The sequence below is a fragment of the Theropithecus gelada genome, chromosome 13 (genome assembly GCF_003255815.1).
Source record: "Theropithecus gelada isolate Dixy chromosome 13, Tgel_1.0, whole genome shotgun sequence".
Taxonomy (NCBI): Eukaryota; Metazoa; Chordata; class Mammalia; order Primates; family Cercopithecidae; genus Theropithecus; species Theropithecus gelada.
In genome coordinates this window covers 3644061-3716149 of record NC_037681.1, presented here as the reverse complement: position 1 = coordinate 3716149, position 72089 = coordinate 3644061, and the positions used below count along the sequence as shown (strand labels likewise).

At 42.1% G+C, this 72089-nt stretch overlaps 2 pseudogenes and 2 gene segments (V, D, J or C); all 4 read left to right on the top strand.

The window, feature by feature from the left end:
• Positions 1–15841: 15841 nt before the first annotated feature.
• Positions 15842–16589, top strand: LOC112605315. The segment is given in 2 exon segments: positions 15842–15890; positions 16261–16589. Coding segments are annotated over 2 exon segments (378 nt in total).
• Positions 16590–26815: 10226 nt separating this feature from the next.
• LOC112604709 lies at positions 26816–27309 on the top strand (annotated as a pseudogene).
• Positions 27310–39693: 12384 nt separating this feature from the next.
• Positions 39694–56439, top strand: LOC112605313 (annotated as a pseudogene). Its single transcript, XR_003115387.1, has 4 exons — positions 39694–39735; positions 41384–41414; positions 41539–41683; positions 54169–56439. The product of XR_003115387.1 is annotated as a general transcription factor IIF subunit 1-like (transcript).
• Positions 56440–59799: 3360 nt separating this feature from the next.
• LOC112604802 lies at positions 59800–60345 on the top strand. The segment is given in 2 exon segments: positions 59800–59874; positions 59999–60345. Coding segments are annotated over 2 exon segments (402 nt in total).
• Positions 60346–72089: the final 11744 nt, after the last annotated feature.

The window sequence follows — 72089 nt, the reverse complement described above, 5'->3', positions numbered from 1 at the left end:
CAGTGTGAAATGAGCACCTGCAGGAACCAGCCATCAATGGCAGGAGCCCCACATCCACTCCAGGGTCATGGACAGGGCAAACCCACTGTGGCCTCAATTATCTGCCTGAGGAAGTCTGAGATCACGCAAAGAACTCAATGGCAGAATGCCATTGACATGATTAAAATTATATTGGGACCTCGAGCTAAGTCAGCTCCTCCCCTCCAGCTGAGCAGAGTAAACAAAGGCAAGGACACCCTTCAAAGTTGGATGAAGAGGCCCAAGATTCCCTCTCTCCACAAAAGAGCAGAAACACTCAGCTGACCTCAGGTAGTCCCTCTCTCCAGCTCTGTACTGCTGAAGCCAAAAGGGCAATGCCAAACCTGTGCGCCACTTCCTTCCTCTCCTCTACCTCCCTACCCCATCATCACCCACGAAGCATCTAGTAGACAGTGAGAGAGCATACCTATTCGCTGCACAGCGTGGACAATCATAGAACTGCTTCCAATTCCCAGCACTTGGTTATTCTGCCAAAAGGGGGGAAGAAAAAACAAAACTTATTAATACCATATTTTACTCCCTTGTCAGCCCACTTCCTAAAGCTATAAAATTATTATGAACAGCAATTCATCAACACAGGTGCAAGACAGGTACTGTGCTTATTTTATAGGAACATAAACACTGAACCTCAATGCTGTACTTTAGCCAAGGCATGGTGGACAAATGTGCAACAAGGCCTCCTCCCTTCGTTTGTGACACTGTCAACACCACCACTTCCTCCCTCCATTCTACCAAATAATTGGTGAAATTACTTGCAATTGAATAGCAACTTGTGTCACCTTCACAGAAATGGCCTGCATATAAACACTTAGATTCATATAAACAACTCAGCTAGAAAGGATTCTTTTCACTTTGGAATTTTAGGTCCCTTAGTTCTCATTTCTTCCACTATTCTCTGATGTTATTAATGTAAACCTTTGTATTGCTTTCTCTCCACGTTCTTGCAGTGGTTATATTTTTATATTACTATACTTAATTTCTGGGATATATGTGCAGAACGTACAGGTTTGTTATGTAGGTATACATGTGCCATGTGTTACCCTGCACCCATCAACACATCGTTTACATTAGGTATTTCTCCTAATGCTTTCCCTTCCCTTGCCCCTCACCCCCTGACAGGCCGCAGTGTGTGATGTTCCCCTCCCTGTGCCCATATGTTCTCATTGTTCACACTTATGAGTGAGAACATGTGGTGTTTGGTTTTCTGTTCCTATGTTAGTTTGCTTAGAATGATGGTTTCCAGCTTCATCCATGTCCCTGCAAAGGACATGAACTCCTTCATTTTTATGGTATTTGATGGTGTATATGTGCCACATTTTCTTTATCTATTCTACCATTGGTGGGCATTAGGGTTGGTTTCAAGTCTTTGCTATTGTGAATAGTGCTGCAGTAATCATACACGTGCATGTATCTTTATAATAGAATGATTTATATTCCTTTGGGTATGTTCCCAGTAATGGGATTGCTGGGTCAAGTGGTATTTCTAGTTCTAGATCCTTGAGGAATTTCCACACTGTCTTCCACAATGGTTGAACTAATTGACACTCCCACCAACAGTGTAAAATTGTTCTTATTTCTCCACATCCTCTCCAGAATCTGTTGTTTCCTGATTTTTTAATGATCACCATTCTAACTGGTGTGAAATGGTATCTCACTGTGGTTTTGATTTGCATTTCTCTAATGACTAGTGATGATGAGCCTTTTTTCATATGTTTGTTGGCTGCATGAATGTCTTCTTTTAAAAAGTGTCTGTTCATATCCTTTGCCCACTTTTCGATGAGGTTGTTTTTTTCTTGTAAATTTGTTTAAGTTCCTTTTAGATGCTAGATATTAGTCTTTTGTCAGATGGATAGATTGCAAAAATTTTCTCCCATTCTGTAGGTTGCCTGTTCACTCTGATGATAGTTTCTTTTGCTGTGCAGAAGCTCTTTAGTTTAGTTAGATCCAATTTGTCAACTTCGGCTTTTGTTGCAATTGCTTTTGATGTTTTAGTCATGAAGTCTTTGCCCATGCCTATGTCCTGAATGGTAGTACCTAGGTTTTCTTCTAGGGTTTTTACGGTTTTAGGTTTTACATTTAAATCTTTAATTCATCTTGAGTTAATTTTTGTATAAGGTGTAAGGAAGAGGTCTAGTTTCAGTTTTCTGCATATGGCTAGCCAGTTTTCTCAACACCATTTATTAAATATGGAATAGTTTCACCGTTGCTTATTTTTGTCAGATTCTTCAAAGATCAGATGGTTGTAGATGTGTGGTGTTATTTCTGAGGCCTCTGTTTTGTTCCATTGGTCTATATATCTGTTTTGGTACCAGTACCAAGCTGTTTTGGTTACTGTAGCCTTGTAGTATAGTTTGAGGTCAGGTAGCGTGATGCCTCCAGCTTTGCTCTTTTTACTTAATATTGTCTTGGCTATACAGGCTCTTTTTTGGTTCCATATGAAATTTAAAGTGTTTTTTTCTTCTAATTCTGTCAAGAAAGTCAACGGCAGCTTGATAGGAGTAGCATTAAGTCTATAAATTTCTTGGGCCCATATGGCCATTTTTGTGATATTGATTCTTCCTATCGATGAGTTTTTCCATTTGTTTGTGTCCTTTCTTATTTCCTTGAGCAATGATTTGTAGTTCTCCTTGAAGAGGTTCTTCATATTCCTTGTAAGTTGTATTCCTAAATATTTTATTCTCTTAGTAGGAATTGTGATTGGGAGTTCATTGATGATTTGGCTCCCTGTTTGTCTGTTATTGATGTATAGGAATGCTTATAATTTTTGCCCATTGATTTTGTATCCTGAGACTTTGCTGAAGTTGCTTATCAACTTAAGGAGATTTTGGGTAGAGATGATGGGGTTTTCTAAGTATACAATCATGTCATCTGCAAAGAGAGACAATTTGACTACCTCTCTTCCTATTTGAATGCTCTTTATTTCCTTCTCTTGTCTGATTGTCCTGGCCAGAAGGTCCAATACTATGTTGAATAGGAGTGGTGAGAGAGGGCATCCTTGAATGCTTCCAGCTTTTGCCCATTCAGTATGACATTGGATGTGGGTTTGCCATACATAGCTCTTATTATTTAGAGATATGTTTCATGAATACCTGGTTTATTGAGAGTTTTTAGTACAAAGTGCTGTTGAATTTTATCGAAGGCCTTTTCTGAATCTATTGAGATAATCATGTGGTTTTTGTCATTGGTTCTGTTTATGTGATGGATTATATTTATTGATTCACATATGATGAATCAGGCTTGCATCCCAGGGATGAAGCCCACTTGATCATGGTGGATAAGCCTTTTCGTGTGCTGCTGCGTTTGGTTTGCCAGTATTTTATTGAGGATTTTCACATCGATGTTCATCAGGGATATTGGCCTGATATTTTGTATTTTTGTTGTGTTTCCACCATGTTTTGGTATCAGGATGATGCTGGCCTCATAAAATGAGTTAAGGAGGAGTCCCTCTTTTTCTATTGTTTGGAATAGTTTCAGAAGGAATGGTACCAGCTCCTCTTTGTACCTCTGGTAGAATTCGGCTGCGAATCCATCTGGTCCTGGACTTTTTTTGGTTGGTAGGCTATTAATTACTGCCTCAGTTTCAGAACCTGTTATCAGTCTATTCAGAGATTGGACTTCTTTCTGGTTCAGTCTTGGGAGGGTGTATGTGTCCAGGAATTTATCCATTTCTTCTAGATTTTCTAATTTATTTGCATAGAGGTGTTTATATTATTCTTTGATGGTAGTTTGTATTTCTGTGGGAATAGTGGTGATATCCCCTTTTTCATTTTTTATTGTGTCTATTTGATTCTTCTCTCTTTTCTTCTTTATTAGTCTGGTTAGCAGTCTATCTATTTTGTTAATCTTTTCAAAAAACCTGCTCCTAGATTCATTGATTTTTTTGAAGGATTTTTTGTTTGTCTATCTCCTTCAGTTCTGCTCTGATCTTGGAATCTGCTAGATTTTGAATTTGGTTGCTCTTGCTTGTCTAGTTCTTTTAATTATAATGTTAGAGTGTCTTTTTTAGATCTTTCCTGCTTTCTGCTGTGGACATTTGGTGCTATAAATTTCTCTCTAAACACTACTTTAGCTGTGTCCCAGAGATTCTGATATGGTCTGTCTTTGTTCTCATTGGTTTCAAATATCTTATTTATTTCTGCCTTAATTTAGTTATTTACCCAGTAGTCATTCAGGAGCAGGTTGTTCAGTTTCCTTATAGTTGTGTAGTTTTGAGTGAGTTTCTTAATCCTGAGTTCTAATTTGATTGCACTGTAGTCTGAGAGACTGTTACAATTTCTGTTCTTTTACATTTGCTGAGGAGTGTTTTACTTCCAATTATGTGGTCAATTTTAGAATAAGTGCTATGTGATGCTGACAAGAATGTATATTCTGTTGATTGGGTGGAGAGTTCTGTAGATGTCTATTAGGTCTGCTTGGTCCAGAGCTGAGTTCGAGTCCTGAATATTCTTGCTAATTTTGTCTCATTGATCTGTCTAATATTGACAGAGGGGTGTTTAAGTCTCCCACTATTATTTGTGTGGGAGTCTAAGTCTCTCTGTAGGTCTCTAAGAACTTGCTTTGTGAATCTGGGTGGTCCTGTATTGGGTGAATATATATTTAGGATAGTTAACTCTTCTTGTTTCATTGATCCCTTTACAATTATGTTATGCCCTTCTTTGTAATTTTTTATCTTTGTTGGTTTAAAGTATGTTTCATCATAGACTAGGATTGAAAACCCTGCTTTTTGTTTTTCTTTCCATTTGCTTGGTAAATCTTCCTCTGTTCCTTTATTTTGATCCTACGTGTCTTTGCGCATGAGATGAGTCTCCTGAATACAGCACACCAATGGGTCTTGACTCTTCATCCAAGTTGCCAGTCTGTGTTTTTTAATTGGGGCATTAAGCCAATTTACATTTAAGGTTTATATTGTTATGTGTGAATTTAATCCTGTCATTATGATGCTAGCTGCTATGTTGCCCATTAGTTGATGCAGTCTCTTCATTGTGTTGATGGTCTTTACATTTTTGTATGTTTTTGCAGTGTCTGGTACTGGTTTTTCTTTTCCATAGGTAGTCTTTCCTTCAGGAGCTCTTGTAAGGCAAGTCTGGTGGTGACAAAATCCCTCAGCATTTGCTTGTCTGTAAAGGATTGTATTTCTCCTTCACTTATGAAGCTTAGTTTGGTTGGATATGAAATTCTAGGTTGAAAATTCTTCTCTTTAAGAATGTTGAATGTTGACCCCCACTCTCTTCTGGCTTGCAGGGTTTCTGCAGAGAGATCCAATGTTAGTCTTATGGGGTCCCCTTTGTGGGTAACCCGACCTTTCTTTCTGGCTGCCCTTGACATTTTTTCCTTCATTTCAACCTTGGTGAATCTTACTATTATGTGCCTTGGGGTTGCTCTTCTCGAGGAGTATCTTTGTGATGTTCTCTATATTTCCTGAATTTGAATATTGGCCTTTCTTGCTAGGTTGGGGAAGTTCTCCTGAATACTAGCCTGAAGTGTGTTTTCCAACTTGGTTCCATTCTCGCCATCACTTTCAGGTACACCAATCAAACATAGGTTTTGTCTCTTCACATAGTCCCATATTTCTTGGAAGCTTTGTTCGTTCCTCTTCATTCTTTTTTCTCTAATCTTGTCTTTACATTTTATTTAATTAAGTTGATCTTCAATCTCTGATATCCTTTCTTCTGCTTGATCAATTCAGCTATTGACACTTGTGTATGCTTCACAAAGTTCTTGTGCAGGTCATTTATGTTCTTCTCTAAACTGATTATTCCAGTTAGCAGTTTCTGTAACTTTTTATCAAGGTTCTTAGCTTCCTTGCATTGGGTTAGAATATGCTCCTTCAACTCGGAGGAGTTTGTTATTACCCACCTTCTGAAGCCTACTTCTGTGAGTTCATCAAACTCATTCTCCATCCAGTTTTGTTCCCTTGCTGGTGAGGAGTTGTGATGCTTTAGAAGAGAAGAGGTATTCTGGTTTTTAGAATTTTCAGCCTTTTTGCACTAGTTTTCCTTATCTTTATGGATTTGTGTACCTTTGGTCTTTGATATTGGTGACCTTTGAATGGGGTTTTTAAGTGGTCATCCTTTTTGTTGGTGTTGATGTTATTGCTTCCTATTTCTTAGTTTTTCTTCTAAGAGTCTGGCCTCTCTTCTGCAGGTCTGCTGGAGTTTGCTGGAGATCCATTCCAGACCCTGTTTCCCTGGGTTTCACCAGTGGAGGTAGCAGAACAGCAAAGATTGCTGCCTGCTCCTGCCTCTGGAAGCTTTGTCCCAGAGGGTAACCTGCCAGATGCCAACTAGAGCTCTCCTGTATGAGGTGTCTGTCGACCTCTTCTGGGAGGCATCTCCCTGTCAGGTGGCACAGTGGTCAGGAACCCACTTGAGGAGGCAGTATTTCCTTAGTAGAACTCGAGTGCTGTGCTGGGAGGTCCGCTGCTCTCTTCAGAGCCAGCTGGCATGAACGTTTAAGTCTGCTGAAGCTGTGCCCACAGCTGCCCCTCCCGCAAGATGCTCAGTCCCAGGAAGATGGAAGTTTTATCTATAAGTCCCTGACTGGAGCTGCTGCCTTTCTTTCAGAGACACACTGCCCAGAGAGGAGGGATCTAGAGAGGCAGTCTGGCCACAGCAGCTTTTTGGTACTGTGGCAGGCTCTGCCCAGTTTGAACTTCCTGGTGGGTTTGTTTATACTGTGAGGGGAAAACTGCCTACTCAAGCGTCAGTAATGGCAGGTGCTTCTCCCGCACCAGGCTTGAATGTCCCAGGTAGACTTCAGACTGCTGGACTAGCAGTAGGATTTTCAAGCCAGTGGATCTTAGCTTGCTGGACTCTGTGAGGGTGGGATCCACTGAGCAAGACTACTCAGCTTCCTGGCTACAGCCCCCTTTCCAGGGGAGTGAATGGTTCTGTCTCAGTGGCATTCCAGGTACCACTGGGGCACGAACAAAAACTCCTGCAGCTAGCTTGGTGTCTGCCCCAGTGGCTGCCCACTGATAGCTTCGTGCTTGAAAAGCAGGACCCCGGTAGTGTAGGCACCCAAGGGAATCTCCTGGTCTGCGGGTTGTGAAGATAGTGGGAAAAGCATAATATCTTGGCCAGATACCTATGTCCCTCACAGTACAGTCACTCATGGCTTCCGTTGGCTAGGGGAGGGAGTTCCCCAACCCCTTGTGCTTCCTGGGTGAGGCGACGACCCATCCTACTTCTGTTTGCCCTCCTTGGGCTGCACCCACTGTCTAACCAGTCCCTTACAGTGGTTCTTTTAGCCTTTCAACCCCTACATCATTGTCCCAGAATAGAAAGATTCCTTTTGAAACTTACTAGTTATTTAGAAATCGCAATTTGGGTACTAAATTATTATAGAAAACAATAAAATGTTTTTAAATAAGTAAATCTATAATTTTTACATGATATGATCATTACCGAAAATAAATCTGACTCTCATATTCTAAGAGTGATGGTATGAAAAAACTATGTTTTGCATGGTGTCACTTAAAATAACACTTCAAAACTATTTATGAAATAATCATGGGCAAATCAGTTACATTTCATAAGGTGATATGATAAACATAAAGAATTGTTTGTACATAAATGTCAAAATATCTTTTTTTCAGGATAAAATAATGAACCCCGTCAGAAATGACTGTCTATTATAGGATGATGGATTCCATGGTAAGTGAAGTTAAAATTGTATTCCCCATCAGAAATATCAAAAATAAGTAATGAAAGCGTGGTATACAGGAAATAATTTGTCACACATACCAAGACAAGTCTTCAGAGTTTTAGACACATATTCACGAGTGAGAACACACATCCAACCAAAAATCTGTTGATTTCACTTCCACAATCAGCAGTGTGGAGACTAAAGATAGTAGAATTAAAATTACATTCTTAACCCAAAAGTCCAAAAACAAAGAATAGATCATTTATGGAAAAGGGTTTGTAAAACAAAGAATGACAGATCTACAGAAGGTATTCACAAGTGAGAAAACACATCTCACCAAAATTCTCAGGATTTCACCATCACAAACACCACTTTGGAGCCTGGAGATGCTGCACAGCCTTCTGTGAACAGGACACTGACAGGGACCCTGCACAGTGTAATGGCCCCAAACACAAACCTCAAAGGAAGTTCAGCCTCTCAGTGTGGCAGGAGCAGCTGCGGTGCCCTGGGATGTGTCTCCAGCAGTTGGAGTCAGGTGGGCTCAGGGAGATGACTGGAAACTCTTTGAGGAAGGAAGAGGTCATGAGGCCTCAGTCACCGGCACAGGCTCCTCTTCTATGTGAACAGGGCCAGGGCCTTCTAGGACACCTTCCAAAGCCTCCTCTTTCATCCCCACTGAGGGCACTGAAGCCCTACAAACACTCCAGGGTTGGCTGCCACTTTGTCTCTGGAGCAGCCCCTAAAGTTCCCTGCTGTTCTCATGACTGTAGGGATACTCAGTCATGCCACTGTAAAAGGAACCTAGTGTGTCCTCTCATCACCTGCCACTGATGACCTTCATGCCACTTCTCCAGGCCTTTGCCAAGTGACCCCACTCTCACCAACCATCAGAAGGATGGAAAGCGGGCTGCACTGCATGATGTTCGGCTTATGAGCAAGTCAGAACTCATGGGAGTCTCAGGTTTGTGCAGCTCATAATAATATCACATAGGAATCCTATTTTGACATTCCCTGGTTCCTCATTCTGTCTGAAGAGTTACCCACTCTGCCCATCCACTTTAAGACTTTCTTCTTGTGAAGCTGCTAATATAATGGTGTTTTCATTTTGAGACTGATATGATTCTAATGGTGGAATACTAGATGTGTGCTTGTCACATCCTCACATTTCTAAGAATAAAAGACCCTTCTTTTGAGTATCATTTGTTCTTTTTTTTTCTAGCTTGTCAGAATTACATTTCCAGTGATGGATGTGAAAACTTCTTTGCTGAAATGCATTTATATTGTTATAAATTGACTGCTTTTTAAAAATCCTATAAATTACAAATACTTTGTAATTTCCATTTTTGTTGTTTCTTTGCTCCAAACTACATTTAATGGTACTTTACTTAGTTTCAAAATATTTAGATTCTTACCGACACATTTTTTTAATTAAATTTAGAATTTCAGTGGCTTTATGGGTATGGCTGGGTTACACTGATGAATTGTATAGTAGTGAACTCTGGGCTTTAGTTACCCATCACCCGAATAGTGTGCCTTGTCCCCAAGAGGTAATTTTTCATTCCTCCTCCTTCTCCCACCGACCCCCTTCTGATAACTTTCTGTTGCTGATTTCTAATACAATTCCCTCAGTTATGAATAATTTATTTTGTATAATTTAATCAGCTTAATTTGATTGAAATATCCTGTGGTCCCAAATATAATGTATCATCAGCAAATCTCTTGAAAAGACCATGGAATCTGCTGTGGTTTGGTGGAGTGTTCTCTAGGTATCAATCTTGTCCAGATGGTTGATAGTGTTGTTCAAGTCGTCTGTATCTGCAGTGGCCCAAGGGGCAGGGCTGTTTGCACTGCAACCTGGACCTGCTGCAGAGTACTTCTCTACCTTGAGTCTCACTCATGACAGACAGACTTACATGTCCCCAGGTGGGCCAAACCTGCATTCCTTGGGGTAGAATATGTAGCCTCCAAAAACCAAGGAAGTCCTACTTAGGGCTTCCATTTTTAAGGACAAAGACATTCATTAAAAACACTGGAATAAAATAGATATTCCTGTAATCCTGAACTCTGATTCCTTCCTTGTTTATGTAGCACACATTACAATGGCCTTATTAATGGGGACATTATTTAGTGCCATTTGATGGCAGCTGTTGAGTTGAATGCCCAGATCCAAGGTACAGGGCAACACCAGCTGGGGGAAATCAGCCGTCCAACCACAGCCACGATATGTCTAGTCAGCCACAAAGAGTTCGCAAGTAAATTTCTGATCATTTTCCTTATCTTGGTGCAGCATCTGGACCTCCTCTCTAACGAGGAAGGTCTAAAGTTTGACACTGTTTGTCGTTGATCTGTTGCACCAACTGTCATCTAGTCTTTCTGTCAGTCACTTACTAGGGCACTCAAGTCAAATTCTCCATAGATATGATTATCTTCTTTCAAATTCCAGACAAAATGTTGACTTTATATTTGCTTAGCAAATTAAATATTTTAATGCTATGAATATGGTCACTTAAATTGTACCTTTCTCTCAGTCTCTCTGCAAATGTTAACGTGGGGCAAAGTTCATAACAGGTTTCTCATTATTTCTCTTTTCCTCTACAATTTCTAAGTAACATGACCTACTATGAGAAAACCTGTGAAGTTAGTTTTAACCCAAGACAAAGTAGTTATATTGAAATTTAATACCTTCAGAAGCCAGAAACTAAATACATTGCTCTTGCTTTTTAGCTTACTTAGGATTATTATTTACTAGTAAACATTTGCTTTAATTTTCAATAGAATCAATAGGCTTCTCCCTTTTTTTTTTGCCTTGTATAAATAATTTTTATATAAACAGTTTTCCTGGGGTAACAGATTAGCTTACCTTCTTATTTTCAGTTTTAGCTTCCACCTAGGGCTGCTGGGATTCCAGAATACAAAAGACACCATTTTCTAGGTTGAGGATGTTTCTAATTTACTACGGTAAGTATATAAAATGTGTGTAAGATCCAGCTAAATTAGTGTCTAGCAAGAGATGATGCCTCTATTTGTTTGTTAAATGTGATAGTTTCATTCCTGACTGCTCCTGGGAGGTCAGAATTTATTTTATTTTTTTACTGGTCTTTCATTTTTTTTTTTTTTTTTTTTTTTGCTAGTAATATTTTAGAAGAGCTAATATCTAGAAGTATTCCAAAGTAAGACCAATTCATCTTCATAGAGCACTTATACTTCGTGATCCTTGGCTCCTGCCCACGAATGACCAAGTAATAATAAAGTTCACTACTTTGATATGGAGCTGCTGCTTCCAGAAGGACAGAGTCACTATTTCCAGCTGTCAATGCAGAGACTGTATTATTATTATTATTAATTATTATTATAAGACAAGAAAGGAGCACTAAAGACTTTATTCAGCTCTTGCCTGTTTCCTTTTTTAAACTTTTGATTTTTGCTCGGAGGTGAAAAGAAGCACTTAAAACAGTTTATTTTAAAAATCAGCTTGAGTTAATTTGATCCCTAATTTTTCTCAGGAGCCTTAAAAATTTTTTAAATAATTTCTATAAGTGTTTGATTCTTAAAGTTGTTTATATATGAAAAAAACTACGAGCATGAGAACTCTCAGATTTTATTCTAATTTTTTCTACATGTAAACTACCTTATCTAAGTTAAAAGTAAATAAGTTATTCCACTTTGTTTTCTTGTTATATTCATTCAAACTCTTATGTCAACTGTAGCTTCTACTACAGCTTAAATAGAATCCCCAATTCCATCCCTAGAAACTCCTTGGGGTCTTCACTTTCCATCTCTCAAGTAAACCAGGTTTTTTTGTAAGGTCTTGAAGGCCAACTTTACATTCAAAGAGTAGAAAAACTTTGCTAACCTCTCAGGCAAGCTATGGTTTCATGGAGACCTACTTTTAAGACAGAGACTCCTTTCCTCAAGGGTGTGAATTCAAAGGGAACGTAAGAGACACAGAAGGCTCAGGAAGAAAACAAACTCATGCCTTCACTTTGTGCAGTTGGTGGGTGTGGTGGATTCTGCAGAGATATTAACAAGCACAGAGGAGAAGCCCATCACTTAATCCCACAGCTGTGTGGACAGTTTCATAGGATTTCTGAAAACCTTTTCCAAGAAAAAGTAAAGACCAGAACTGAAACATTTGGAAACAGGTTCAGATGAGACAGATCTAGAACAGGGTCTGAAGATTCAGAAAAGTTCAACATGGAAACAACGCTGTTTCTCTCAATGTTTGGAGAGAGAGATTCTCAGAAGCAGAAGACACACACTCATGGAGGCTACATTCCCTGTGCTCTCTCTCTGTGTTCCAGAATATTTATCCATGAATCTATGCTCCAGTGAGGGACACTTTCAGTTAGTGAGACATTGCAGACAGATTCAATCCCAGGTACCTGAGAGCCAGGAATTCATTCACAGGAATCCATTGCAGCTCCCGTGGTGGGTGACTTGGTCTTAATTCTCACTCAAGGACAAACTCTCACCTTTAATTGAAAAGAAGGTTCATTGAGACTCAGGTCGGGAACAGGCCTCTGTGTGTCTCAGCGTCATCCACAGCAGTGTAGGTTTCACTATCTGGACTAATACAGTCTGTAGAACAAAGTCTACATGATGTGCAACAGTGATCTGTAAATGAGAATACTATGTTGTTTATTTCAAAACTGTAGGCTTATTTCTCAATGGCCTGTGCCAAACTCAAATTTTGAAATGTAATTGTTTTAAAAACAGCCCAAATAAGAATATTTTTAACATTTCAGAAAATATGACTCTACATGTCCAGAAAGCCTCACCCACATCTGCTCTCAATAGGTAAGATAAGTCCATTTATGGAAACCCTAAACTTAATACTGCCCTCTGTACCTCTCTTATGCAGAAACTCCCCACCGTGTTGCTGTGTGGCATCCCCTAGATGCATATCCCTTCTCCACTGTCCCACCCATTTTGAGAAACAACCCTGGCACCTTATTCTCTGGGCTACCTCCTGCTGTGAGGGACTTCTCGCTGCAAACCTGTCAAAGCTTCACCCAATAGAGGTCCTGTATGTTTCTGCCCTCTGTGGTCATCTTTTTTTCCTTGGTCAGCCCACAAATCCCTCAACCCCACACAAACAGGATCACAGTATCCACCCCATAAACACTGACTCCCGGTAATGAACACAAACAATTCCACTTCCAAGACTCTCTTCCCAAGTCATATAAGTAATACAGTTCCTTTCAATTATATGGATCCCAAACTAACGGCATCAGGAAAAGGAGACACAGTCACACTAAATCCCGCCTGTAGAAGTCCTTGCTCATTCAGGTGACCATGGTTCAGATTAGAGACATGCAGAGGCCTGCTCCCCACCTGGGTCAAATGGAGACTGTTCTGACACCTTCTTACCTGTGTCCACGGTGGAGTGACCAGCTTTGTCTGCTGTTGAGAAAGCCTTGGTGTAATATGTCAACAGACAAGAGAGGGAAGTTTATGTTCAGAATGACTAATATTGTTCTTTAAGTCTACAGGTAAAATAGGGTAATTTCGAAGCCCTTTTCTGACTGAAAAAAGATTTGTACAAGTTTTTATGTTTTCTGAATATGTAAGGTGACAAATCATGAGATTTTTGTTAAAAATCCCAGTGGTAGCCTTCTTAATGGTTCATTCATTCTCATAGAAAATAGCAATGCTGTATTAAATTCAAATAATCTTAATACTATGTAAAAACAACATTTTCAAGAATTGGCTTATAGTAAAAGAAAACAAGACAATTTTTTTCCTGTTAATCACTTTCTTGCAATTCAAATCTTTGTATTAGATAACGGATAAAACTGATTATTAACACCTTGTCAGAATAATTATTTAAAACTAGCAAGAAAATGAATGATTTTTTTTCTATTTTCATTAGGCTGTTTATGTTTTATCTCTCTTTATTCTATTTCTTCAGCTTCTGATGTTTCTGACTTCTTTTCACTATCATGATTAAGAGTCTGTCCTTTTCAACACTCAGAAGCAGATCACAATTTGTTGACATCATAAGAAAAAAAAGTGAAGTACACAAAATCTGCAAAATGTAATAAGAGAAAAGAGTAAAGAAAATTTTAACAGTGAAATATAAGCTTTTATTCCAGTCCTACCTCGTAGCTACAGTTTGATGTCATCACCCCACATTATTTCCATGGAGTTCAACATTTTTATTTTTATTTTTATTTTTTATTTTTTTTTCTGAGACAGAGTCTCACTTTGTCACCCAGGCTGGAGTGCAGTGGCCGGATCTCAGCTCACTGCAAGCTCCGCCTCCCGGGTTTACGCCATTCTCCTGCCTCAGCCTCCCGTGTAGCTGGGACTACAGGCGCCCGCCACCTCGCCCGGCTAGTTTTTTGTATTTTTTTAGTAGAGACGGGGTTTCACTCTGTTAGCCAGGATGGTCTCGATCTCCTGACCTCATGATCCACCCGTCTCGGCCTCCCAAAGTGCTGGGATTACAGGCTTGAGCCACCGCGCCCAGCCGGAGTTCAACATTTGAAGCTCAATATCATTTTTACTCAGTTATCTTTTCTGATTTTATTAAAAATGAGATTTTGGTAGATTCCCCTGAAGATATTCCGACCAAGCTTTCTTCTGGAATCTTACCTAGAATTACATTTATTTGTTTTCTTGGGCAATTCAACATGACTTTGTGTTAAACTACACAAGGTTACATAACACTACAAGTTACTCCTTCATTGTTCCTGGATTTTTTTTTTTTTTTTTTCCCAGAAATGTGACTGTTCTTGTGAAAGTATTTATTGTTGGCACCATTATTCAGGAGCTGTGCAATGGAATATGAAGCACATCACTGACAAATAAAGAATACTGCGGTTGTTTTTCTGTTTAATGATCAGCTGTCTGGTAGATTCACATCCCTAAACTGTGAGCAATTTTACATAAAGTCAAGAAAATATCAGTTACAGGTACAGGTTACTCGGAGACATAAAACTGGGAATGCAGTTCTTGCTCTTCCTACATGGAGAATTTCCTTGTGAACTGTTGGCTAATGGCTGTGGCTTTGTCACTTCCAAGCTGGGGGAGGCTCATGTCTCACTCAGAGTTGACAAGAACCTGGAAGCCCTGACAGGACCTGATTCCACATGACCAGGGAGACTGCATAGGAACTTTGTAACGCCATTTGGAAAAAACATCATGCAAAGTTATTTCTTATTTGTTTTGTATCATTAACCTAGAAGATTCTTCCCTTAAGAGAGTCCTCTGGGCCAGGCACGGTGGCTCACACCTGTAATTCCAGCACTTTAGAAGGCCAAGGCAGGCAGATATCCTGAGGTCAGGAGTTCAAGACCAGCCCGGCCAACGTGGTGAAACCCCATCTGTACTTAAAAAAAAAAAGCCGTCTGGTTACCCTTGTATATGTGAGATGATTATGATGGGATAGATCTCAGATTGAACAACTGGTCACCAGGACTTTTATATTTACTGCCTGAGGCATAAAATTTTGTCTCTCTTTCCTTTCCCTTACACTGGGCTCTTAGCTCTTAATGTAGAGGCTCATGTCATTCTCTCTGTGAGGGCCTTGGACAGAGAGCTCTTATGCAGTTCACTCACCAGGTGCCAGGGCAGGGCAGATTCTAGTATTTGAGCTGAACATTCTTGAACAGTTATCCCGGAAACAGCAGGTACCAGACAGCCCTTGAACTAGAAGCAGCTCCAGGCCGCTTTTTATTTGCAGGCTCTCAGTCCAACAGTGCTAGTGGGGATGGGGCTGTTTCCTTCTCTAGATTGACTGGGAGGGTGTTAAGTCAGATGGCATTCACCTCCCAGAGATGCATCCTGGACACACATTTCCACATGGTCAGGGTTCTGGTGCTTTCTTACAGTCATGCCCTACACAGTGTGTCCCTACAAAAGGTCCCAACTTTCCCCTTCAGATCCTTCTTCCTTTGATTGTGGGCAAACTTGACTGAATCTCTGTTTTGTTCCAAGGGACAATTTATATCACATTGTTCACAGAAGAGACATTCCCCTGCCCCATCAACATTTTCCACCCCACTGCACCCACCATGGGCTGTCTGGCATCTGCTGTTTCTAGTATTTGCATACTGTCACCTAGGGAGGACCTTCCCTTGTGAGTCTGAGATAAAAGCTCAGCTCTAACCTTGCCTTGACTGATCAGGACTCCTCAGGTCACCTTCTCACAATGAGGCTCCCTGCTCAGCTCCTGGGCCTGCTGGTGCTTTGGCTCCCTGGTAAGGACTGAAGGAGATGAGGGAGGAGAATTGGGTGGGAAGTGAGCTCTGTGGGCTTCACAGCTTCACATGTTTATTCCAATAATATGATAGAGTCACATGGTCCATGCTCCAGGGAATGGAATTCATGTGTGTCTGATGAGTAATCAGGATTCACCTCCAGGGAACGATGACCAGTGCTCTGATTCAGAACTTGAAAATAAAGAGTTCCCTGCTGGCTAGTAAATAATGGGTTTATTTTAGAAAGTTTACTTTTCATGATATAAATCCAAACTTTAAAAACGTTAATGTAAATCAATATCACAAGAGAAATTCTGAAAGTTGCTCATAATGATCTATATAACCTTGCATTTCTCTGTTATTATTTCAGGATCCCGTGGGGATATTGTGATGACCCAGACTCCACTCTCCCTATCCGTCACCCCTGGAGAGCCGGCCTCCATCTCCTGCAGGTCTAGTCAGAGCCTCTTCGATAGTGATTATGCAAACACCTATTTGCATTGGTACTTGCAGAAGCCAGGCCAGTCTCCACAGCTCCTGATCTATTTGGTTTCCAACCGGGCCTCTGGAGTCCCTGACAGGTTCAGTGGCAGTGGGTCAGGCACTGATTTCACACTGAAAATCAGCCGGGTGGAGGCTGAGGATGTTGGGGTGTATTACTGCATGCAAAGTATAGAGTATCCTGCCACAGTGGTATAGCCTCGAACAGAAACCTCCCTGCTGGGTTGGCCCAGCTGCCCACGTGCACTGCTTGTCTGGGGGAGCAGCTGAGCAGAGTTTCTGAGTCTCCAGAACAGAAGGCTGTTGGAGATGTCAGGGCAGGGTTTGCTGCTGAGGACGGTGGTCCATGAGAAGCTCAATAGCACCTCAGATCCCAAATGTTAAATCCCCACCAGCTGCCACAGCCTGGGGAAGGCATAAAGAGGAGGAGAATTCATGGGGGCCATGTGCCCTGGGAAAACCAACAATGATGAAGGGAGAGTGAATGAAAGCTCACATCCTCACCCTCCCTGTCTTGCCCACATTTGTCAGGTATGTGCAACTGTCAGAATAACCAGACCATGAATGCAGTTTAGTGACAACACAAGTAGAACATATATGGGAAATGACCAGCTTGGGGTTTATTTCAAACATGATGGCACTTAGTCATGTTGGGGAACTCATAGTCTCCCGTCTCCCTAATTCTGCTCTCTGATTCGCACTAAACCCTCCTCTCCAGTGTCTTACAGGAGAAAGCACTGTGCACAAGCTGTCAGCAGGGGAGTATGGCTAAGGACACTGAGTAAAAATCTTTGATGTTGGATTATTCAAATAGACTTTGTAAACTCACGGCAGGTATGAGATCCTAATGTGAAAAACTGATTACTCCTAATTATTATTTGGCAAGTGAAAAGTAGGTTTTCACAATTCCAAAAGTGGCCTTTGAAAATAAACTGCATAAACTCAAAGATGGAAAATATAAAGTTTATTTCAAGTTCAAAAGGAAACATTCAGAATTATGTTAGATTTTTATTTCTCTTCCAAATTCTAAAAATTTTGAAAGTATTGAGGCTAAGTACTATTTTAAAGTAGAAATTTATTATTGTATTTTCATAAGAAAAGGTTTCAAAGGGTACAGAAATGCATTCTTTTCACATGGTTACATATTACCTGAAAAGGAATCTGAATTCTTTATTTCGGTTGTAAATGCATGGAGCATCTATGCTTTTCATAGATTTTTTAAAATATAGTGTTCTAAATGATATTGAACCTCATAATTTGTCTTGTGAGTTAAATGTCGTAACACCATGTGATAGACACAAAATAATGACTGAATCAACAGAAGAAGATCTGCTTCAGGCTAAGGGTATAAAGTCACTTGGGATGATTGTTTATTCCAAGATAACCGATACCATGGTAAGTGCAATTAAAATTCCAAAGTTCCATTTCTGTTCGGTTTAAAAATTGTATGGCAATATTTATATAGATATCAATCACACTGGAGCCCTCAAATGAAAATAAAAGTGGCACAGTATATTTTTTAAACATACCAATAAATGCATCATTGAGCTTAAAAGGCATTACACAGAATGCAGTTAAAGGACACAAAGTGTGGCGGGGCATGATGGCTCACGCGGTAATCCCAGCACTTTGGAAGGCTGAGGCAGGTGAATTCCCTGAGGTCAGGAGTTCAAGACCACCCTAGCCAACATGGTGAAACTCTGTCTCTACTAAAAATACAAAAATCAGCCAGGCGTGGTGGCATGTGCCTGTAATCCCAGCTGTTACAGAGGCTGAGGCAGGAGAATGGTTTGAACACAGGAGGCGGAAGTTGCAGTGAGCTGAGATCATGCCACTTCACTCCAGCCTCATCAACAGAGCAAGACTCTGTCTTACAAAAAAAAAAGTTGGTGGCGGAGGGGACACAAATTGTAAGTAGTATGACCTGGAGCTAAGAAATGCTATTGTCGTCTTTAGCCCTCGTGTGATTGACAGCATCTAAGGACCTTGAATTTCTTCTTTGCTGTGAGACACGAGATTAGTCCCAACCCATTCAAGATGGTTAGATATATTTAACAAACAAACAAACTAACAAACAAACAACTTATATAATACTGATGTAACAAAGGGCTACACTCTCAAAACAAAACGGTGAAAGGTAAATAATCCCCTAAACCCGAGAGAAGATACGAGGAGAATCAAAATTGGCTGGTACAAAGAAGCCTCTAGTTGCAGTTGACCAAATGTGACAAGGTTTCTGTGTCTGTGCCATGGCAGTGCAGAGGTAGGCAGGTGTCCTTGGTGGTGTTGGTGACCTACTCCATGAGGTCACTCAGGTGGGCAGGAGGCATAACCACCCTTAGCACACAGCTTCCCTCCTTCCTCACAGTCGCTGCCCCCATGCTCATCCTCAGCAGCATGAGTGGAACAGAGTGAAGCGAAAGCTGTTTTCTTCTAAAGATCAAAAATCTTGAACTTGCAAATGGAAATAAATGTTATTTTTGCTCCAAGAAACCTTCCATTGAGTGGACCTGTGGATAAACCCACATTTTTTGGTTGTTTTAACCTGAAAATGTATTTACATGATTCTTAGAAATAATTTTTGAGTATGAAATTATATTTTAGCAGCTTATTTCAAGTTCTTATTAACCATTCGATAATTAGTTTTAAAATGTCATTGATTAAAAAAAAATCTGTTGCTCTAACTGTCCTCCACCAAAAGTAATTTGTCTTTTTAACCTCATCAGACTCCTTTTAAGCTCTTAAACTGACCTTTTTTTTTTTTTTTACAGATTCTATACATTAAGTCAATTTATTATTTATGATCAAGTTATTTATGTATTTTGGTTACAAGTAGAAAAAGCCCGTAAGTTGCTATGCCAGAAACCAGCCTCTAGATGGCAAACAAACCCCACAATACACAAAAGAGAGCCACGTTCTTAGACACCTTGGGAAAGGAAGAGGGCTATTGTTCCATTAACAACTTGCAGCCCCCAAGGCAAGAATGGCCTGGAACATCTAGAACATCTGGGAGGAGGCACCAGGCTATGGAGTTGTGGGGAATCTGCTCTGTGCTCTGAGACTGAAAGCCCAGCCTTGCCTCTCACCGCTGCCATGACTCTGTCCCCATCTGCTGTGAAGTGAATGGTGTCTTCTAAATTCATGCTGAAGCCCTAATTGCTGAAAACTGTAAGACATGGAATGTGGGGATTATGTGTATCTTCCCGACACCACCATGATGCTCAGGAAGGAGACTTCTGGTTTCCTGTTAGGATTCTTGTTCAAAGCAAGATTTTGCCTCTTCTGCACAATTTCCTTTCCTGATTGTTTCTCTCTTTGACAGAAGATGGCCCAGGTGCTTCACTATTGAGTCTCAACCTCTTATGCAAAGCCCTCAGTCTAGTGTTGCTCTTTTCCTTCATGCTATTTTTGTTTGTTTGTTTTCTTGTAATCATCTTAGCAATAAAATAATCACTTTTTTATTCTTAGCTATTAAAGATGTTATCTTAGTTAATTACAGTGGTTCCCTTCAGAATAATAAATGGTCTTTTAAGATGATGGTAAGAGATCCAAATCCATGTGCTTGGGAAGTTGCAAGAAGCTCTATCTAGTACGGGTGCCAGTGCCTCTCCCAGAGTGCTCCATGCAGCTGGCCCCACAGAGTCCCTCTGTGCTGTCATATCACCTGCTGCCTTATGTGAATGAGATATTCTGGTTAGAATCCTGGTGGATGCTATCCAGTGCCCACACAACTCCCATGAAAACTGAGACCACAGGCCCCTGAAGACAATCACAGGTCTCTAGAATCACAGCTCATGACTGTCCTCTGCAGACACAGCTTCTCCCCATATGACTGAGGGTTGTCATTGGCTGTGTCCTTCCTTGTGCATGACAACAGGAGACAGAGCAGGTCTGTAAGCAGCCCTGCAAGCCAGGTTCTGTGCAAGCCCTCCTGTGTGGGTGCCTCTTACGTGGACACAGGTGTGTAAACCAAAAATGAACCTCTAAGCTCCCTAGCCAATTGAATGAACTCCTCCTCTCAGCCAAAAATACACCAAAATCAACCTAAAATACAAGTACCATCCATGATGGGTATGGATGTTCAGATATGCCTTAATATATCCTCCTCCCTTTAAAATTCAGGCACAACTGACCAGCTTTTAATATTAAAACAGAGACCTTGAGACTGACAAAGCAAATTCTTTGTAGCAATAAGATATCATCCTGACAGATACCAAGCCCTAGGAGTGTGGAGGTTCAGTCAGGCTGGTGGGAAAAAATTTAGGTGTAATAGCCACAAACCATCTTGGAAAGCCTAAGAGTTTGCATGACTTCAGTAATAGATCTGGCCGTAGGCAGCCTAGTCCCTTTATCGTTGGTTAGATAGACTGAAGAAGATACAAAGGAATGTAGGTGAGTTTATCTAACTAGCTTGTTTACTCATGTGTTCCTAAGAATAACCTTTGATCAACCATGTAATTACTCTCTACTTGGCAACCACCTTAATTACCCACAGGTGTGTTGACTCAAAGCCTTTGTCATTAATCTGTGCCAAGTACATGGAGGCAGGGGCAGCTAGCCAGCATGCTTGGCTGCTAGAAGTCTTTCTGTAGCCGGCCTCCTTGGTCAGCTCCTTCACTGAAATCTCGGTGTTTGAGTACGGTATTAATCCATCATTCAGCTGAAGTACGCAGGACGGACCCCAACATATGATATGAGAAATCAAAGTATTTTCCCCAAGATATTTTTATTTAATGTATTTTTAAATGCCTCTGCAAAACTGTTTCTTGTGGGAAAAATCTATATTCTGTAGAGAATCCTACCCCTTTACAAGTCTCTTTCCTGACCAAGAGAGATTTAACTAAGAGGCTGGCACCTTTTAAGTCTGCTAAGAAACAATTACTATCTATTCTTTCTGAAGCCTGCTGCCTGGAGGCTTCATCTGCGTGATAAAACCTTGGCTCCACAATTCTTTTTCTTAACCCAGAAACTCCTTTCTGTTGATCACAGGTCATTAGATAAACTCTTTCAACCACCTATGGAATCTTTTAATTGACTTATGACCTGGAAATCCCCAACACACCACCTCCTTCAGGCTGTCCTGCCTTTCCATATCAAACCAATGTACAGCTTACACATTTGATTGATATCTTATGTCTCCCTAAAACGTGTAAAACCAAGCTGTAGCCCAACCACCTTGGGCACACGTTCTCAAGACATCCTGAGGCTGTTTCACAGATATGTCTTTAACTTTGACCAAATATATTTCTAAATTGATTGAGACTTGTCTGAGATACTTATTGGTTACAGGTGTCACTGGATACACTGAGGGAAGTGAAGAGATTTACGACCTTGAGAAAAGGAGGAAGCCAGGATGTGGGGGGAGAGAGAGAGAGAGCAAGCTTGTGATATTTGTACAGGACTAGCACTGAGACCTGGTTGTGTAATGGTGTAGTACTGAGTATCATCCCCAAATAATGAGGTTTCATTCCAAGGAGCCTATGCATGTATCTTACCTGGGAAAAGGGCTTTTTCAGGTGTAAATTAAGGAGCTTGAAATAGGGCCATGATCTTAGGTTAATCACGTGGACCCTAAATGAGATCACAATGTCCTGAGAAAAAAAGAGGTAGAGAGACACTTGACATAGACTGAAGAGGAGAAGGCAATGTGAACACAGAGACAGAGATTGTAGTGATGTGTCCACAGCCAAGGAGAGTGGAAGCCACCAGAAGATGGAAGAGCTAAATCAGACTCCTCCCTAGAACTTCTGAAGGAGCTTGACCCGACCACTCCAAGATCTTATCCCAGTGAAACTGATTCTGGACTTCTGGTCTCCAGTGTAATGCCCAGACTGTATGTTCCCCAAAGAAGACCACCAGAGTCCAGAGTCAAAGCCAAGCAGCAAGGATCTTTTACTGCAAGTTCGAACTTGGTCCCTCCATTCCACAGCATACAAGAGGGCCCCGAACAATGCAAGTGCTTGCCTTTTATAGCCCGATGTAAATAGGATACGTAAAGTTACAGAGGAACAAGGGAATTCTTTTGGTTACAGCACTATAATTGGTTAACATTTTAAATTATACATTTAGTAGTTTTCTATTGGTTCCCGCGCTTTCAGTAAAACCACGAACGGTTGTGTCCTTATCGGAGACTTTCCAGGTGGTGTTTTTCTAAAGTTGAGATATATGGTAGTCTCTGAGTTGAGGAATGTGTTTGTACTGGGCTCAGGAAGTTGAGAGATATATGGTGGGATGTGTTTGTACTGGGCTCAGGAAGTTGAGAGATATATGGTGGGATGTGTTTGCACTGGGCCTGTTTGTGTTGAGCCCGGGGCTGAGGAATGTGCCTGATTTCTTTCACCAGAACTATGAGTGATTCCAATCCTGTTGTTTGAAGCTACCACATTTTTGAGAACTTGTTACAGTAGCCCGAGGACACTAACACAAATGGGGCTCTGGGAAAATACAGGGTAAATGTGCTGTGGTGGTTTGCAATCTCTTAGACATAAACAGATTGGTGGAAAATTTTGTGATTGAAGAAATGTACATGAAACCTAGAGTGTACAGAGAGGTATCTGTTAGTCACAAGATAAAGACTGATAATTTTAGATGAAAATGACTTATGACTAGTAATATCTGACATATTCTGAGTTATTCAAGGATGCATAAAAGGGTCATTAGATACTCTTCTCGTGTGTGTGTGTGTGTCTATCTATACATGTATGTGCACTTCATGGTGCATCAGCAGGTGGAACCCTCAGGTGGTGGCACCTTCATATCCTCAGCACCCCATTTCACACATGAGGAAACTGTTCATGAGAGCACATGGCTGATTTGCATAAAAGTCACTTGTTCAGCAGTTGTTGAAGCAGAATTTGGAACCTAGGTCTGTCTGACCTTAACTATGTTCCTTCCACAGAGCCACACTCATTCCACAGAGGAACCCACAACCTAAAAAACCAGAGAAGAGACAAAGCCAGAAGTGCAGCATGGAGTTCTTAACGCAAGCTCACCATGACCTCTGGTCCTCATCACGCTGACACAGCTTAAACTCAGATCCTTCTACAGTTTTGTCTACAAAGGATAATTTTCTCAAAGCCTTTACAAACACCAAGTACCTTCAGATATTGTGGCAGGTTACATCTTGCATGGCCCTGACTACATTTTGTCTCCTCTGCCATCCCCATGTCTCTGACTCAGTCCTTACTTCTCAGATTGTGTCTTTTACATCTAGTTTGACCTGCAAATATCAAAACAGCAAACCTGCAGCCCCCTTCTCTTCCATGTTCTGTAAGAGATGACCTCCAGGCTCTCAGATACCAAGACTGTACAAGACCTAACCCAGAGAGTTACTCACGAGTCTTTCTACATAAGAAGAATTCTGGTGCTAGCTCTCTGCATTAAAAAAATAAAAAAAAATAAAAATTAAAAATAATAAATAAAACGAAAAATTGTTTTGTGTCTCTTGTTGAAATTGACAGCAAATAACAACAACATAGAACTATTTGGAACAACAGACAATAGTGATACACTCAGGGAACTAAAACACACCGTTTCCCCTAGCGTTGGTTTCCTGTTGCTGCTGTATCAAAGTACCAGAACCTTACTGGCTCTACATGACACAAGTGTATTATCTTACATTTCTGGAGGTCAGAAGTCTCAATGAAATAAAATCCCGTAGAAATAGGGCTCTATTCATTCTGGGGGTTTCAAGACAGAGAATCCAATATGCAGCTTTCCATCTCTCTGATGTTCCCACATTCCTGGCTCCATGGTCCCTTCCTCCATCACTCCTTATTGCTCTCCATTGTCCCAGCTCCTCTCTGGCTGTGACCCTTCTCCCTCCCTTTTATAAGGACCCCTGTGATTATGGTCTCACCCAGATAGTTCAGGATACTCTCCTGACCTCAAAATTCTTAACCATGTCTGCCAAGTTATTTTTGACATATTCATAAGTAATAATCATAGATTCCAGATATTAGGACAATGTTGTGTTTAGAGGGTGTATTATTAATTCCACAAACAACTCTCATCATCCCCACAATGGTCTTCCCTTAAGGTAGAATAAAAATATCACAAGGCAGATTTATGAGGCAATAGACCTAGAAAAAAACCTGAGACTCTAGGACTCTCTTATGTGTGGATGTCAAATTCTGGGGATTCTGATTCTCTGCTCTAAGTGGACTCCATGGTGTACAGCCATTGGTGGAAGGCTTCTTTGATTTTGTGACCTCAAAAAAAAAAAAAAACGAATCTCTGCTAAAGTCAAATCTAAGAAAGACTGGCAAAGATAATTTAAATATGTCTTAATTTTTCTGAATTTCCCTGTGCTTTAATACATGAGAAGTGGCAATAATTTAAACCAAAGATATCCTCCAAGAATGAGGATATTTCCAGTCCCTTAGATTGGGTCCCCCAAGTGAGAAGGATGACAAAGACTTCCATGCAGACAGTGTATTTACAAAGTGCAGGAAAGAAGTAAGTGAGCGAGGGAAGAGAGGAGGGACCGTGAAAGCTACCTCAGCAAGGAGCCACTTCTGAGGATGACGAGATCTCAAGCCCACATAGAAACACAGAAAAAATGCCTCTGTTATTCCACCTGAGAGGTGAGGGAGCTGGGGTATGTATACACCTCCCGTGTGATCACTGATTGATAGCCATCCCAGGGATTGCTAATTTCATGCAATGAGGTCATGCAGGCTGAGCTCCCTTCTCCAGGTTCAGAGAGAGCAGTGAGGAGCAGAAAGGGCCATAGAGAGTCAGCTAAGTATAATGAGTAGAATCACCAAGGTGTAGTAACAATGACTGCTAAAATTATGCAGAAAGACAAAAGTGCATTTGAATCCAGAGATGTATCTCTCTGAATCTGGATATCTGGATCCTGGCAGACTGTTCAGTCGCCATTTCCCTGAAATCCAGTCCCCTGGAAAAGCAGCAGGAGGTTTGTGCACAGGCTGCATTACCTTGGTCTGGCCACTCCTAGTCGTGCATGAGAAATACTCCCTGGAGGTCCTGGGCTTCGGTTCACTGATACTGATGTAGTTGGCTCCACGTCCCCTGCTGCTGAACCAGGCTGACACACCCTGGGCAAAGGCAGCTGTGTGAGGTAATGAGGTTCAAATCCGCGCTTAAGGTTTATCTGGACTCAAAATACTTTTTCATCTACATGAGCAGTGTCTTGGCAGGAGATGGAGACTCTTTCTAAATTGATGTGAGACAGGGAGGCTGGCATCTGGGGCAGGATGATGTCCTCACTCACTGCTAAAGAGTAAAACAGGAAATGGTTACTGACGGTGCATGGCAAGAACATGCACTGGACAGCAGCCGCCCTCACTAAGGAGAGAGGGTTCACTGACCTGGACCTTCCCCAGGGCCTCCCCATCACCTGCTCTTCAGAAAGCCAGACTCTAGGGCAAATGCACCTAAGACCCCAGGAATAGGCTGGTGGGGAGAGCAGCTCGGAGCATTACCCAGGGGATGTGGCCTTTCTCATCCTACTTAGAAGCAATGGATTATTTGTGCCCAGGTTGATAGAGGGCTTCAAGTTGATCCTAATCCAGGCTCCTATAGTTAGTGAGTGAAACAGAGAATTTAGTTGAAATAATCAGACCTGGCATCATTAGTCGGCCCTCCATGCTGGTGAACCATAAGAAATCATACGAAAAGCAGGAATGGGTATAGAATATAGGGATTCTCACACCAAGAATAAGGGGCAGACCATTTAGTCCCTGGGCATTAAAAAGACCCATAGCTCTGGATAATGGAGATCTATGCATGGCAGAGGTATCATCTTTGGGCATGTTCAGTGAATTGCTTTTCCTTATTATGCTAAGAACAGTAGCTTAAGTTTACTAGTAAATTCTACTAAATTTATTAAACACACTTCTGATAAAGTCTTTTTATTTTCATTTCAGAAAGCAAACATTTTCACACTGATAGAGACATTGTTAGTATCGCACTAAATACTTTTACACTCATCAAATTCCTTTGAGAGTAACTGAAAGTACTGACAGCCCCACATTCTACAACTTTATTATGAATTTTCTCCCCAAAATGTGGCTTTCCTACACACTCCTAATACAAGTTTAAAATACAGTATTTAATCTAGTCTTAGGTTCATTTAAAATTTTGAAAATTCAATCCAAAAATATGTTCTGTAACATATTTTTGTATTGAAAATGTTTGTATTTCGTATTGAAAAATATGTATGGCCACCAAAGAGAAATGTATTCTGTGAAGGTAAATCTACGCTGCCCTGTCTGACTTGGTGAGCCTGGGGACACTGGCCCTGTGCTGAGTTACTGAGATGGGTCAGCCCTGCAGCCGTGCCCAGCCTGCCCCATCCCCTGCTGATTTGCATGTTCCCAGAGCACAGCCTCCTGCCCTGAAGACTTTTTTATAAGCTGGTCACACCCTGTGCAGGAGTCAGTCTCCATCAAGACATGATGGACATGAGGGCCCCCACTCAGCTCCTGGAGCTCCTGTTGCTCTGGCTCACAGGTAAAGAAGGAGAACACTAACAATATACTCAGTCAGTGTGCTCAGTAGGGTCTGCAACTTCAGGGAAGTCCTCTGATAACATTATTAATAGTATGAATATTTGTTTTTATGTTTTCAATCTCAGGTGCCAGATGTGCCATCCAGATGACCCAGTCTCCTTCCTCCCCATCTGCAACTGTAGGAGACAGAGTCACCACCACTTGCCGTGAGTCAGAGCATTAACAATAATTTAGCCTGGTATCAGCAGAAACCAGGGAAAACTCCTAAGCTCCTGATCTATGAGGCATCCAGTTTGCAAAGTGGGATTCCCTCTCGGTTCAGTGGCAGTGGATCTGGGACAGATTTCACTCTCACCATCAGCAGCCTGCAGTCTGAAGATGTTGCAACTTATTTCTGTCAACATGGTTATAGTTACCCTACCACAGTGTTACACACCTGATCATAAACCCCCAAGGAAGCAGACGTGTGAAACTGAGCCACCCCAGATGCTCCTCCTGGTGGCTCTATCTGCTGAGGGCATTTCTCAAACTCAGGCTTTGAAAATCATTGCGAGATTTTTGTAGAGGGGACCAGGGAGGTTCCTCTGAACCCTAAGCCTCCTTCATCCTCATCCCCAGCAGAAAAGACATGACAATGCCTGTCCTGGAAGAATAAAGAAGAGAGATAAGTCCACCTGAGGAGTGTGTGTTATGGGATAATTGGAATTTGTCCAGCAAAAGAGAAGCCATTCTCAGTATTTCAAGGAGAAATTGTTCAAGCTGAATAAATTAGAGTCTAAACCACAGTCTTTCCAAAGCCTGTGGCATGTTATTCATGAAGCAGGTACCAGAGACAGGGGATTCTCAGGTGCTCCTCCAGAAGCCAGAGTGCACCTGCCCCAGGTGGTATGTGCTGAGTACAGTGTGATGATCCTCGGATCTGTCTGGGAAGCCCAGGGCTGGGCTGCTGATGCTCTCAGCTGACTGCAGCACCTCTCCAGGGGTGATTCTCCAATCCACAACTAACTCCACACACACACACACACACACACACACATATATATATACTTTAAGTTCTGGGTTACATGTGCAGAACGTGCAGTTTTGTTACATAGATATACATGCACCATGGTGGTTTGCTGCACCCATCAACCTGTTACCTACATTAGATATTTCTTCTAATGTTATAACCCCCCTAGCCCTCCCACCCCCAACAGGCCCTGGTGTGTGATGTTCCCCTCCCTGTGTCCATGTGTTCTCATTGTTCAACTTCCACCTGTGAGTGAGAACATGTGGTGTTTGGTTTTCTGATCTTGTGATAGTTTGCTGAGAATGATGGTTTCCAGCTTCATCCATGTCCCTGCAAAGGACATGAACTCATCCTTTTTCTATGGCTGCATAGTATTCCATGGTATATATGTGCCACATTTTCTTAATCCAGTCTATCATTGATGGACCTTTGGGTTGGTTTCAAGTTTTTGCTATTGTGAATAGTGCTGCAGTAAACATATATGTGCATGTGTCTTTATGGTAGAACGATTTATAATCCTTTGGGTATTTGCCCAGTAACGGGATTGCTGGGTCAAATGGTATTTCTAGTTCTAGATCCTTGAGGAATAGCCACAGTCTTCCACAATGGTTGAACTAATTTATACTCCCACCAACAGTGTAAAAGCATTCCTATTTTTCCATAACCTCTCCAGCATCTGTTGGTTCCTGACTTTTTAATGATCACCATTCTAACTGGCGTGAGATGGTATCTCATTGTGGTTTTGATTTGCATTTCTCTAATGACCAGTGATGATAAGGATTTTTTCATATGTTTGTTGTCCGCATAAATGTCTTCTTTTAAAAAGTGTCTGTTTATATCCTTTGCCCAATTTTTGATGGGGTTGTTCGCTTTTTTTTTGTAAATTTGTTTGAGTTCTTTGTAGGTTCTGGATATTAGTCCTTTGTCAGATGGATAGATTGCAAAAATTTTCTCCCATTCTGTAGGTTGCCTGTTCACTCTGATGTCAGTTTCTTTTGCTGTGCAGCTCTTTAGCTTAATTAGATCCCATTTGTCAATTTTGGCTTTTGTTGCCATTGCTTTTGGTGTTTTAGACATGAAGTCTTTGACCATGCCTATGTCCTGAATGGTAATGCCTAGATTTTCTTCTAGGGTTTTTATGATGCTAGGTCTTACTTTAAGTCTTTCATCCATCTTGAGTTGATTTTTGTATAAGGTGTAAGGAAGGGGTCTAGTTTCAGTTTTCTGTATATGGCTAGCCAATTTTCCCGACACCATTTATTAAATAGGGAATTTTTTCCCCATTGCTTGTGTGTGTCAGGTTTGTCAAAGATCAGATGGTGGTAGGTGTGTGGTGTTATTTCTGAGGCCTCCATTCTGTTCCATTGGTCTACATATCTGTTTTGGTACTAGTACTACGCTGTTTTGGTTACTGTAGACTTGTAGTAAAGTTTGAAGTCAGGTAACATGATGCCTCCAGCTTTGTTCTTTTTGCACAGGATTGTCTTGGCTATATGGGCTCTTTTTTGGTTCCATATGAAGTTTAAAGTATTTTTTTCCAATTATCTGAAGAAAGTCAGTTGTTGCTTAATGGGGATAGCATTGAATCTGTAAATTACTTTGGGCAGTAAGGCCATTTTCATGATATTGATTCTTCCTATCCATGAACATGGAATGTTTTTCCATTTGTTTGTGTCCTCTCATATTTCCTTGAGCAGTGGTTTGTAGTTCTCCTTGAAGAGGTTTTTCGTATCCTTTTTAAGTTGTATTCCTAGGTATTTTATTCTCTTAGTAGCAATTGTGAATGAGAGTTCACTCATGATTTGGCTCTCTATTTGTCTGTTATTTGTGTATAGGAATGCTTGTGATGTTTGCACACTGGTTTTGTATCCTGAGACTTTGCTGAAGTGCTTAAGGAGATTTGGAGCTGAGATGATGAGATTTTCTAAATATACAATCATGTCATCTGCAAACAGAGACAATTTGACTCCTTCTTTTCCTATTTGAATTCACTTTATTGCTTTCTCTTGCCTGATTGCCCTGGCCAGAACTTCCAATACTATGTCGAATAGGAGTGGTGAGAGAGGACATCCTTGTATTGTGCCGGTTTTCAAAGGGAATGCTTCCAGTTTTTGCACATTCAGTATGATACTGGCTGTGGGTTTGTCATAAATAGCTCTTATCATGTTGAAATACATTCTAATGATACCTAGTTTATTGAGAGTTTTAGCATGAAAGGCTGTTGAATTTTGTTGGAGGCCTTTTCTGCATCTATTGAGATAATCATGTGGTTTTTGTCATTGGTTCTGTTTATGTGATTTATTACATTTATAGATTTGTGTATATTGAACCAGCCTTGCATCCCAGGGATGAAGTCCACTTGATCGTGGTGGATAAGCTTTTTGATGTGCTACTGGATTTGATTTGTCAGTACTTTACTGAGGACTTTTGCATTGATGTTCATTACGGATATTGGCCTAAAATTCTCTTTTTTATTATGTCTCTGCCAGGCTTTGGTTTCAGGATGATGCTGGCCTCATGAAGTGAGTTAGGGAGGATTCCTTCTTCTTCTGTTGACCGGAATAGTTTCAGAAGGAATGGTACAAGCTGCTCTTTGTACCTCTGGTAGAATTTGGCTGTGAATCCATCTGGTCCTGGACTTTTTTTTAGTTGGTATGCAATTAATAATTGCCTCAATTTCAGAACCAGTAATAGGTCTATTCAGAGATTCAACTTGTTCCTGGTTTAGTCTTGGGAGGGTGTATGTGTCCAGGAATGTATCAGTTTCTTCTAGATTTTCCAGTTTATTTGCGTAGAAGTGTTTATAGTATTTTCTGATGATAGTTTGCATTTCTGTGGGATCGGTAACTCCATGTGTTTTACTTCAGGTATCAGTGTATATGAATCCACCACTCTGACTTTCCAGTCTCATGGGAGGGCCTCTTGTTGAACAACTCTAAAGAAACCATAGAGAGAAAATGGGTTTTGGAAAACGTGCTCCTAGGAGTGACAGTAATGATGAGGAATTGACAACTGACAGGCAAGTAAGGTGACTCTCCACAAGGCCTAAAATTTTGCCAGTTATGATTTAACCCAGAATATGTTTGAATGTGCTTTCAACTATTACCAGCATGTTTGGGGTCATAGCAAGATAACTTTATATTAAGTCGTAGATAAAATGGGAAAATCAGGAAATTGTATGAAATATACAATAAGGCTGTGTATGATGGCTCAGGCCTGCAATCCTGTGATAGTTGATACAGTGTCAACTTGATTAGATTAAAGGTTGCAAGTACTGTTCCTTTCTGTGTCTCTCAGGGTGTTGCCAGAGGAGATTATTATTTGAGTCAGTAGGCTGGGGAAGGCAGACCCCCCAAATAATCTGGTGGGCATCATCTAATCAGCTGCCAATGAACATAAAGCAGGCAGAAAAAGGTGAAAAAGTGAGGCTGGCCTAGCCTTTCTACATCTTTCTCCTGTGCTGGATACTTCTTGCCCTCAAACATTGGACTACAAGTTCTTCAATTTTGAGACTCAAACTGGCTCTCCTTGCTCCTCAAACCTGCAGACAGCCTATTGTGGGGCCTTGTGATCCCCTAAGTTAATAAGTAATAAACTCATACATATGAGTTATATATAAACTAATATATATGAATTGTATATAAATCCATATATATTATGAATTATATGTAAACTCACATATATAATATGAATTTATTATGTATTGATTATATTACATATTAACTTACATACATATGTCATATATATATACCTATATATATCTTATTATTCTGTCCCTCTAAAGAATCCTTACTAATATAGATTTTGGTACCAGGAGTGGTTCTACACGAACAGAATATTAAGAATGCAGTTCTTTCGTTAGTTTTGGGGTTTCTGGAGTTTCGTTGGTTGTGGGGTTTCTAGAGTTGGCTGCTTAATAGAATTAAACCCCAAAATGCTAGGGATTGTACTTTTAATAGTATGGAGAACAATGATAGTCCTTGACATGAACTGTTTAGAGAGTTATAGAAAACAAACGCATTTGACACTCCTGAATCATCATTGATGAGAGGCAAGGAGTTTAGTGACTCTATACTTAGTACCCTTGACAAACGCTTTGCAAATCTATTTGATTTGCGAGGAAAGCACCTGCATCTTTGAAGAGCCCTGTAAAGACTCTTCTCTGTATGTCAGATCTAACGCTGAGAATTGCAGTCACTCAATTACAAAATTTAAATACAATTGGGAATAATTGGACCCTGAAGTGGCAGAGGCCAAGTGGTGGCACTCAACCCTCAAAGGCACTGTGGGCATACCTACTGTAATGGACAGAAGAGATAAAGCAGCAATCAGAATAGTCTGACTCAGGTAGAGCTCTGGCATTGGCTAATTAATCATGGTGTTCCTAGAAGTGAAATTGATAGGAAATCTAATGCATTCCTACTTAATTTATATAAGGAGAAAACTTCTAGGTCAAACAGACAAAAGACTAATTGGAATTATAAAAACAGAGATTCATGGCCCCTCCATTAATTTCTAGACTTGAGCCAGTTTACAGACCCAGAACACCTTGAATGAAGGGGAGGCCAGGTCCCCTTGAGGAAGGACCCCACTACATTACTGACCATTTGTGAAGTTAATCTTTCTCCCATCCTTCCCCCAAATAGACCTCTGGCCTTTCACCAGGGTAACTGTGCATTGGGGAAAGGGAAATGATAAGATATTTCCGGGACTATGGGACACTGGCTCTGAGCTGACGTTGATTCCACCCACAACGTCATTGCAGTCCTCCAGCTAAAGTAGGAGCTTATGGAAGTCGGGTAATTAATGGAGTTTTAGCTGAGGTCCAATATAGTGGATGCAGTGGGTCTCTGCTTCATCCTGTGGTCATTTCCCCAGTGCCAGAATACATAATTGATATGACACTTAGCAGCTGGCGGAACCCCCACATTGACTTCCTAACTGGTACAGTGAGTGCTATTATGGTAGGAAAGGCTATTATGGTATTATAAATGGTACAGCCATTAGAGCTGCCTCTACCTAGAAAGATAGTAAATTAAAAACAATATTACATCCCTTGAGGGACTGAGGAGATTAATGCCAACATCAAGGACTTGAAAGATTCAGGGGTGGGGATTCCCATCATATCCCCATTCACCTCTCCCATTTGGACTGTGCAGAAGACACAGGGATCATGGAGAATGACTGTGGATTATTGTAAGCTTAAATAAGTGGTAACTCCAATTGCAGCTGCTGTACCAGATGTGGTTTCATTGCTTGAGCAAATTAACACATCTGGTACCTGGTATGCAGCCATTGACTTGGCAAATAAGTTTTTTTCCATTCCTATCCATAAGACCCACCAGAATCAAGTTGCCTTTAGCAGGCAAGACCAGCAATATGCCTTTACTGACTTACCTCGGGGGCATATCTACTCTCTGGCTTTGTGTCATAACGTTATTTGAAGAGAACTTGATCGCTTATTGCTTCCGCAAGGTATCACACTGGTCCATTACATTAATGACATTATGCTGGTTTGATCCACTGAGCGAGAAATAGCAAACACACTGGATTTACTGGAGAGACATTTGTGTGACAGAGGATGTGAAATAAATCTGACTAAAATTTAGGGACCTTCTACCTCAGTAAAATTTCTAGGAGTCCAGTGGTGTGGGGTCTGTCGAGATATTTCTTCGAAGGTGAAGAACAAGCTGCCACATTTGACCCCTCCTACAACCAAGAAAGAGGCTCAACACCTAGTGGGCCTATTTAGATTTTGGAGTCAACACATTCCTCATTTGAGTGTTACTCCTGCCCATTTATCAAGTGATGCAAAAGGTTGCCCATATTCATTGGGGTTCAGAAAAAGAGAAGGCTCTGTAACAGGTCCAGGCTGCTGTGCAAGCCGTTCTGCCACTTGGTACATATGACCCACCAGATCCAGTGGTGCTTCAGGTGTCTGTGGCAGATAGGGAGGCTATTTTGAGCCTTTGGCAGACCCCTATATGTGAATCACAGTGTGGGCCTCTAGGATTTTGGTGTAAGGCTCTGTCATCTTCTGCAGATAACTACTCTCCTTTTGAGAGATAGCTCTTGGCCTGTTACTGGGCTTTGATGGAAACTGATCATTTGACTATGGGTCAACAAGTCACCATGAAACCTGAACTGCCCATCATGAAGTGGGTGCTTTCTCACCCATCTAGCCATAAAGTGGGCCATGCACAGCAGTATTCCATCATCAAATGGAAGTGGTATATATGTGACTGGGCTCGAGTAAGTCCTGAGGGCACAAGTAAGTTACACGAGGAAGTAGCTCTAGCTCATGGTCTCTACTCCTGCCACTCTGCCTTCTCTCCCACAGCCTGCACTGATGGCTTCATGAGGAGCTCCCTATGATCAGTTGAGGGAGGATGAGAAGACTAGGGCCTGGTTCATAGATGGTTCTGAACGATATTCAGGCACCACTAAAAGTGACAGCTGCAGCGCTACAGCCCTTTTCCAGGGACATCCCTGAAGGACAGCGGTGAAGGGAAATTTTCCCAGTGGGCAGAACACTGAGCAGTGCACCTGGATGTGCACTTTGCATGGAAGGAGAGATGACCAGATGTGTTTTTATATAGTGATTCACTGGCTGTAGACAATGGTTTGGCTGGATGGTGAGGGACTTGGAAGAAGCATGACTGGAGGATTGGTGACAAAGATATTTAGGGAAGAGGTATATAGATAGACTTCTCTGAGTGGTCAAAAACTGTGAAGATATTTGTATCCCATGTGAGTGTTCACCAACGGGTGACCTCAGCAGAGGAGGATTTTGATAATCAAGTGGATAAGATGATCCGTTCTGTGGATACCACTCAACCTCTTTCCTCAGACACCCCCGTCATCGCCCAATGAGCCCATGAACGTAGTGGCCATGGTGGCAGGATGGAGGCTATGCATGGATTCAGCAATGTGGATTTCTACTCACCAAGGCTAACCTGTCTATGGACATTGCTGAATGCCCAATTTGCCAGCAGCAGCAAAGACAAACACTGAGCCTTTTGTATAGCACCATTCCCCCGTGTGAGCGGCCAGCAACCTGGTGGCAGGTTGATCATATTGGACCTCTTCCATCATGGAAAGGGCAGAGGTTTGTCCTCACTGGAATAGGCACTTACTCTGGATATGGATTTACCTAACTGTACACAATGCTTCCGCCAAGACTACCATTCATAGACTCATGGAATGCCTTATCCACCATCACATTATTCCACATGGTGTTGCCTCTGACCAAGCACTCACTTTACAGGGAAAGAAGTGCAGCAGTGGGCTCATGCTCACGGAATTCCCTGCTCTTACCATGTTCCCCATCATCCTGAAGCAGTTGGATTGATAGAATGGTGGAATTGCCTTTTGAAGTCACAATTACAAGGCCAACTAAGTTACAATACTGTGCAGAGCTGGGGCAAAGTACTCCAGAAGGCCTTGTAGGCTCTGAATCAACACCCAATGTACGGTGCTGTTTCTCCCATAGCCAGGATTGACAGGTCCAGGAATCAAGGGGTGGAAGTGAAAGTGGAACCACTCACTATCACCCCAGTGATCCACTAGCAAAATTTTTGCTTTCTGTTCCCACGACATTACGTGCTGTTTTACTAGATGTCTTATTCCAGAGGGAAGAATGCTGCTGCCAGGAGACACAATAACAATTCCATTAAACGGGAAGTTAAGATGGCCAGCTGGACACTTTGGGCTCTTCCTACCTTTAAGTCAACAGGCTAAGAATGGAGTTACAGTGTTGGCTGCGGTGATTGACCCAGACTATCAAGATGAACTCAGTCCACTACTCCACAATAGAAGTGACGAAGAGTATGCATGGAACATAGGAAATCCATTAGGGCGTCTCTTGGTATTATCATGCACTCTGATTAAGGTCAGAGTGAAATGCAGAGAATAACCACACAGAAAGCGTCTCTCGGAGGTGGCACACCTGAGAGACCTGAGAACTACTGGCAAATGTGTCGAGAGTAATGAAACACATTAGCGTATAAGATCAAAAGAGTTGAAACTTACCCATGATATACATCAAGGCATGCATCATTATACAGATTGTAGTTAAAATGTGGAATCACACAAAGTGAAAATCTCAAATGTATCGAGGAAAACTGGTTTCTTATACCAGGGAAACAGTAAAAAAACACTTGGTTAACTGTTCATGGGACCAATAGAGGCAGAAGACAGTGAAATTACATATTTAAATGTTAGGTGGAGGGGACTCAACCAAGGATTCATTATCCAGTGAAAATACACTTCAAAAATAAAGGTAAAGTAAAAACACTTCTTTATGAACAAAATGAAGAGAAATGATTACTTGCAGATATATTCTATAAGACATTCAAGAGGAATTAATATTTAGGGATGTTCATATTTATTCCTCACTAAATGAGAGTTGGGATATTGTGTGGTGCTCATCTCCAGGCCCCTCCCTGTGTTCCAGGAGACAGGGTCACTCTCACCAGCAGGGCCAGTCAGGGTAATAACAGTGTCCTAGCCTAGCTCCGCGTGAAATAAGGACTGACACTGATTTCCTGCTGGCTCCCACTGCCCCCTGGACACGATGCCTGCCTGGGTCAAGGGGGATGATTCTGGAGAGATGTCACTCTGGCCATCAGCAGCCTAACTACCTTCATGAGCTCCCATTGTGAACAGAGTCCCATAAGCTGCTTGAGCCATGAAAGTTGGACTGAGAAATCCCACATCACTGCAATCAGAGGGGGGCTGTGAAAAGACCATGGAGGGGTTTCATACTATTACCAAACACCACTGAGCCATGGCTGCCACTCTGTCTGATGGGAGCCCCCGGGGGAAGACCAGCTCACGCTGTGGTCTAGAGGTCATTTTTGTCACCATCTTGGTTCTAGCTGGTTTGGGCCAGTTTCTGTAGTGCATCCTATTTTGTCCAGATCCTGTTTTGATCAGCATTGTCATGACCAATGTTGTAATCGGTGCTCAGAATACAAGTCCTGACGATCTCTTACCTTACACTCACTGCCTTCTGTGAATCAGATATTCTGATAAGGATCCTGTTGGATCCTATTCGAGCCAGGGGCCACACAGACCCCCACTGAGGGCTGAGGACCACAAGTATTTGAAGACAAGGAGAGGTCCAGAGAACGATAGCCTGTGACTGTCCTCTGTAAGACAGCTTCTCCCCAGATGGCTGAGGGCTGTCTTTGGCTGTGGCTGTGTCCTTCTTTCTGAATGATAATGAGGGATAGAGCAGGTCTCTAAGCAAGACCACATCAAGGCCCTCCTATGTGTGTCATTTTGTCCTGACATAGGTAGTACTGGATACACTTAGGACAATGAGGAGATTTATAATCACAAGGAAGAGAGACAGAGAGAGTAAGCAAGAGAGAGAAGGGTGGTGATGTGTGTATAGTACCAATGCTGAGAATATGTTCTGTAATGGTTTAGTGCTGGGTATGTTGCTCAAATAACCAGGTTCTATTACATGGAGCCTAAACATGTACCTTATATAGGAAAAGGGCCTTTGAACTTATGAATTAAGAATTATAAAATGGGCAGATTATCCTGTATTGAACAGGCAGGCCCTAAAGAGGCCTGTCTTTGTTAAATGTCTATCTCTACCTTATGAGGCATCACGATTGTTCTTAGAGATAGACAGACATTTTTAAAAAGGCTGCAGGAGAGAAGGCAGTTTGAAGACAGCGACAGAGATTGAAGTGATGTGGACTCAAGCCAATGAAAGCTGAAGCAAACAAAAGCTGGAAGAAGAGAAAAATAGACACCACTTATGGAGTCCCCTTAGAAGCTTGGTCTGATGACAGCCTGTTCTTGGTCCCTGAAACGAATGCGGACTTCTGGCCTCCAGAACTATAATAGAATATATTTCTGTTGTTTTAAGCCACCAAAGTTCTGGTAATTTGTTATAGCAGCCCAAGAATACTAATACACATGGGTCTTAGTATAAATCCGCCTAATGGTACAATGATGATTTGCAATCTCCACCTTCAATCCTCTAATGGTATGCATAACCAGTTAGAAGAATATTTTTATCATGGAAATATTGCACAGGAAACCTCGCAGTGTATGCAGGGGCATCTGTTAGTTATAGAACAAATACTGACAATTCTTAGTTGAAAATTACATCTGACTAGTAGTATCTTATATAGACTCCTCATTCTAAGACACACAATGATGCATCAACGGGGCCCTACGTAGTGTTTTCATACATATATATGTATAGGTACATATCCTGTTGCATCAACTAGAGAAACCCTCAAGACAGCCCTTGGTACCCTCGGTGATATATTTCACAGATGAGTTAACTGTTATCAGAGCACAGAGGTGGTTTGCCCAAAGATACATGGTCAGCAATTGTCAGGGCTGAGCTTGGAACCCAGGTCTGCATAATCTTAAATATATTGCTCCCACATAGCCACATTTGCTTCATAGAGGATTGAATGCCGTTAAATTCAGATAAGAGACAAAGTCAGAAGGGTGGTGTGAAATTCTCAACACAAGCTCCCTGCTATCTCTGCACCTTGCCATGATTACCCCAGTTATAAACTCAGGCCCTTCTGGAGTTTTGTCTACAAAGCAAAACTTCCTTGAAGTCTTTATAAATATTAAATGTCTTCCTTTCAGATTAGAGAGTAGGGGCACATCTTGCATTGCCTTGAACACTTTGCATCTTTTCTACCATCCTCATCTCTCTGACCCAGTCCTTCCCTCTCAAATTGTGTCTTGTAAATCTGATTTCTTCCCCAATATGAAAACAAATGAACAAATATTCCCCTATTTTTCTCATATCCAGAGGATACAAGAATTAATCACATATCCAGAGAGTAAGAGAGTTAATCAAATGATTTATCCTAGAGCATTTACACATAGGAAGGATTTTGGTGCTAGCCATCTTTGCAGTGGAATGTTCTCTCTCTTGTTAAAATTGATAATAAAAAATGACAAGATAGAACTATTTGGAAGAACAGAGGGTGACCATGTCCTTAAGGAGGTAAAAGACATTCCTACTCCTTGTGTTAGTTTCCTACTCCTGCTGTCACAAGTTACTAGGATCTTACTTACTTCATACAACACAAATTTATTATCTTACACAGTTCTGGAGGTGAGAAGTCTCACTGATTTAAAATCAAGGTATCAGTAGTGCTATATTCCTTCTGGAAGCTTCAGGGGAGAGAATCTGATTCTCAGCTTTTCATCTTCAAAGATAACCCCATGTTCCAGGCTGCATGGCCCCTTCCTTCATCACTGAAGCATCCCTCTCCATTGTCCCAGTTCCTCTCTGACTGTGACCCCCCTCCTCTCTCTTACAAAGACCTTTCTGATGATGCTGTCTTTCCCAGATAATTCTGGTGCGTCCTAAATTTTCTGAATATCCTTATGCATGAAAAAAATAATAATTGGCAAGAATTCAGACCATACTGTCCAAGAAAGAGGGTTTGTCCACTGTCTTAGGTTGGATTGTTCAGGGACAATAATGCCCATGCAGGCAGCATATTTATAATGCACCAGAAACACTGGGAGGAAACAAAGCAGTGAGACAAGAAAGAGAATAGGGACTCCGAAAGTCTCCTCAGCAAGGAGCTAACGCTGAGGATGACTGGAGCTTAAGCCCATGTGGAAACATGGGAAAATATCTTGCTATTATTCCACCTGAGAAGGGAGGGAGCTGGGGTATGTATACACCTCCCCTGTTCTCACTTATTTGGGGCTTTCCAGGAGGATGCTCATTTTAGGTGCTATGATAGGCCATGTGTTCAGGCAAGGCTGCCTTCTCCAGCTTCAGATAGAGCAGTGAGGAACAGATATGCCCATGGGGAGTCAGCAGATGTACCGCAAAAGGGAAAGGGAAACGGTAGAAAGAGAGACTGCCACACTCACCCACATACACACAAAAAATGTGTATTTCTATCCAGAACTGCTTCTCACTGAACCTAAATCTTAGCAAGCAGTTTGCTAGTAACTTCCCTTGAAATTCAGGCCCCTGGAAAGCAGCAGGAGATTTGTGCACAGACTATACCAATGTAGTCAGGTCACTCTTAGTCATGCAAGAGTAATGCTCCCTGGATTCCCCAGGCTCTAGTCTTCTCATGTCAGTGTAGTTGATTCCATTTTCCTTGCTACACAACCAGGCAGGGATGCCCCTAGGCAGAGGCAGATATGTGAGGTATAGGGGTTCAAATCTCTCTCTAAGTTTTATCCAGATTCAAAGTATTTCTCCATGTAAATGGGCTGTGGCTTGGCCAGAGATGGAGACTCTCTTTCCTGAAAGTGGGGCAAGGAGTCAGACGTCTGAGTCAGGATGATGTCCCCACTCACTGCTAAAGAGTCAAAGAGGAAAGTGGCTTTGACGGTGCAGGGCAGGGACATGCACTGAGTAGCCGCTAGTCTCACAGAAGAGGAGGTGTTCACTGACCTGGCCTTTCCCCAGGGCCTCTCCCTCACTTGCTTTCCAGGAAGCCAGGTTTTTTGAGAGCTGTACCTGAACACTCATGAACATTCTGGTGGGAAAGGCGGATCAGAGCATTAGGCAAGATGCATTACATTGGTCTTCTTCCTTTGGAGGCAATTGATCGTGAGGGTCTAGATTGGTTCAGAGTTTCAAGTTTATCCTGATTAAGGCTTCAACAGTTGGAGGAAGAAATGAGGTTTTTTTTAAGTAAACAGATCTAGCATTACTAGTCAACCCTTCATACTGATGACCTATGGGAAATAATACCCAAGAAGGGCAGAAAATTGGGTAGAATAAGGGCAGCTGCAAACCAAGATGAAGCTTCTGCCCATTGAGACCCTGGGTATTAAAGAGACTCATAGCTCTGGATAATGGAAGATCTGTGAGTGGCACAGGCACTGAGGAATCACAACATCATTATTGTGCCTCTGCAGGGAATTGCTTGAAAATATACTGGTAATAACGAATGTTTAAAGTCACTACAAATTCTTTGGAGTGTATTAAATATGCTTCTGATAAAGACCATTTTCCCCACATGAAACAATGGGAACCATGTGACAATCACAGAGGTGTTGTTAGTGTAGCGAATGGGATTCTTACTCACGCAACGTTCATTTAAGTAATGTGAAGATCTGACAGATGCAGCCTCTAAGACTTTATTAGACATTCCCTACAAATGGTCATACTCTCCTGTATACCCCCAATACAACTCTAAAATATATTACTCCATGTAGTCCTTATATTTGTATGAAGTTTTGACTTCTTTCCCCAAAATATCACTTGTCACAACAGTGGAACTAGAAAGAAATACATTCCCTCCAGGCAAATCTACGCTGCCCTGGTCTGACCTGGGACCCTAAGGACATTGTTCCCATGCTGAGTTACTGAGATGAACCAGTCCTGCAGCTGGGCTCAGCCTGCCCCATCCCCTGCTGATTTGCATATTCCCAGAGCACAGCCCTCTGCCCTGAAGACTTAATAGGCTAGTCACACCCTGTGCAGGAGTCAGTCCCAGTCAGGATACAGCATGGACATGAGTGTCTCCATTTAGCTCCTGGGGCTCCTGCTGCTCTGGCTCCCAGGTAAGGAAGGAGAACACTAGGAATTTACTCAGCCACTGTGCTCAGTACTACCTGGTTCTTCAGGGAAGTGCTCATATAATATGGTTAAAAGTGTAAATATTTGTTTTTGTGTTTCCAATCTCAGATGCCAGATGTGACATACAGATGACCCAGTCTCCATCTTGTCTGTCTGCATCTGTAGGAGACAGAGTCACCATTACTTGGCAGGTGATTCAGGGCATTAGCAACTATTTAAATAGGTATCGGCAGAAACCGGGGAAAGCAGATAAGTACGTTTCTGATCCATGTTGCATCCAGTTTGCAGATGGGGGTCCCATCTCAGTTCAGTGACAGTGGATCTGAGACATATTTCACTCTCACTATCAGCAACCTGCAGCCTGAAGATTTTACAATGTATTACCGTCAACAGGAGAGTAGTTCTCCTCTCCCAGTGTGACAACTCATAACATCAACCCCCATGGAAGCAGATGAGTAAGGCTGGGCTGCCCAAGATGCTCCTCCTGGTGCCTCCATCTGTTGAGTTGTTTCTCAGATGCAGCCAGGTTTTGAAGAACATTGTGAAATTTTGGTAGATTGTGCTGAGGTGACTCCTTTGAACCCACTCTCTTTCCTCCTCATCCCCAGCAGCACGGACTTGCAATGTCAGTCCTGATTTAATAAAGAGATTTGACCACCTGAGAAGTCTGTGTTATGGGACATTCAGAGTTATTATAGCAAAAGAGAAGCCACTCTAGCTGTTACAAGCAGGAATTGTTTTAAGTTATGGAATTAGTGTCTAAACTACAGCTTTTCAAAGCCTGTTCAATGTTAGTTAGGGAAGCAGATAGTAGAGATGGGATTCTCTGGGGCTCCTCTGGAAACCAGGGTGCACCCTGCCCTGCAGGTGTGGGCTGACTTACCACATGGTCCTTGTATCTGTCTGAGAAGCCCAGAGTGTGGGTGCTGATGCTCTTAGCCTCCTGCAGTATCTCTCTAGGTGATTCTCTAGTTCTTGACTAAGTCCACTTGTCTGCCTGCAGGTGTCAATGAGCATGGAGTCATTCTCTTCTGACTTCCAAATCTCATGGAAGGACCGCTCACTGAACAACTCTACAGAAATATATAGAGGGAAAAGTGGTTCCTAAGAACGTGTTTTCAGAAGTGATGGTCATGATGAGGAACTGACAGCTGAAAGCCCAACATGGTCAGTATTTTCACAAAATAGTGAAAAACTTTGCCAGTTACGGATGGCCCCAGAATACATTTGAATGTGCTCTCACATGTTATGAGCAGGGCTCTATCATAGGAAGACAACTTTATTAAGTCATAGACACAGCTTAAAAATCAGGAAATTGTATGACATATACAACAATCATTTTACAAACCAATGAAAAACATTTCTTGATAAAAACTAAAACAACAGAAAACTAAACATGGATGTAGGATTTTTTTCCTAATTACAAAAACTCTTTGCTACTCAAAATTTATGCAGAATCCAGCAGCATCATGAGCTCACTGAGAGCATGATACACATGCTACATAGCAGAACGACCTTCAGTTAACTGAATGAGAATCTTCACTTAGCCATGGTAGTTGGTAACAGGTGATCTATAAAAGGCTTAAGAAGCTATCTACTAGGTGATTTTTATTTCAGCTAAAGACATGTCATGGTGTCAGGTGCCTGTCCCAGCTACCCAGGAGACTGAGGCAAGAGAATAGTTGGAACCTGGGAGGTGGAGGTTGCAGTGAGCCAAGATCATGCCATTGCACTTCAGCCTGGGTGACAAGAGCAAAACTTTATTCCTGCCACCAAAGAAAAGAGATATATTATTGTCCTAATGAGGCTATTTAAAAAAATTTCAATGGAAAACCACATATTGCAAACATTCTCAGCTTTATTTTCTAATCAATGCAACATGAAATTTGAAAACATTGGGAAGATTGTAATGGTAGAGAAACATAATTATCTGTCCATGGAATAATAAAATACTTTGATGTTTAAATGGAGCAACAGTTTGTAGGGACTTTGATAATTGCCAAGGTGAAAGAGTAACTTAAAATTGTATATTTCTGTGTTCAGAAGTTTTAGACTGCATTCACCAGTTCAACTTGGTTCTGGGAGGTTGCTCACTCCTGCAAAACTTGCATTAGAATGTGGCACCTGGTTAGTTACTGCCCTTTAGCCTTGACCTTAGATGAATACAATTCATAGGCTAGAGACAAGCTTGGTTCCCTGAAGCAGAACCACCCAGCTGAGCCCTGCCTTGAAGAGCCAAGTTAATATTAAAATGAACATCCACAAATACAATACAACTTAATGGAAGACACTGACTTTTAAATAGTTGGTTACCAATCATTGTTGTGCAAAAAACTGACAAATGTAATATTTATGTATTTACACATACAAGATGTATTTTGTTATAATTAATGGCATTAGTATAAATGTTTAGTAATCTATTTATAAAGCTACCAAGGAGAGTTTTTAAAAGAAATTTAAAAAATAATATTTCAATAAAAATAGTAAAATTTACCTTATTAATGGAAATCCACACATATATAAAAACATGAATATAGGTGCTATATATATTTATTTGATAAATAGTTGGGTGCACATAGTTCCATATGTATATAGTCATGGCTAAATAAGGTCCTTTACATACATATATAAGCAACTGAATATCTGTACATAAAGAATAAACAAAGTTGGACTTCTTCACATCATATACACAAACTAACTCAAAATGCTACAGAGACCTAAATGTGAAAGGTAAAATAATAATGCTCTTTTAAGACAACTGAGATGTCAATCTTTGTGACTCTGAATGAGGCAATAGTTTCTTACATATGACACCAAAAAAACAAGCAATCAAAGGAAAAAATGATGAACTTCACTTTATCAAATGTAATAACTTTTATTCCGTAATGGACACTGAGAAGAAAGTGAAAAGACAACCCATATATCATATATCTGATGAGGAACCACCACCCAGAATATGTAAATAACTCTTATAATTCAATAATAAACATTGAAAAACACTTCTCAACTACAAATTGGGAAAAAAAAGACCTGTACAGAAGTTTATCAAAGAAGATATATACAGAGTCAATAAGTACATGAAAAGAGACTCAACATCCTTAGTCACTGGAAAAATGACAAACCGCAATCAGATATCTCCTCACATAACACTGGGATGGCAATCATAATCACAATAATAAACTGGAATATGTCAAGTGTTGGTAAGAACGTGAAGAGATTGGAATGGTTATTTATTTTTGGAGACGAGCTTTGTCCGTGTTGCCCAAGCTTGTCTTGAACTCCTGAGCTCAAGCAATCTGCCCACCTAGGCCTCCCAAACTACTGAGGTTACAGGTGTGAGCCACCATACCCAGCCAGTAATAATTAATTTTATGCATCAACATAACTGGGCTAAAGAGTGCCCTGATAGCTGGTAACACATTACTTCTGGGTGAGTCTGTGAGGGTGTTTCCAGAAGAGATTAGCATTTGAATCAGTAGAGTGAATAAAGAAGATTGGCCTCAGCAATGTGGGCAGAAATCATTTAATTCCTTCAGGGTACAAATGGAAGACAAAGGTGGAGGAAATGTACATTCAGTATTTTTTTTTAAATGTGATATTCATCTTCTGTCCTCAAACATCAGTGTTCTTGGTTCTTGGGCATTCACACTCAGACTGTGACTATCATCATTGGACCTCCAGTTTTCAGGCCTCTTTGAAGGGCCTCTTTTAAGGGCTCTTTGAAGGGTAATTGGCCTTCAATTAAAAAACACGACACTTAATATGCTCCTTAGAAGTACTAATAAATGCAACACAGAGCTTAAATTTATGGAATATTACAGAATGCAATGGGAGACAACACAGTGTGAGTAGCAAGAGCAGGAGCTGAGCGACCATTATCATCGTTAGCCTTCATGTGATAGCATCTAGTCACTATAGAATCTACTTTGATGTGAGACAGGGGATAAGTTCTAAACCCACTCAACGTGGTTGGACACACCTAAAAAATGAACAAGCTCAAAATCTACATGATGGTGATATCCCAAGGGGCTATACTCTTAAATCAAAGTGGTGAAAAATAAATGATTCCCAAAACTGAAAGTGGATACCAAGCCGAATCAGAAGACAATCAAATGGCCAATTACAAAGAAGCCTCAAAATAAGGTGGAATAAAGACAAGGTTTCTGTGTCTGTGCCTCGGCAGTGAGAAACAGGCAAGTGGCCTTGGTGGTGTGGGTGGCTCTGTTCCATAAGGTCACTCATGTGGGCAGAAGGCATGACCACCCTCAGCACACAGCCTTCCTCCTTCCTGACAGTCACTGCCTCGATGCCCATTCTCAGCAGCAAGAGTGGAACAGAGTGGAGAAAAAGCTGTTCTCTTCTAAAGATCAAAGAAAACTTGAGCTTTGCATCAGGGATAAATGTTCTTTTGCATAAGGCACACATTTGTGAAATGTTTTGCTGTGTAAATCTCATGAAAAACTCACATTTTGTTTGTTTTAATTTGAAAATGTATTTACACATTATTTGGAAATAACTTGGAATATAGTGTCATATTTTGGCAGCCTATCTGAAGTTGTCATTTTCTGTTGACATTTACTGCCCAAAAATCATCTGTAAAACAGACTTTTATTTGTGACTAACACGTCTCCTCTTAAAGGAATCTGTCTTTTTATCTCTTCAGACTCTTTAAGCTCTTTAATTGGCCTTTTGTTTTTAAAATATTCCATGAATTCAGTTTAAAATATTATTTATGTAAATTAATTAATTAGCTTTCACTATTACAAAATAAAAAATCATATATGTTTCCATGTGAAACACTTGCCCCTTGAGGGCAAACAAATCCCACAATGAGAAACAGAGAGTGCCATGAACAAAGAAATACTGGAAATGGAAGGGTGATGGTGTGTCACTGTCAACAGGGAGCCCTAAGGCTAAAACAGGGTCTCATGTGTGACCTGGAGAATGTGGAAGGAGCTGACAGGGTGCTGAGTTGTGGGGAGAATCTGATCTGTGCTCTGTGCTCTGAGACTGGAAGCCAGACCCTGACCACCAGTGTAGCTGCAGGAAATAATCGAGCTAGATGGGTTAAAAGGAGTTCATAAGCTTGAAACCCCATCCAACAGAATTAGTGTTCTTATCAGAATAAAATCCAGAGAGCTCTCTTCTTCCCAATCTCTCTTTCTCTTGCTCCCACCCTTATCCCCATCCCTCCATCATTGTCTATGAACCAAGAAGAAGGTTCTTAATAGAAAGTGAACCCTGCTGGACCCTGATCTTGGACTTCCAGCCACCAAAAGATGTTAAAATAAATTTCTATTGTTTAAGCCATCTGGGCTAGAGTACCTTGGCGTGGCAGGGGGAGCCAAGTAATCCACCATCCCCACTCCACCTGAGTAGAATCAGCATCAGGAGGCTCCTGGTGGATGTGGGGGCCCAGCTTTGCTCCTCTTCTAGCTGCTATCTGACTATCTGGTGAGGAGAAAGGACTCAGGCTTCATCCTCAGTTTGGTTGCATTAAACACAAATGTTTCCTTCACAAACAGATAATTAGCCTGCTTTGGTTTCTAATTAGAATTACTTCAAACTGCAAGAATGACTTGTTGCAGTTAATATTTTGTGATGTTCACATTGGGTCTCCATTTAGATGTCAGTGGGGACATTGTATGGACCCCGTCTCCAACTCCCCTCTCCGTGTCCCAGGAGGGAGGGTCACTGTCACCTGCATGTCTGGCTAGAGTATGAACAGTGTCCTAGTCTGCCACCAGCTGAACACGGCTCCTTCTTTTAGCCCCTGCTGGCTCGTGCTGCCCCTGTACACAAGGCCTGGGTCAGGGGTGCTGGACCCGGACAGACGTGTCTCTGTCCATCAGCAGCTGAGCTTTTTAAATGGCAGTTCATTCTAAATAGAGTCCTGGCAGTCCTGTGAGCCACAATAGCTGGGCAGAGATCTCACATCGCTCCAGCCAGAGGGCAGGCTGCCAATGAACTGTGGAGTGCTTTTTCCTGTGAACACAGTCACTGAGTCACCTGTGCTGCTCTGTCGGATGGGAGGCCCCAGGAGAGGAAGTACCCATACTGATCCTTAACATAAAATGTCCCTGCACCTAGGAGTCCAGATCCACTACCCCTCTCTCCAGCACCTGCACCTCTGAGCACTTCAGAACCCCCATGGGTCTCTCAGCATTCTCAGCCTTAGGCCATCAGAGCTTGGCCCAGCAGGGACATTGGGGAGGATCCTCAGCTTTATGACGCTTGGGCTCTGTGGTGGGAAAGGGGCCATGGGGTGGGACATCATTGTTGGTTTTCATTGTTCATGCTCAGTTGATCAAAGTACGTTATACCAACAATTAAAGTGATACCTGTTTATATGTAAATTTGAATATTATATTTATTCCTAATGTAGATGCATAGTATATACAAAAATATCAATACAATACACATCTAAAGTATTACATATAATTAATATGTCAAGTTTGTTACAAATACACATATAAATATTCACATAACTCTATGTTTATTTATTTTGCATATGCTAATTTTTCCTTCTAACTATAACAGAATCTGGGACTCTGGGATCATTTACTGACCTCTTTGGCTCTAGCACAGTCCTGATCATTGAGGACCAGTGAGGACAGAGCTAAGGGCAGCCGGACCCAGGAGCCCAGGCCCAGCCCTAAGGCCCTGGCCTCTGAGACTTTCACCCTGGCAGTAGACTCTGCAGGGTGCAGCACCTATGAGTGTGTGAACAGTTTCCTTCCCTGAAGCTCCTTTGGGACAGCACCATGGGCCGGGCCTTTGGTTCCTCCCAGGTCCTTAGTCCCGTTGCTCTGGAGGGCAACTGCTTCCTCCACAGCCCAGAGCCAAAGCCCAGCAGCTCTCAGGCAGTGCAAGCCTGACCTTAGTCCTGGTTTGAAGATCTTATTATAAATGTCTCCTTTCCTCATTTATTCTGGTAACTGAGAGTCTGTCCCTGAGTTAAATGCATAGGCTACGTTTCCACAATTGCTGATGCTGATGAGGTCATGTGAGAATTTGAAATTTGACTTTATTTTCATCAGCAGGACCTGGATTCTTCTAATATTGCCAGTTGAAGATGCCCATAGATTGTCTCCTCCTCATACAACTTTTCTTAGAGGCACAGTGCAATTTAAAATGTGGCAAAGCTTTTAACACCTACAGAGCATCCACTCCCTCCTTTTTTAGTGCATAGGGCACCGGCTTTGTCCTGTTTTGTGTGACAACGACACTGAACCTCTCCCAGCCCAGGATAGGAGTCTTCAGGTGCACATGTGATCAGCTCGGCAGTGAGATATCAGGCATGTGAAGCACGGGCAGGGCTTCTGGAGAAAATGGTGATTCTTCATAAAAAAGGGAAGTTGAAGAGCTTTGCCCTGTATTTCCTCCCGGGACAGTTACCAGAGGACATGAAGTTTAGAACCTCTGCAGCCCTCTTGAGACCACAAGGCATTGACCCCAGACAGAAATGCCAATGTGGTCAAAGTAACAAAGCAGAAATTTAGAAAGATTCCGGAGGCTGTCTGGCGTCAGCAGGCTGCTGCACGAACCCTCAGTGCTCCAACTCTCTGAAATGATCTCATTGTTTAAACCATTGCTTTTCTTTCTTTCACTTGTTTCTAAAATTATCCTAACTTATCTATAAACGACACTTAAGAGAAAGAGCTTTACTGGGTCATGAACCTGCTCTTTAGAATAAGAAATGCATTATTATGTGTGTGGGTGTTTGTGGATGTCAGAGGCAGGAAAAGCAGGAACCAGAATAAATGATGTCCTCCCCTCACATCTTGGTGCTTCTGTGTCCATGGCTAGGGAAAGCACAACAACATATACATTCTGCTCTCTTCTTGTCTTTATTTCTCTTTTTATATCTTAAGCATGAACATCCCCTTGTTGTCCTTAATTCCTCCCTCCATTAAGGTCATGAAATTAGAATTGTGGTCAAGAAAGAGACAAGAACACTTGGAGAAGACATAAAATCTGGAGATTGTATGCATCTCCTCAACACCACCATAAGGTTTACAGGATTCTCTTCTTTTTCCGGGGTTTTTGAAATGAAGATTCTGACTGCTCCAGTCACTTTTCTATCAGAGGTGGCATTTGAAGGGATTACAAAGAAAGCTTCCGGGCAGTGAGTGCTGGATTCAAAACAGAGTAGCTGGAGGTTGGGTCTGGATTCTCAGCGTGGAGGAGACCAGAGTGTGTCTTGGGAAACACTGTGGATGTGGGAAGAAAGGACACAGAATTCAGACTGGTGGCCACAGCCTTTGGAGCCAAAGAGTAACACAAATGGGGCTCAAAGAGAAGCCAGACTAAAAGTGTTATAGTCAACTGTCATTTTGATTATCTTTCTCATGCCACACATAAAAAGGTAGGTAGAAATTTTTATGGTAAAAATAATGTGTAGGAAACTTCATTGCCTTTAGTGCAACACTTAGTAGTTGTAGAATAAATATTTAAAAATTTGATTTGAAAATGATATTTAGCTACTAATATCTTACATACTCTATTCTAAGATATTCAAACATGCAGAGAAAGGGGACTGGAGAGAGAGATATATATGTATGTATGTGTGTGTGTATATATATATGTATACATTCTGAATTTGGAAGAAGTATTTAGGGTTGGAACAGCAGCTTGGTGAAAGGAGAAAGGCCCTGATTCTGTCCACATTTCTGCTTTGTCACCTTTACCACATTGGATTTTCTGCTTTGGCTCAATGCCTCATGGTCTCTACAGGACTGCAGTGGCTCTAAGCTTCATGCATATATATGTATAAACTTCATACATGTATACACATATTTAAACTTATATACATTTATCAGACTAATATATATACATATACAAACATATTTATCTGATAAATATATATATTCATATCTCTATATGCATATATATATGTATATTTATCTCTACACATTCACACACATATACTTCAAGGTATATCATCTGGTTAAATCCTCAGGGCACCCCATGATATGCATAGTTCTCTAATTCACAGGGAAGGAGACCAATTACCAGACCTCCTGGGTGGTGTGCCCAAAGTCACATGATCAGCACGTGCATGGCTGGGATGTCACCCAAATCTGCCTGCCCTTATTATATTCCTTTCATGCAGCCATTTTCATCCCATGGTTGAGCCCACAGGCTGTAAAAAGGGAGAAGACACTGTAGGGACAGTGTGGACTCCACAGCTCCCTGTTGCCTCTGCCTCACACCATGCTGACCTTAATCATAAACTAGCTTTATCTGCAGTTTCCTCTAAAAAACACAAGTCTGTCAATGCCTTTATCAACTGTGAATGATTTTATTTTGGACTTGTGAGCAAGAACACTTCTTTCTTTTCTCTGACACTTTCTACATCTTCTATTTCTTTTTAAATCTCTCTGGTTCAGTCTGTCTCTCTCAGAATGTGTTCTGCAAGTTTAATTTGCCCTCCTAATATATATGCATATATAAAAAACCCTTCTCCCCTCACGTGCCGTGAGAGCTGACCACTAGGCTCTTAAATACCCAGCTTGTTCAAGAGCCATTCAAGGGGTTTGACCCAAGACATTTTAAGAGAATTCTTAGGAGCATTCTGGTGCTATGCCGCCCCCTCCCTTCCAGCCCACAATAGGATGTATTCTGTCTCTTGTGAAAATTGATGGCAAATGATTACAAGATTCACTTTTCTTGGGAGAACAGAGAGCAACCAAGCACGCAGAAGAAAACAGACATCTCTTCCTCATGCACTAGTATCTTATTATTGTTGGAACAAATAAATATGTCCTCAATGGCTTCACACAACACAAATGTATTATTGTGTATTTCTGGAGGTCAGAAGTCTCGCTGAACTAAAATCACAGAGTGAGTAGGGCTGTATTCTTTCTGGAGGCTCCAAGGTAGAGAATCAGATACTATGCTTTTGTGTAAAAGATACCCTCACATTTCTGGCTTCATGACCCCATCCTTTCTCCCCCCAGCACCCCTCTCCATTGTTCTGCCTCCTCTCTGACTGTGCCCCTCTTGCATTCCCTATTATAAGAACCCTTGTGATTACATTGGTTTGACCCAGATAATCCAGGATACTCTCCTGACCTCAAATTTCTTCACTTAATCACATCTGTCAAGTTCCTTGACATATAAAGTAACATTCCTAGATTTCAGATATTAGGACATGAATATCTTTGGGGTGGGGGGGGCATATTTGTCCCTAAACTAACTCTTATCATCTCCACAACTGTCCAATCCTAAATCTGAATGAAAACTCACAGGACAGATTTATGAAGCAAGAAAGCTAGAAATAATTTGGGACTTGGGGATCCACTGACCTGTGGCTTTTAAGAGTGGGAGAAATTTACTCCATTGCCTCTACTGTGGTCTTCATGGTATGTATCAATTTTTAGCTTTATTTTGTGAGTCACAAGAAAGGAATTACTGCATTTTGTCTGTTTGTTTACTTTGAGTTATGGGATATATATGCTGAATATGCAGGTTTGTTCCTTAGGTATACATGTGCCTTGGTGATTTGCTGCACCTATCAACCTGTCAACTAGGTTTTAAGCCCTGCATGCATCAGGTGTTCCTCCTAAAGCTCTCCCTCTCCTTGTCCCCTGTCCCCCCATAGGCCCCATTGTGTGATGTTCCTCTCCATGTGTCCATGTATTCTCATTGTTCAGCTCCCACTTACAAGTGAGAACATGCAGTGTTTGGTTTTCTATTCCTGTGTTGGTTTGCTGAGGATGGTGGTTTCCAGTTTCATCCATGTCCCTGCAAAGGACAAGAACTCATTCTTTTTTATGGCTGCATAGTATTCCATGGTGCATAAATGCTACATTTTCTTTATCCAGTCTATCACTGATGGGCATTTGGGTTGGTTCAAAGTCTTTGCTATTGTACATAGTTCTTTAATAAAGATAAGTGTGCATATGTCTTTATAGTAGAATGATTTATAGTCCTTTGGGTATATACCCATAATGGGGTTGCTGGGTCAAATGGTATTTCTGATTGTAGATCCTTGAGGAATTGACACACTGTCTTCCACAATGGCTGAACTAATTTACACTCCCTCCAACAGTGTAAGAGCATTCCTATTTCTCCACATGCTCACCAGCATCTGTTGTTTCCAGACTTTTTAATGATTGCCATTCTAGGTGGTGTGGGATGGTATCTCACTGTGATTTTGATTTGCATTTATCTAATGGCCAGTGATGATGAGCTTTCTTTCGTATATTTGTTGGCCACATAAATGTCTTCTTTTGAGAAGTGTCTGTTTATATCTTTTGCCCACTTTTTGATGGGGTTGTTTGTTTTTTTTCTTGTAAATTTATTTAAGTTCATTGTAGATTCTGGATATTAGGCCTTTGTCAGTTGGACAGATTGAAGAAGTTTTCTCCCATTCTCTAGGTTGCCTATTCACTCTGATGATAGTTTCTCTTGCTGAGCAGAAGCTCTTTAGTTTAATTAGATTCCATTTGTCAGTGTTGGCTTTTATTGCAATTGCTTTTGGTGTTTTAGTCATGAAGTCTTTGCCTATGCCTATGTCCTGAATGGTATTGCCTAAGTTCTCTTTGTATAAATTAAATCTAAGATAGATTGGCAAAAGGGAATTAAGTACTTCCTGTTCTTTTTCCTCATCAAAAAGGGAGAAGTAATAAGGAATCACACAAGAGATAGAGCCCTCTCATGAACTGGAATTTGTTCAGTGTCTTGGGTTGTGTCCACCAGCAGGAAGGATTTCTGTGCAGGCAGCATATTTACATTGGGAGGGAAGGCAGAAAGTGAGGCAGAGACCAGAGATGGATAATAAAAGTCACCTCAACAAACCACCTAACTCTTAGGATCACTGAAGATGAACTCCATGTAGAAATATGGGGAAAATACCCCTGGGCTATTTCACCTGAGAGGGGAGGGAGTTGGGGTATGTATACATCTCCTCTTGTCATTACCCACTGAGGGCTTTCTGTCTTAATCTGTTTTGTACTATTATAACAGAATGCCTGAGACTGTAACTTAATAAAGAAGAGGAACCATTTTTCTCACATTTCTGGAGAAGTTGAAAATCAAGGAACTGGCAGTTTTGCATCCAATATCTGTGCTTTCAAGATGGAATTTTGAGCACTGTGTCTTTCAAAGGGAAGGAAGGCCACGGCCTGGAATGAATGGCAGAAGAGCAAAAGAGAAAGAGAGAGAAAGAAAGAGAGAGAGTGAGAGCCCACGTCCACAAGTGAGACAGACCAGGGATCCCTTCTTAGGGGCAACTGAATCTTCCCCAAGCATGGAAGTAAACGACAATCTTAGGTCCCTTTGAAGGAAATTCCAGGCACCTAGCTGGCCTTGAGAAATAAAAAAGTAACATGAGAAACAAGGACGCAGTCATAACCCTCCCCCCAAAAAAAAATAGCCAAAGAAGACAAAATCATGGGATGTTTGCTTTCCCTATACAAACTAAAGAATATATCTTAGCATATGTCTCCGACTTGTTTTTCAGAAACATAGAACACCTCCAAATGGATCTACCAGCACATAGATCTCAAATAAGTGGGAATTGGGGACTGAACTCTGACCCTGGTTCTTTGTCCTAAATTTCTACCTGAAAGGCCTTAAGAAAGCCACATACGGGTTACCTTTTCCCAGTGCCAGAGGTGCCTAGGGTTGGGGTCTTCGCTCAGGGACAGAGACCCGACACTGAGCAGCGGCTTCCCCGGAATGGAGGGACATGCACGCCGGAGGAGACTAAAGGAACCCGGGTCGGACCAGATGGGAACCACTGACCATTGCCCATGGCGGCCCTAGCCCTAACAGCCAGAACGTCACTAAATACGTCGTTCGAGTCCCCAAGAATACAACCAAAAAATGTAACATCGTGGCTTTTAATGCAGCGAATAAAGTCAGCTTTGCTACGTGGAATCAGGCTCGGCTGAAGCGGGGCTTGAGCAACAAGAAAATCTACCAGAAGGAGGAGATGTCCGAATCCGCGCGGGCAGCGAGTTCAACCGCAAGCTTCGGGAGGAGGCTCGGAGGAAGAAGTACGGCATCGTCCTCAAGGAGTTCTGGCCCGAGGACCAGCCCTGGCTGCTCGCAGTCAACGGCAAATCGGGCAGGAAGTTCAAGGGCATCAAGAAGGGAGGGTGACAGATAACACGTCTTACTACATCTTCACCCAGTGCCCTGATGGGGCCTTGGAGGCCTTCCACGTGCACAACTGGTACAATTTCACTCTGCTGGCCCGGTAGGCACCGCACGCTCACTGCCGAGGAGGCCGAGGAGGAGGGGGAGGGGAGGAACAAGGTGCTGAACCACTTCAGCATCATGCAGCAGCGGCGGCTCAAGGATCAGGACCAGCACGAGGACGAGGGGAAGGAGAAACGCGGTCGCCGGAAGGCAAACGAGCTGCGCATCCACAACCTGGAGATGTCATCCGATGCCAGCCACGCCAGCGGTGAGGAGAGCGGCAGAGCCCCCAAGGCCAAGAACAAGGAGCCACTGGCCAAGGGCGGCAGGAAAAAGAAGAAGAAGGGCTCAGACGATGAGGCCTTCGAGGACAGCTGTGATGGGGACTTCGAGGGCCAAGAGGTGGACAACATGTCGGACGGCTCCAGCAGCTCCCAGGATGAGCCTGAGAGCAAGGCCAAGGAGCTCCAGCAGGAGGAGCGGCCCAAGGGTATTGATGAGCAGAGCAACAGTAGTGAGGAGAGTGAGGAGGAGAAGTCGCCCGAGGAGGACAAGGAGTAGGAGGAGGAGGAGAAGGCGCCCACCCCGCAGGAGAAGAAGGGCAGGAAAGACAGCAGCTAGGAGTCAGACAGCTCAGAGGAGAGCGACATTGACAGCTAGGCCTCCTCGGCCCTCTTCATGGAGAGGAAGAAGACGAGAGAGTGGAAGCCACGGGAGAGTGGAAGCTGTCGGGAGGGAGCTGGAGGGGCAACAGCCGCCCAGGCATGCCCAGCGCAGAGGGCGGCAGCACCTCCTCCACGCTGCGGGCGACTACCAGCAAACTCGAGCAAGGGAAGCGGGTGAGCGAGATGCCTGCAGCCAAGCGGTTGCGGCTGGACGTGGTGCCCCAGAGCCTGTCCAGGAAGTCGACACCCTAGCCGCCATCCGGCAAGTCAACATCCAGCAGCGGCGACGTGCAGGTGACTGAGGATGCTGCGCGCCGCTACCTGACAGGGAAGCCCATGACCACTAAGGACCTACTGAAAAAGTTCCAAACCAAGAAGACAGGGCTGATCAGCGAGCAGACAGTGAACGTACTGGTCCAGATCCTCAGGCGCCTCAACCCTGAGCGCAAGATGATCAGTGACAAAATGCCCTTCTCCCTCAAGGAGTGAGGCTCTGTCCAACACACGGCTCTGCCCTCCAGAACTCAGGCTTTCACTGCCCCTTCGCCATCCTGGAGTGAGGCTCTATCCAGTACACGGGCTCTGCCCTCCAGAACTCAGGCTCTCACTGCCCCTTTGCCATCATGCTCCCGGACTCCCAGGGCCCTGTAGTTAGCAATTCTGGAAAAGTTTAAGCCATCTCCTCCTCGGGCGGTTCCTTCTGGACTCTTCAGATGCCTGTTAGGCCTCCTTCTTATTGTCCTCTTTCTCCCAGCTCAGCCTCCCTCACACTGACCAAGGGCCTGTGCTGCTCACTGGGTAACTTCTACAGTCCTCCCTTCTGCCTCCCTAGGTCTCTCTTCAGCAGTGACTTATCCACCACATAGTCCATTAAGTCTTCAGTTTTGGCTGGGCATGATGATGAGTGCCTGCAGTCCCAGCTAATTGGGAGGCTTAGCCCAGTTCAAGGCTGCAGTGAACTACGATGGTGCCACTGCACTCCAGCCTGGGTGACAGAATGAGATCCTGGCACACACACACAAAAGTATCCAGGCATGGTGGCAGGCGCCTGTGGTCCTAGCTATTCTGTAGGCTGAGGCACGAGAATCACTTGAACCTGGGAGGTGGAGGTTGCTGTGAGCTGAGACCACGCCAGTGCACTCCAGCCTAGGCGACAGAGTGGGACTCAGTCTCAGAAAAAAAAAAAAAAAAAGCCACATCCATGGGCCAGGGCGAATATTCTTTCAAGCTGACTCCAAATTTTTAAACAAAGCTTCTTTTCTAAACCAATTGCACATCAGAAAATGTTTGGATCTATTGATGTCTTGTAAGATATCCCACTGCTTCATGATATCCTGCCCTCTTAGGCCAAAAACAAAGTGTAACCTCCATGTAATGATTTCTTTTCTTTTTTTTTTTTTTTTTGAGACGGAGTCTCGCTCTGCCGCCCAGGCTGGAGTGCAGTGGCCGGATCTCAGCTCACTGCAAGCTCCGCCTCCCAGATTTACGCCATTCTCCTGCCTCAGCCTCCCGAGTAGCTGGGACTACAGGCGCCCACCACCGCGCCCGGCTAGTTTTTTGTATTTTTTAGTAGAGACGGGGTTTCACCGTGTTAGCCAGGATGGTCTCGATCTCCTGACCTCGTGATCCACCCGTCTCGGCCTCCCAAAGTGCTGGGATTACAGGCTTGAGCCACCGCGCCCGGCCTCCATGTAATGATTTCTAACTTTGCCTGTAACTTCTGATTTCCTGAAGTTTATTTCTCCTTTTAAAAAACCCTTATCTGTAAGCCATCAGGCAGGTCAGGATGGAGGCATTAGCTGCCGGTCCTCTTTGCTTGATGCCCGCAAATAAATGCCTTCCTTTTTCCTGCCACAAACTCAGTGTGGATAATTGGTTATACTACACTGAGTGATCTAAATCCAGTTTATTTCCATAACATAAGCACTGCTCATAGTGGCATATATCTATTCATGAGGGCAGAACCCTCATGATTAAACACTTCCCATTAGGCCCTGTCTCTCAATTCTGTTGCCTTTGGGATTAAGGTAACAGCAGGTAGATTCAAGGGGACACAGTGAAACCATAGCACTGACCGAGGGAAGGCTCATTCCAAGCCCTGTGGTCTGCCATGCATGCAGGCAGAGCTGCTTTTCTCAGAGACAGCAGTGAGGGACAGAGGTGGGAATAGGGAACCAGCAGAAGCACAGTGAAAGCAAAAGGCCTGAATGCAGACATGGACTGATGCATTCATCCAGAAAAAAGCACCTGTACTTTCCACCTGGAGCTGCATCCCTCTGGAATGGTGTTTCCTGGCAGGTCAGTTGCAAGAGAAGGAATCTGGGAGATAACATCTCAAGATATGCTGCATCTGTGTGGTGCCTATTTCAAACTGAAAGCATTTAGAAAACATCAATTGGACAAAGACTCTTTTCCTACATCAGTTACTCTAGAAGGAAGCCAATTGTCATGAAAACCTTCCCTGGGAATGTTGATCTATCAGGGAATATTAACATGCACTAAAAGTTAAATTCAAAAGAGATTGGAAATTGACTTCATCCAGTCAATTATCTATTCTTTTAAGGACCCATTTATTTTATGTTACGCCACTTACTCTCCCTAGGTTGCCTACAGTCCCCACCTCCCTCTCCCCTATAAAGGATGTATAAACACCTGGACCTCACTGGGTTATCTGGGTATCTCTCTCCTGTGATTTTTTCTTCTGCATGTTAAATAAATTTGTTTGCCTTTTTCTCCTATTATTTGTCTTTTGTCCATTCATTTTAAGCAAACTTTTAGAGGGCGAAATCAAACTTTCACATTTCACCCTACACAAGCAAGTTTCCTTAAAATTCAGGCCCCTAAATGGGCAGCAGGAGGGTGTGTGCAGATGCTACACCAGAGTCATTTGGCCACTTCTACTCATGAATCAGTAATACTCCCCAGAACCCCAGGCTGCAGCCCACTGATGCTGATGTAGGTGGATCCACTTCCTCTGCTGCTGAACCAGGCTGAGATGATGTGAGATATAATGGGTCCAAATCTGTGTCCGGTTTTATCCAAATCCAAGTGATTTCTCCATATACATGGGCATTTGCTTGATAGGAGATGGAGACTCTCTGTCCTGGGTGTCAGACAGGAGGCTGGCATCTTGATCAGAATGTCCCCACTTACTGCTAAACAGTGAAAGAGAAAAGTGGCATTGATAGTGCAAGGAAGGGACATGCGCTGAGCAGCAGCTGCCCTCACTAGGAGAGAGGGTTCACTGTACGAAATTCAGGCTCCAGAGGAGCTGCTCCGGAGTCCCCAGGAACATGCTGGTGAGCAGTGCCACTCAGACTGTTACTTAGTAAATATAATATTGGTCTTCTTACTTGGGAGACAATTGATCCTTAGATAATTTCAAGTTTATCTATATCCATGCTCTTATAATTGGAGGAAGAAACAAGTAACGTTTTTTCTTCTTTTTTTTTGGAGACGGAGTCTTGCTGTGTCATCCAGGCTGGAGTGCAGTGGCACAATCTCGGTTCACTGCAAGCTCCTCCTCCCAGGTTCACACCATTCTCCTGCCTCAGCCTCCCGAGTAGCTAGGACTTCAGACGCCTGCCACCATGCCTAGCTAATTTTTTTATATTTTTAGTAGAGACGGGGTTTCACCGTGTCTCCTCACCACAAGGTAAGGATGGTCTCGATCTCCTGACCTTGTCATCCGCCCGCCTCAGCCTCCCAAAGTGCTGGGATTACAGGCGTGAGCCACTGTACCCGGCCGTAACTTTTTTTTTTTTTTTAAGTAATCAGATCCAGCACCACTAGTCAGCCCTTTCTGCTGATAAACCCTGGGGAAAATACTCAATGACAGAAAAGGAGGCATAATATAGAGATCCCCAAAGCAAAAATAAGATGCAACTCACATATTTTCTGGGCATTATTGAGGCCTATAGGTTTGCATAAATGTGGAACTGTAAATGATACACACATTGAGGACTTACAGCACCATCTTTGTGCACCTGCAGTGAATTGTTTGACCTTATACTGATAATAAGAATGGCTTAAGGTTATTATAGAATATTTACAAGTATATTTAGCATTATCATGATATTTTTCTTCTTTTTTTTAAGAAGGAACAATTACACATTCACAGAAATGTTGTAACTATACCACAAAGTATCCCCCTCACTTTCAGAGTATTTTGAAGACCTGCTGATACCACACTCAAAACTTTACTTTGAGTTTCCTACAGATAATAATTTTCTCCTAAATAATCCCCATACGCCAATGGAATACATTACTCCCTCAAGTACTCAGCAGTACTTCAAACTTTGACAATTATCAAAAAATGTTCTTTGTTACAAATTGACCCCCAGAAAGAAACAGATTAAAGGCAAATCTGTGTTGCCCTGGTCCAGCCTGAGACCCTGGGGACACTGCCCCTGTGCTGAGTTACTGAGATGAGCCAGGCCTGCAGCTGTGCCCAGCCAGCCCCATCCCCTGCTGATTTGCATGTTCCCAGAGCGCAGCCCCCTCCCTGCCCTGAAGACTTTTTTGTAGCCTGGTCACACCCTGTGCAGGAGTCAGTCTCAGACAGGACACAGCATGGACATGAGGGTCCCCGTGCAGCTCCTGGGGCTCCTGCTGCTCTGGCTCCGAGGTAAGGAAGGAGAACACTAGGCATTTACTCAGCCAGTGTGTTCAGTACTGGCTGGATTTTCGGGGAGGGCTTTATATAGCATGACTGATTGTGTGGATGTTTGTTTTTATGTTTCCAAACTCAGGTGCCAGATGTGACATCCAGATGACCCAGTCTCCATCCTCCCTGTCTGCATCTGTAGGAGACAGAGTCACCGTCACTTGCCGGGCGAGTCAAGGCATTAACAAGGAGTTAAGCTGGTATCAGCAGAAACCAGGGAAAGCCCCTACACTCCTGATCTATGCTGCATCCAGTTTGCAGACGGGAGTCTCATCTCGGTTCAGCGGCAGTGGATCTGGGACAGATTTCACTCTCACCATCAGCAGCCTGCAGCCTGAAGATGTTGCAACTTATTACTGTCTACAGGATTATACTACTCCGTCCACAGTGTTACAAGCCATAACAAAAACCCCCAGGGAAGCAGATGTGTGAGTCCGCACTGCCCCAGCTACTCCTCCTGGTGCCTCCATCTGCTGAGAACATTTCCCAAATTGCATCCACACATTGAAGTTTCTGTAGAAAGTGCCATGAAGTCTCCTCTATACCTTAACTATCTTTCCTTCTCCTCATCCCCAGCGGCACAGACATGGCAAACCCTCTCCTGATTGCATTAAGAACAGGGATGATTACACCTACGAAGTCTGAGTTATGGTGTGAGTTGGAATTAATATTGTAAAGGAGACACCACTCTTGGAATTCCAAGTAAACGTTTTTTCTAAAAACAGGAATGAGAGTCTAAACTACAGTCTTTAAAAGTATTGGGGGCATGGGAATAAAGATGCAAATGCCAAAAAGAGGGATTCTCTGAATCTTGCCATGAATCCAGAGTGTATCTACCACTTCAGAAGGTATAATTGCCAATTGCGTGGTCCTCAGACATATCTGGGAAGCCCGGGGCTGCTGATGCTCTCTGCCTGGAGAACCTGTCTGATTTTCTAAGGCACCTGCTTACAGTTGAGCAGCCAAGGTCCTATTCCAAACAGACCTAGCCAAAAAGAATGATCAGAGTAAAAGGCCAGTTCCTTCCAATGCCTACTTGGCCCCGTTTTCCCTGAATCCTCCCTGTTAATCATAAAAACCCTTTCATGGCTCTGACCTGACTCATCGGGCTCTCAACTCTCTGGTTTCCTGGTTCTGCCCTAAACAAGCCTCACATTGCCCCGCCCTTGAGTTCTACTCTCACTGCTCCCTCAGGGGTGATGCGGTTCCCCAGACCCTTGGGCTCCTTCCCTGGTTCCCAAAGCCAACCCTGTGCTTCCCATCTTAATGATCCCCATGTGTTCATAGGACTCCACCCTACTCCACGCTTTTGTCAGAAGCATGCTTTTGTCAGAAGCATGCTTTTGTCAGAAGCACCTTCTGACTTACGATATAATTTATTTCCTTATGATTTTACACTTGATAGGCTGACTCCCTCTAGTGGAATTTAAGCTTCATGGGATCAGGGGTCATTGTCTATTATTTGCATTGCTGTATCCCAGTGTAATGGGAGTACCTGGCAAACAGTAGGTGCTCAGCGGGGGCCACTCTTCCCAGGAGTCTGCATATCTGGAAGTCTGGGAGGACTGTAAAGAGTGGATTAAACTGCTTGTTAAACGGACAATGTTCCCTTTTCCTTTTTTTATTCCTTTTTCATACCCAGTCTTTAGGAAATAAGGAAACTTACAGTTCTCAGAACTTACATAATTTGTCTCAAGTGATATTTTAGGTTGTATTTCCTGAAAACATATAATAATAATGTAACATTATTGTATTTAATTGATTATATTATACTACATATGTAATGACGTATAATATATACTACATAAGTTGTAACAATAGTAAATTTATTGACTTTCCATTTAAAAGACACAACATATCAGATTATATCAGGAGTCAGACAATTGATATTTCAGTTTTGTTAGCAAAGAAAGAAAACTGAATACATTACTTAAATATATAGATAAGAAAGAAAACAGATTTTCACAATTGTTATTAATAATTTTAATTGGAATATGAGTCAAAGAGCTTCTCAGCCTGTTCAGGGGCACCTCACTCACAACTACATGTTCGCAATTCTGAGGAAAACAAGAAAACACCAGATAAGATTCTTGTTTCCATCAGTGGTGTGAAGAGAGGTTTTCAAAACTGTTAAAGGGAAAAGAGTCTGATTCTGGGTGAATGGCTGTGTTGTACAGAATGGAGTGCTGTAGAGAAGAGAAGATGCCACCCCCATTTTTCCTGGCCAGCAGGACAGCATCACCATCACTCTGCAAGGAGTGGAATCACACACTGAAGAGTCTGAGCCTGGAGTCTGCTTACCTTTGCAGCTGTGGTCATTCATGAACTCACAGTGCGTTGCCTAAAGAAGTGCTGTCCTTTACTAGTCCTTCCAAAGAATGGAACATTTTCAGTGTTCATAGAAAAGATGTCTAAGCTGTGAAGGAAAAGTGTGTATGGAAGATGAATTTCTGATCAATGCCTTCATCCAGGTACAATCATGCAGCAAGGAAGATGACTGGGCATGTTAGGGGAAGAAAGAGAAGAATAAACCATAGATTTTTTATTTTTTCTTTCAAGAGATTTGTGCTAAACACCATCTGTCTTAGCCTAGGTGATTGGTGAGGTAGGAGGACAGGGATTTAACTGTGTATCCAGAGGGGAGAAGGTCTACCCCCATGTTGAGCCAATAACTTTTCTGACCTGACCACCTGGCCAGGGGCTTCTCAGTGCAAAGAAGAGGAGGCAGGTGGTCTCTGCAGCTGGAAGCTCATCATCTTCCCGTGCTTCTTTGAATGTTCCTCCCAGCCATGCTGCTGTCCAGAGCCCATATCAATGCCTGGGTCAGATCTCAGGGGAAGAGCTGCTCAGTTAGGACCCAGAAAGACTCATGGAAGCCCCAGCTCAGCTTCTCTGCCTCCTGTGCTCTAGCTCCCAGGTGAGGGGAAAGGGAGATGGCTCTGCATTGAAACTCTCTCAACCTTCTTGGTTCCTCTGACCTGACATCTCCGCTGAGCAAGAACAGTAATTATAATTCAATGTAGATCAGTGACTGTGGCTATACTATGAGGATGGTGTGCTTGACGTAGTTTATATGGGAAAGTTTAAAACTTTCCTGTTTTATTCCAATCTCAGGTACCTCCAGAGGAATTATGCTGATGCGGTCTCCTGACTCCTTGTCTTTGTCTTCAGGGTAAAGAGACTCTCTCGTCTGTGGGTGTCGTCAGAACATTGGAAGCTCCTTAGCCTTGTATCAGCGGAAACCTGGGGAGGCTCTCTGGCTTCTCATCTATGGTGTATCCAGCAGGGCCACTGGCATCCCAGAGGGGTTCAGTGGTCATAGGTCGGAGACAGACTTTACTGTCACCATCAGCTGCCTGGAGCCTGAAGATTTTGCCCTTCTTTGTCTTTTTTGATCTTTGTTTAAAGTCTGTCTTATCAGAAACTGAAACAACTGCTTTTTTCCGTTTCCCATTTCCTTGGAAAATTTTTCTCCTTCTCTTTTTTTTTTTTTAAATTATTTTTAATTATTATACTTTAAGTTCTAGGGTACATGTGCATAACGTGCAGGTTTGTTACATATGTATACTTGTGCCATGTTGGTGTGCTGCACCCATCAACTCGTCAGCACCCATCAACTCGTCATTTACATCAGGTATAACTCCCAATGCAATCCCTCCTCCCTCCCCCCTCCCCATGATAGGCCCCGGCGTGTGATGTTCCCCTTACCGAGTCCAAGTGATCTCATTGTTCAGTTCCCACCTATGAGTGAGAACATGCGGTGTTTGGTTTTCTGTTCTTGTGATAGTTTGCTAAGAATGATGGTTTCCAGCTGCATCCATGTCCCTACAAAGGACACAAACTCATCCTTTTTTATGGCTGCATAGTATTCCATGGTGTATATGTGCCACATTTTCTTAATCCAGTCTGTCACTGATGGACATTTGGGTTGATTCCAAGTCTTTGCTATTGTGAATAGTGCCGCAATAAACATACGTGTGCATGTGTCTTTATAGCAGCATGATTTATAATCCTTTGGATATATACCCAGTAATGGGATGGCTGGGTCATATGGTACTTCTACTTTGAGCATATGTGTGTCATTGCATGTGAGATGAGTCTCTTGAAAACAGGATACCAAAGAGTCTTCGTTCTTTTTCTAGCTTTTCACTCCATGTCTTTTTTTGGAGCATTTAGCCTATTTACATCTAAGGCTAGTGTGAGTAAGTGTGGATTTGATCCTGTCATCATGATGTTAGCTGGTTATTTCACAGACTTGTTTATGTGGTTGCTTTATTGTGTCGCTTGTCTGAGTACTTCTGTGTGTTTTTATAGTGGCTGGTAATGGTCTCTCCTTTCCATATTTAGTACTTCCTTCAGGAGGTCTTGTAAGAGAGTTTTGGGGTAACATATTCCCTCAGCATTTGCTTGCCTTACAATGACGTTATTTCTCCACACTTATGAAGCTTAGTTTGGCCAGATACAAAATGCTTTTTTTTTTCTTTGAGAATGTTGAATATTGACCCACAATCTCTTCCAGTTTGTAGGATTTCTGCTGAGAGATCCACTGTTGGTCTGATGGGTTTTCTGTGTAGGTGAGTGGGCCTTTCTCTCCAGGTGCCTTTACATTTTTTCTTTCATTCCCACCTTGGAGAATCTGAAGATGTGTCTTGGGAATGATCTTCTTGTGGAATAGCTTACTGGGGTTCTCCGAATTTCCTGAATTTGAATTTTGGCCTCTCTAGATAGGTTAGGGAAGTCCTCATAGATGATATCCTGAAATACGTTTTCCAAGTTTGCTTCATTTGCCTCATCTGTTTCAGGTATACCAATCAGTCATAGAATGGTTCTCTTTACATAATCCAATATCTCTTGGGGGTTTCGTTAATTCCTTTTCATTATATTTTCTCTCCTCCTGCCTGCCCATCTTATCTCAGAAAGTCAGTGTTCAAGTGCTGAGATTCTTTTCCCCGTTTGGTCTATTGTGCTGTTAATACTTGTGATTGCATTATGAAATTCCTGTAGTGTGTTTTTCAGATCTATCATGCTGGTTATGTGCTTCTCTCTACTGGCTATTTTGTCTTTTCCTGAAATGATTTTTTATTATTGTTAGCTTTCTTGAATTGGGTTACAAAATACTCCTGTAGCTCAATTAACTTTATTCCTATTCCTATTTCTGTCATTTCGGCAATCTCATGTCCAGCCCAATTCTGAACCCTTGGTGGAGACGTGATGCAGTCATTTGGAGGAAAGAAACCATTCTGGCTTTTTGAGTTTTCAAGGAAGAACCAGTTGATTAATTTTTTTTTTTTGTGCTTAGAGATTTGTGTATCTTCTTTATGAAATCTGTTTTTATATGTATACTCATGAAATACGTTTTCATGCTATTTTTAAAAAGCTTCATATTTTTGACTTTTACATTTCAGGTTATGATTCATTAGGAATTAATATTTGTATCCATGTATAGGTAAAATATACAGGCTAAGATTTATTTTTATTTAATATGGATATCTAATTGATCCAATATATTTGAGTTATCGTATTTTTTTCTACTAAATTACTGCTATGATCTGATTTTTTTGTGTCCCCTCCAAAGTTCCCATTCAAAGTGCGTTTTCAGGGCAACAGTATTAGAAGTTGGACCTTTTGGGTGATTAGGTTGTGAGGGCTCTGCATTCAAGAATAAAATTAATGTCTAATAAAAGTGGCTTCACATAGAGTTACCCCTTTGGCCCTCCCACCTTCACTACTTGATGATTCAGCCACAAGGTGCCATCTTGGGAGCAGAAGTATCTCTCACCAGACACCGAGATTGCCAGTGCCTTGACCCTGGATTTCTCAGTGTCCATAACTGTGAGAAAATAAATTTGTGTTGTTAATTAATTACCCAGTGTAATTTTTTTTTCAGTACAAGTGCCTTGAGACAATTGCTGTAGGACTTTCATTGTAAATTGAGTGACTATATATATCCAGAATTGGTTTCAGATTCGCTAACTCGTTGAACTGGTTTACTTGTCTCATCCTTCACTAGAACAATTAATTAATTACCCCGTCTAATATTTTTTTCAGTACAAGCACCTTGAGAAAATTGCTGTAGGACCTTCATTGTGAATTTGGTGACTGTATATACGCAGAGTTGGTTTCAGAGTCTCTAGTTCATTGTGAATTGGGTGACTGCACATACGCAGAGTTGGTTTCAGAGTCCCCAGTTCATTGTGAATTGGGTGACTGTACATACGCAGAGGTGGTTTCAGAGTCTCCAGTTCATTGTGAATTGGGTGACTGTACATACGCAGAGGTGGTTTCAGAGTCTCCAGTTCATTGTGAATTGGGTGACTACATACGCAGAGTTGGTTTCAGAGTCTCTAGTTCATTGTGAATTGGGTGACTGTACATACGCAGAGTTAGTTTCAGAGTGTCTAGTTCATTGCACTGGGTTATCTGTCTCACTAAAACAACAATTTTTAAATTTTTAAATTCATGATTTTTTGAGACAAAGTCTTTCTTTGTTGCCCAAACTGGAGTACAGTGCTGCGATCTCAGCCCACTGGAACCTCTGTTACCCAGGCTCAAGAGATCCTTTTACCTCACCCTCTCAAGTAGCTGAGACCACAGACATGCACGACCATGCCCTGCAAATTTTTTAATGCATTTTGTAGCAGTGGGGTTTCGTCATGTTTCCCAGGCTGATCTCAAACTCCTGAGCTCCAGCTACCCACCCACCTCAGCCTCCCAAACTGCAGCAGCTACAGGCGTGAATCACTGCACCCAACCACAATGTGGTTATTCAGTGTAGGATTTCATAGTGAGAAGTGTTCACCCTTCCATCTTGTTTTCCTCGTGTAAGGTTACCATCACTATTTTTTGCCTCTTTGCTTGTCCATCTAATTAGAAAAATCTTTTAAATTTCAAAAAAATTCCCAGTGATTTTGATTGTCACTGTATTGAATTAATTTGGGGAGATTTATGTTTATAACATTGAGGTTTCTAGGCCGGGCGCGGTGGCTCAAGCCTGTAATCCCAGCACTTTGGGAGGCCGAGACGGGTGGATCACGAGGTCAGGAGATCGAGACCATCCTGGCTAACACGGTGAAACCCCGTCTCTACTAAAAAAATACAAAAAAAAAAAAAAAAAAAAAAAAAAAAAAAAAAAAAAAAAAAAAAAATTGAGGTTTCTAATACGTATACATGAAGTAACTTTCCATTTATTGTGTCTCCTTGATTGTTTCTCCATAACCTTTTGTAATTTGCACATCCTCTTTGTAACTTTTTATTTTACCATTATGTCAGAGACAAGTTGCAAAAAAACTGTAAGAAATATAAAATGGACCCACATTCATTTGACTATCAATAGTTGACTTTCTACTTCCACATTCTTTCTATAAGTTGATATTCTGGGTACTATTGATGGAAACAATACAAACTATTCTGAAATGTAATCACACATGTAAACTGCAATCATCTTTCTACCATCTCTGTGGTTCTGGATGTTGCCTTGGCTCACCAAGTTTTCTTCCAGGCTTTTCAAAGAATGCAGTCAGAGGGTAGGTGGGGAGGTGTCATCTCAAAGGTGATTGATACTGGATATAGGGTTCTCAGCTGGGGCTCTTTGCCTATTCATACCAGGACTTGGTTTCCTCAACACTTTCCTAAAAGGAGTAGACAGAAGTTATGTACACTAAATAGCCTCTTACAGCCTCAGAAGGCAAATAGTGTTACTTCTACCACTGTCTGAACCCCACCAAGAGTCAACAGAAATGAAGTGTAAGGCAGTAGGTTTAATGGGAGGAGCATCAAAATCACGCTGTTAGAAGGAACTGTACGACAGGAGCTCTTCTCACAGGTATCATGGCGGATACAATAGGCATCAGTGCACCCTGTGACCAAAGCGATTCACATTCCTCATACATGCTAAATACTCTAATTCTCAGCTCCACATGCTCAAGTATTATTCCATGACAGTGTTAGGGTACCCTCAAAATGATGTCCTGGGGGCGTGATATTAGCAAGATGACAGAATAGGAGATACCAGCCTTCACATGCCCACCCCCCAAAAAACACAAACACAAAAAAACAAAAGCAAAATCTACAATTAGACAACTCTCCAAAAAGGAAAATGGCCCTTGGAGAGCTCAAGGGTCCAATTAAAGAAGTGCAGAAACACAGTGGGCAAAAAAACCCAGAATAACCATACAGAAAGAATTGCTGGGAGATGGCAAACTTGAGAGTTTTGAGACATCTAGGAGCAAAGAAGCATGAGGCAATTGTTATCAGCCAGGAGGCAAGGCCACTGCAGTCCCCATGGCCTGTTTTGTGGAGGATCCTGTAGCCTTTGCAGCTGAGGATCTCAGTATCCCTCAGGCAGCCTCCACTTTACAACTTTCCTGATGAAGTTCCCTTAGTGTTCATAGATGAGGATCATAGCAGCCTGCTCCAAAGTGGACACTGGTGGTTTTTGGCCCTAAAAAAACCTGCAGCCATGGGCATGTAAATCACCACAGAGAGAAAGATGCTGCAATAACTTCCCTCCACATCCTCCCAAGAAGCAGCCTCTATTGTGCTGCCTGGGATGGGGCTGCCTCCCAGCTCCAACTCTGCATCATCCCAGATCCAAGCTGCAGGACCTTGACCTGTATTGGCAACTCAGACCCTGAGCCACTTCCATGTGGACCAGTCCAGGCCCAGGCCCAGAGCTGCTGTGACTACAAGTGCACCCATGCTCCAGAGCCTGGCCTGAGGCTATTCTGGAAATTGCCTAAGACATAACATAAGTAGAGAATATACAGCAACACAGTAGAGTGAAATGCAGAGAATAACCACACAGAAAGCGTCTCTTGGAGGTGGCACACCTGAGAGACCTGAGAACTAGTGGCAAATGTGTCAAAAGTAATGAAGCACATTAGTCTATAAGATCAAAAAAATTCGAACTTATCCAGAATAAACATCAAGACATGCATCACTATACAGATTATAGTTAAAATGCTGAATCACATACAAAGAGAAAATCTCAAATGTGTCAAAAAAAACACAAATAAACAAAAAAACTGGTTCATTATACCAGGGAAACAGTAATAAAAACCTTGGTTAACTCTTCATGGGACCAACAGAGGCAAGAAGACAGTGAGATTGCATATTTAAATGCTGGGTGGAGGGGATTCAACCAAGGATTCATTATCCAGTGAAAATATGCTCCAAAGATAAGGGTAAAGTAAAAACACTTCTTTATGAACAAAATGAAGAGAAATGAATTCTTGTAGATATGCTCTTTATATATTAAAGAGGTAATTTTTCAGAATCACTGGAAATGAGAGCAGATAGTAAGTTGAATGCACAGAAATAAATGAAGATTTCATAAACAGCAAAGAAAAGAGCAAGAAGGAGGGAAAAGACAAAAAAAGGTGTTGCCTTCTATGTGTATGAAACTCCAGTACAGGAAAAACCAACCAATTGTGATAAATATCTGAATTCCAGTTACCTTGATTGAGATGGGGAAGCAGCTGTTGCCTGGGAAGGTGCACGAGGGACAAATATGGAGAATTTGAAATATTCTAGAGAGTCATTAGAATGGAGAACATACATAAAACTTAGTTGCATATTTAGCATTTCAGCCCTTTACTCGGTATGTGTATTACCTCAAGAAAAAAAAATTGAAAAATTTAATTCTGGATTCAAATACATACGAACAAAGAAAGAAGAATTATCAATTACTTATGGAATCTCAACCTTACTCACAAGTGAAAAATGCCGTGGGAAGTGCTAAGAAACAAGAAATCTAAGAGAGAAGACAAAAGGTACAGGGAATTTATCCTACTCATGCAGCATAGATTTCATCTCTGTTGGTTTCCTTCCAAACACACAAGGCATTTAAGGAACTTTTCTCACCAGAGAGGCCCTTTCACCCTTCCCATGGCTCTTTCCACCTCACTGCACCCACCAGGGATTTTGCATATTGTCCCTTAGGGAGTACCTTCCCTTGTGAGTCTGAGATAAAAACTCAGCTCTAGCCTTACCTGGACTGATCAGGACTCCTCAGGTCACCTTCTCACAATGAGGTTCCCTGCTCAGTTCCTGGGGCTGCTAATGCTCTGGCTCCCTGGTAAGGATAGGAATAAAATAAGATGGGAAAATGGGGTAGGAAGCTGAGATCTGGGGGCTCCACAGCTTCCCACATTTATTTCAACCATGTGTTAGAGGGACATGGTCTATGCTCCAGGAATGAGAAATCATATTCTTGCCTTGTGAATAATCAGGATTCTCCTCCAAGGAACAATGACCAGTGATCTGGTTAAGATGTTGAAAATAAAGAGTTTCATACTGACTAGTAAATAGTGCATTCATTTTAGAAAGTCTACTTTTCATGATATAAATGAAAACTGAAAAAAAAATACATAACTGAAAATAAAAATCATAAGGGAAATCATGAAGTCTGATCATGATGTGTCTATACCACCTTGCACTTATTTCATATTATTTCAGGGTCCAGTGGGGATATTATGATGACCCAAACTCTACTCTCCCTGCTTGTCACCCCTGGAGAGCCAGCCTCCATCTCCTGAAGGTCTAGTCAGAGCCTTGTATACAGTGATGGAAAAACCTATTTTTTGGTACCTGCAGAAGTCAGGCCAGTCTCCACAGCTCCTGATCTATTTGGTTTCCAACCAGGTCTCTGGAGTTCCCGACAGGTTCAGTGGCAGTGAGACAGGAACTGATTTCACACTGAAAATTAGCTGGATGGAGGCTGAGGATGTTGGGGTTTATTAATGTATGCAAGTTGTGCAGTTTCCTCCCACAATGGTACAACCCTGAACAAAAACCTCAATCCTGGGGTGTCTCAGCTGCTCACATGCACTGCTTGTCTTGGGAGCAGGTCAGTAGAGTCTCTGGGTCTGCAGAAGAGGAGGTTCTTGGAGAATTCTGGGCAGTTTGTTGCTGAGGACTCTGGCCCATGAGAGCCTCAGCTGCACTTCAGTCCCATATGTTAAGGCCCCATCAGCTGTCACTGGTGGCCACGTGCTCTGGGAACAACCAGCTCTGATGAAGGAAGAGTGAATGAAAGCTCTCTTCACCCTCCCTCTCTTGCCCACATTTTTTGAGCCCATATACTTGGCAGAACAATCAGATCATGGATGCAGGTTAGTGGTAACTCAATTGAAGCACATGTTAGAAATGACTGGTTTGGGAATAGTTTTATATATAGTACACTTGGTCATGTTGGGAAATTGCTGTCTTCCCACTTTTCAAACTTTCCTTCTCCTTTACCACTCACGGGAACCTGCCCTCTCTAGTATTATGATGGAGAAAGTGTTGTACATCAGCTGTCCTCAGGGGAATATGGCTAAGAATAATTAGATAAAATATTTGATTTTTTTCTACTTACAGATTTTAAATATCCATGTCAAATATAAGACGATAATACCAAAATAGTTTGGCATCCCTCAGTTACCTTTTGCCGACTGAAAATGGAGTTCTTGCAATTCCAAAAGTGGGCTTTGAAAATAAACGAAATAATTCAGATTGAAAACATAAAGTTTATATAATGTACCACAGGAAAAATGCAGAATTGCATGAGATTTTTACTTTCTTCTCAAAATCTTAGAATTTTAAAAGTATTTTACTGACATAGTATTTTGGAGAAGAAATATTGTTGCGGGAAGTCAAGGACCCCAAACAGAGGGACTGGTTGGAACCGTGGCAGAAGAACATAAATTGTGAAGATTTCGTGGACACTCATCAATTCCCAAAATTAATACTTTAATAATTTCTTATGCCTGTCTTTAATCTCTTAATCACATTATCTTCATAAGCTGAGAATGTACGTCACCTCAGAACCACTATTGCACAAATTGATTGTAAAACATGTGTGTTTGAACAATATGAAATCAGTGCACCTTAAGAAAGAACAGAATAACAGCTATTTTCAGGGAATAAGGGAAGATAACCATAAAGTCTGACTGCCTGTGGGGTGGGGCAGAATAGAGCCATATTTTTCTTCTTGCAGAAAGCCTATAAACGGATGTGCAAGTAGGAGAGATATTGCTGAATTCTTTCCCCAGCAAGGAATAACCCTGGGGAAGGAATGCATTCCTGGGGGGCAGTCTGTAGACGGCTGCTCTGGGAGTGTCTGTCTTATGTGGTTGAGATAACACCTGAAATACCCCCTGGTTTCCTGTAGTACCCTTAGGCTTACTAGGATTGGG